General features: G+C 41.0%; 2 protein-coding genes across 2 annotated transcripts; one reads left to right on the top strand and one right to left on the bottom strand.

Annotated features, from left to right (window-relative positions):
* Nucleotides 1–25,603: 25,603 nt before the first annotated feature.
* Nucleotides 25,604–26,569, bottom strand: LOC143400241 (olfactory receptor 2T33-like). Its single transcript, XM_076857542.1, has one exon. It carries the CDS (start codon nucleotides 26,564–26,566, stop codon nucleotides 25,604–25,606), a length of 963 nt encoding a protein of 320 aa, XP_076713657.1. The 5' UTR covers nucleotides 26,567–26,569.
* A 31,568-nt stretch (nucleotides 26,570–58,137) lies between these two features.
* LOC143398941 (olfactory receptor 2L13-like) lies at nucleotides 58,138–59,070 on the top strand. Its single transcript, XM_076855645.2, has one exon. It carries the CDS (start codon nucleotides 58,138–58,140, stop codon nucleotides 59,068–59,070), a length of 933 nt encoding a protein of 310 aa, XP_076711760.2.
* The last annotated feature ends 13,019 nt before the right edge of the window (nucleotides 59,071–72,089 follow it).

The raw sequence follows: 72,089 nt of genomic DNA on the forward strand, positions 1-72,089 counted from the left end.
CCTGTCCTTGGCCATGACTGCTTTGATTATAGATTGCCTGTTGGGACGTCACACATGAATGGTATGGTCGTCTTTGGATTGGCTTCTACTTAGTGTAATGTTTTCATGTGTCTTGTGGAAGCATGATCAGCACTGCATTCTCACATGCAAATTAGCAATATTCCTTAGAAAGATTGTCCTACATTTTAGTTGTTCAGTCAGTAATTAAGTCTTTGGAATATTTTCTTATTTTGGCTCTTGTGAATAACGCTATCTCAAGCATTCATGCACAGGTTTTCATGAGACATCTTCTCAAACCTCCTACCTGGAGGTGAATCTGCTCCAGCACGTGGAAACTCTCTTTAATTTACAGACACTGATCAGCTGGTTTTCATAGTAGCTGCAAACCGTTTCCTCCATCAATGTCTGAGGGTTTCAATAGCTTCACATCCTACCCATCCTGTGTTATTCTCTCCTTTTTGAATTTTAGCCATTCTATTGGGCATGAAGTTGTATTTCATTCATTGTGATTTTGATTTATATTGTGACTAATGATATTGAGGATTTTTCACTTGCTTGTGATCATTTGCATCATATTTTTGAAGGAATGTCCACTAAGATCCATTTCAACTGGATTGTCTTTTTGGTTTTAATTTGTCAGAGCGCTTATATCTTCTGAACCTTATACCTTTGTCAGATGTATAATTTGCAAATATTTTCTCTTATTTGGTGAGTTGTCTTTTTACTTTATTTAATGTCTTTTGGATTACAAAAACTTATGCTTTTGATTGAGTTCAACTTCAGTTTATTCTAATGCTTATGGCTTTAATATTATATCTAAGAAATATTGTTTAAACTAAGTCACAAAGATATAGGCCTAGTTTTTCCTTAAGAGAATGGTGGCTTTCATTCTAGCATTAACACAGACCCATCCCGAGGGGACTCTGTATGTAGTGGGAGGTGCTGTTCAGTTCCATTCTTTTGAAGGTGGCTATCAAATTGTGATAGTACCATTTATTTATTTATTTATTTATTTATTGAAAATCTGTGATTTTACTCTTGAATTGCTTATGTACTCTCATCAAAACCTAGTTAATCCTAGATTCACTATTTAATTATGGACCGTTAGTTCTGAAGGAGAGATCTGCCTCTCTGTCTTACGTGACCTGGAACATGACAGTGGTAAGCTCAAAGCTAGGAAGTGAGTTTCTCAATTCTGTCACTCTGACCAGTTTCAGCTATGCTAGGTCTCTTGAATTTCTGTGCAAATGTTAGAATCCTCATGTAAATTTCTGAAAAATGTAGCAGCTGAAGGTTTTGGGGGGTGCTATTGTTGTGCAGATTGGTTTTGGTGCATTTCTACTTTAATACTCAATCTAATTTATAGATATATTCCTTTCTCTCAACCTTCCTTCCTTGTAACATTTTCTAGTTCAGGGGTGTTCCGATCTTTTTTTTATTATTTGCATTAATTGATAAGAGTTTATTCACTTTTATTCTTTTACAAATACATTAATTTTTCTGGTCACATTTTCTGGTTATTCATTGCTGATTTTAGGATGCTGCTTTTTGATATGTAGGTGATGCTACAGTTCACTGTGGACAGAGGTAGTGTTGGATCAAGTTAAGAACATGCAAGGATTAGGCAAACAATTTAGCAATTAACCCCTTTGTCACCTCTCAATCTTGAGAGATTGGCCAAAATCATGGGCAATGGCACCACCTCCTACCACCAGCACAACTGATTTGTTTGATATTAGCACAGAATGCACAATTCATATGTCAAATTAATCAGAGGATTCTCACATTTTTTCATGACTTTGTCACTGATTGTAATGAGATTGTCTTATGTACAATGGATAACTGCATATGAGGATTTGGGGTTTTCCAATGAGCACCACACATCAAGGCATGAGACGGTCACCAGGAGGATAGCACCAAGAAACTGAAATAGACTTTAGAACAAAATCCTGCAGGTTCCACACTCAGCAAAGCCAAATGGTCCAAAATCCAGGCAGCAAACTTGGTTCAACAGCAGTTGAGTTTTTGTTGGTGGTCTTTGCTTTGGGCTTAATGGCAGTGAAGAGCCACCATTCCCAGTGAGGAAGCCTGATTCAAAGTGGCATGCATTTTGTAGTTAGCCTGGGAACACGGATGATGATAATCTGGAGACCCACTAAAAGAGACATAAAAGTTAGAAAACCTTGGTGTGGCCCATCTTGCCATCCACCACTCAGTTGGCTGGTAAGAGAGTTTCTGGGTATTCCCACAAGCAGAGCAAGTATTCACTTCCCAGGAGAAATGTCCTGGCTATAGAGGCAATATCTACAGAAACAGCTTTGCCAGTCACCTTTTAAATAAAACTCCCTGTCATAGTAAAATCATGGGAAATATAAGAGTAGAAATACAGAATGTTCAACACCATGAATGAATTCTTAGTCAGACATGAAACCTTTCCAAAGCTTCATAAGGTCTTATTAAGTTTTTTGTTGATAAACATTCTCATCCATCTGTTGGAGGGTGGCCTGTGTCTGACTGTACCTGTGGGGGTCTGATTTGCTACAAAATCCAAAAATTTTTCCCAATTTATAGGTTGACTTTAAATTCCATACAATCAGCTCCCCACTATATAAGTTCACATGCACGCATACACACGTGTAGAGTAACCCCCGCCCCCCAGGAGCCCCACTGGAACCTTTCTTCAGTGGAAACCTTCTTCTATTACAATGTTGGTACTAACTTCGGTTACTAACCCCTTTGACCTTAGATTAAAGGAAATGTCATGAGAATTTCCAGGGAAAGCTGTTCAGAAAGCAAAAGTGGGCCAGGCCAAATAGCAGGATCAGAACCAGAGAGGGCACTAAACTGAGTAAGAAAAGTTCTCCATAAACTCAGTATGAACCTTGGGAGCTGGAAAAGGGAGCCCCATAGGAGTGCTTGACTGTGGACTAGGTCACATCTGCTCACCCTTAGTTCTGCATGGTTCTCCCAGTGGGAGACTCCCTCCTGTGTGGTCCACTTACAACATGCTAAAAGTGTCCATGAGCACTTTGGGTGCAGAGAGCTTGTCTGGGGTCATTATACCAATTGGTCTTTCCTGTAGAAGTGTTTCCCGGGTCTTGAGTATAGGATGTGAGAAGGGCAAGGCACCTTGTGCAGGCCTCAGGCAGGGTTTCTACACCTGATCACACGTGAGTGTTCATTGGAGAGATTAGGGTACTGCTTCCAGTGAGTGTGGGGGAGCAAACTGATATGTAAAATATCAATAACAAACGTCCCCTGTATTCCCTAGGGTTCAGGATGACTCTCATTAGGGATATATAGAGGTTGGCAGGCTGTCTTTTTAGCATCAGTCTACACATCAAGCAATTGTTCTGATGTCTTGCTAGAGTATAAGCCTTTGCTTAAGTCATCCCCAAATTTTGGTCTTGTGCATTGTCCTGTGATAACAGGGAAAGGACAGAGACAACAGGAAATGAGAGAAATGGGAGGTAAGTATGACTTTCATGATGGCAGAGAAGTCTGTCCCCATATTCGTGGGAAAGCTGTCCACATCCAAGATGCTATTTGCTTCTGGTGAAAACTTCCACAGCCAGCGTCACCTTAATAAGGAGTGAGCAGCTCCAGGGTCTGGAGAGATTGAGATGTGGACTATCTCAGCCCTTTTGGTGTTGTGTGACTAGGCTATGACTTGGGACTGGGCACTTTCTGAGGAAACGAGGCTGCTTGGGCTCCCAATCTTGTGCTCCACAGCATCCTGGTGAGGGCTTCATGTCAGGGGAAATCACAGGGCAGGAGCATGCTCCAGAGAGGTCACGTGGTGAAGAGAGCACAACGCTGAGGAGGGGCCCCGTCACTCCATTACAGCAGTGAAGAGCACTTGGGAAAGTCGGCCACTCCTGTGAGACCCAGCCCCTCCCTAGGACCGGCATAATCTCATACATGGGTGGTCATGATCCTGCCACTCCACCTACAAAGGTCCTCCGCTTTTTAATGCTGCTATCTTGAAGGACAAAGCTGCTAGCCCATGACAGTGAGGGAACAAACCACATCCCAACTGTGGCATGGGGCCAGTTTGGTCCCGAAGCTGAGCTTCAGCGCAGCTGGTGGGAGGAGTGGCCTGTGGTCCACTCCAGGAATCAAGAGCCCTCTTTCTGTGAGGCCATTTCTGGAAGATCCATTGTCCAGGTTCCAGATCATGAAGGGTGTGGCTGTCTTCAGTTGGTGGGCCATAATAGTGGAGCACACTAGGGCACAATCTACGGAGGCCTTGCTCACTTGCACCAACATATAGGCGAGTGAGAAATGCCTGAGCTTCTGAAATTAAGGGCAAGGCTTTTGGGTAATTACTGCCCACACCTGCACAGTGGCCTGTCTACCAGCAGTGGTCTGTGTATATGACTCCAAGAGCGTGCTGGAGCTGAAAGGAGATGAGGTCCCAGCTGCTGCATGGCACACTGCACTCATGAGACTCAGTGCTGCTGGTGTCCCAGCTGTGCTTTCTGCTGGGTGAAGGCACAGCACAGGCAGCAGCACACAGTGCAGGACCCTCGACTGTGAGGGCGAACCCTTGCTGCCCTGGTCTGTATGCTCGCTGTGCTCTGTTTACAGCTGCATTAGATCCAACTCCCTCTGCTTCGTCAAAGAAGAACCTCGTAAGCCGGCAGCTGTGTGACAGGAGCCTCAGCCTCAGGCATCTTGCATCGCACGTCTCTTCCTTGCCCCATTTTCTCTTATGTTTGATTTAAACGAATGTTGTCTAAAAATCATGGCCCTGGAAATGAGAACCTATTTACATATGTATGCGCGTGTGTGTCGGCATGTACCGTGTAGCCCAGGTGCATAGCAGGCAGAACATGTGGGATGGTTTAAGTATGCACTGTGCTGTTGGGACAATGTAGGGGTTCTGTGTTTGGGATTGGGGTCTCTGATAAACTTCATGACTGTGGCATGCTTGGTGGCCAGGAAGTTTCTGGGCAAAGGCACGGAATGCCTGGCTGCTGGGGAACTTCTATGTAAATGACGCGTGGATGCCTGGCTGATGTAGCTATGTTCTTCACCAGGAAGCTCTGTGTTAAGAGTTTTATCAGTTTCGACCTTGATCTCAGGCACATAGCTCCTGGGAATGAAGGAACGTGCTTGTTAGATAACTACAATGTTTCACCAAGCTCTGCTGCTCCTGGATCTGTCCACTTAAGGGTAACTTCAGACAATGGACTTTCTAGAGAGCTGTGCAAAGCTCTTACCATTGCATATTGTAACTGTGGAATGTAACTGCAGAATAAGCGACCTCAGTGATACAATAAACAATAATGTAGTTATGGCACTAATGACCTAATGTAACCTACTGGTGTAAATAACTGTGGCCGCTTGGACAAGGGAACACTTTCCTGCCTCTGTACCTTGTCTCTGTGTCTCCCCTTATTATTATTCCTTGCAGTACAATGACAACAGAATCACCTAATGGCACAGTTCTTGCACATGTTCCTATGATTGTGATGCTTAACTGTGTTTGATAAGGGGCAAATTTATGTTTCCAGGGGAAATGGGTCAGACTGCCATTAACATGAAAGGGAGTATTTATGGCCAAGGCAATCTATTGATTTGGTTAACTTTGCCAATTTCACTTTTAAAATGCTCCCCAAACTCAGACCGAAAGGAGCAATGGCAATACTGCTGTGTTCTAACATGTCATTTAGCTCCTTTTGTAACTTGCCTGGTAAAACTGCACCCTCAGGTGCTGGAGATGTCTGCAGGGAAGTCTCATGTGCTCCCACACAATGTACCATGCCACCATGGGCCCAAAGCCATGGGTCCCACGAGCTGTGGACCGAACTTCAAACTGTGACCCCAATAAACTTCTCCTCATTTGAAGTTTATTTAAGTATTTGTTAAATAATAATAGAGAGATAACACCCCCACAACTAATTTCTCTTAATTTAAATCATCTCGGCAGTCCCACCATGAGCTGTGGAGTCTAAAGCTTTTAGCAATGGAAGCCTCAGGGCTCAGAGAGAAGCAGATAGTCATCCCAACCACTTATAAGTTCACAATTCACATAGAGTTTGCATCCTTTCAGATACCAACTTTGCTTTTCCAAACAGGAACATTGCACTGTTCATTTAATAGGTAATTATAGGGAAGTCATGTGAAGTCCATTCATATTGCATGTCCTGACCATCGCAGGGCTAGTTGCCTCAGCACCAAGCTGGATGTGGCAGCTCAGATGCACAGGTACAAGATCCCATCTAATAATGGCAACCTGTGAGGGCAGCAGGGTGGAAGAAAAGAGTTCATCGCTTCATTTCTGTGACAGGCTGGTACTGCGGGCTGCTCTGAAAGCATATCTGCTGCCTGTGCCAGTCTCACTAGCTTCCTTTCCCTGTAGAACAAGCTTGGGCTCCTAAAAGCTCTGCAGGTTGGGCTGACATTCTGAGCAAGGGTCACCTGTTCTATGCAGTCATTTTATTTTTAATGACATATTCTGTCTATTAAGAATTCTATAAGATGTTTGGTTGCTGAAAAATGTTCAGCTTCAGTGGAATTTAACAGACTTTCCACAGTATATGACATCTATTAAAAAATGCACCACATAAAAACAAATGGAGGTATTGTGTCCAACTATAACTAACCAAATAAATATTTTAAAAAATGAACTTTTCTTAAAATCAGCATGGATGAATCTACCACTTACTTCTCCATTCCCATTTCCCTCAAGGTGAGAGGGTGTTTGGATGCAGAGGTTGTGGAATAGGGACGCTAATGTAGATAGGGAGAGAAGGAGGTGTGTCCTGCCTCACCAGTCTGCAATTTGCTGCTGAAGTTTTGCATCTGCCCTTGGTGACTCTATTTGAGGAAGGCAGTTTCCACTCTATCTTTTGTATGCATATGTACATCAATTAACATTGCATTCCATTGTTTTGATGAGATTGTTAAGACTATATTTTCCAATGGGCATCTCAAATAAATAATTTTCTTTAAATTACAACTTTCCCTTGTGGTCGTTTTAATTTTCAACCGTGTCTAATAAGAATAACCCATTTCCCAAAAAGTAGAAAAGTTCTGGTTGCATAAATCTTGTATATTAAATTAGCTGGTGCTCCAGAAAGTGGAGTCCAAGATTCCATGGATTACAATTCTGTTATCAAAAGCACCTACCATATGCCTCCTAACTGGATTCAACCCATTCAAGTGTGGGAACAGCAAAGTTCACCAAGTAGGAGGGTGGGGAGAAAATTGCTCAAGTTGCCTAGTGCTGTGGTGCAGGCCTGTGATCCCTCCTACTCAGGAGGCTGAAACAGGAAGATCTTAAGTCTAAGACTAGTCTGTGCAAATTCCTAGATCTTGTCTCAAAAGGGGGACTCTTGGGTGGAGCTTGGTGGTAGACCAGCCCTCAGGTCAATACTCAGCAACTTTCCACACACAAAAAGTGCTCAGCTGACTTGGAGTGCAGAACACAAGCTGGTGAGGCTCAGAGCTCATCTGTGGCCTCCTGTTGCTTCAAGGACACAGCGGGCTAAACAGCCCCTGGACAAGACTCACTCAGTCACATGGTTCCTGACGAAGGAAGTTCTACTTCCCTTCCCACTGCAAATAATAAATATCTTAGACAAGTTAAATTTAACACTTTAATTGAGCATAAACATGTACATGGATGTCACATCACTCAGGATCAAAGACAGTTCAGTGTGCTATATCGCAGTGTGTGTGCGGCTCTGTTAGTAGCAAGGAAGAGGGTGGGGTATGTGGCAAGCGCCTCACCTGTGGTGGTTGGAGGTTTGTCTTATTTGTTTGTGCTTTGGCCCCTTCTGCCTGAGGGGGGCGGGAGTTCACTGCTCTGACAGCCTGAGGCCCGCCTGCATGTTGGAAGAGGGCACTCTTCAGCTGTGCTACGGCTACTCACAACTGAAGTTTCAGATCACCCTGTGAACCCTACCTTTAAGGCAGTATGTTTCAAAAGGTTTTGCTTCTCTTCTTGACTGCTAGAGAGTAGGGCAAAAACTCTGCAGTTGGAGAGCCTGTGCTTACTTCCCTGGATGGTAGCAAAGAGGGTGTTGTAATCAGCATTTTTTTTTTTTTGGTCACTATTACCCAAAGGCCTAAAAAGAACAATTGTAGTGGAGGCTCCCAGTTTCAGGTCTCAGTCCATAGGTGGCTTACCCATTACTCTGGGCCCGAGGTGAGGAGAAACATCATGGTGGAAAGGTGTGGAGGGACTATGGACATGGCATCAGGAGGGAGAGAGATCTTTACCATGACAAGATTAAACCCCAGAGGAATACCCCACCATGGCCAGCCTCCTCCAGCCACACCCTACCTGCCTACAGTTGTCTCTCAGCTAATCCCTATCCATGGATTAAGGCACTGATGAGGTCAAACTCTCACAACCTCATCATTTTACCTCTAAACTTTCTTGCATTGTCTCACACATGAGCCTTGGGGACACCTCATCTGAAGCACAACAGAGCAGGAGGAGAGAAATAGTCTTGAGAGGAGCGTCACCTGCTACTGCTGGCTTTGAACGTGGGGAGGGGGCAGCCTGTATAAGCACCAAACAGTTTTGTCAGATATCTAACAAGGGAAAATTTAATTACACCTTTGTGCTTCAATTTCTATGTCCATCCAATAAAATAAAAAATAATAGTGGTATTACTGTGAACATTAAATTAGTTCTTGTATGTGAGGCAATCAGAACAGTACATTGTACAAACATAAGACTGTGTATTTGTAGAACCTAAGAGGGACCCTTGTTCTGGCTTTGTCTGTACATATACGTACATACCTGTACCACACAAACATACATATTTATTTCATTAGTTGTAATGCACATACATGCACATAAGCCTATGGAAAAAATTTTTTCTCTCTTTTAGTCTTTTTGTTCCTATTAATTGAATTGTAAAATTCTGGGTTATTCAACCACATTTTCCTAATAGATAAATTTCTTTTTACTTGTTTGCTTGTTTCATATACAAATACAGTATTTACTCTATTTTTAAAAAACTTAAATTAATTTGTAGCTAGTACATAATAACACAAAATCATACATATTCATAGGGTCTGTGTGATGTTTGATGCATTGCATAATGTTTAAATCAGGTTAAGCTCATCTGGGTTTTCAAATGTACCATTTCTTTGTGGTAAAAACAATTTCCTTTCTTCTATCCTTTTGAGTCATAAAAGCATGTAAATTTAGATCACCTAGATATAGGTGAGCACTCTACCACTGAGCTATACCCTTAGCCCTATTGCCTATTTTTTATTTGGGTTATTTGCATTTTGAATAAATAATACATTTAATTATTTTACACATGATATGCAAAATAATTTAATTTTGACATACAGTTATGTAAATTCTCTGCAAATCTACAAAAAGCCATTTGAAAACACTGTTGACATTGATGAATATTAAGTTTATATGCTGAATTTTTTTAATCTGATGTTAATAATCTAGAGTAATCTAGTCTTAAAATGAATATGGTTTTTCTTCAAAATAAAATAAAATATCTTTAAAATGATGGCTCAATTAGGTAAATGTGTAATGCAAATATTGCAGGAAAATAATTTCTGATTATTCAATTCAGTGATGCAGTATTTTGAGTATGTTTTAAATTGTGGGAACATGAATCTAATTTTCCAACTGTAAATTTTATTAAATTTAAATACTGTTGAAGTATGTTTAACAAAACTTAAGTGCCTGAGTTGATATAAATTAGAAATATAGAATATATGTTCAGTTTTAAAGGCTTCACACACAAAATGTAAAATGTTCCATAATTAATTTTTAACATTCATTACTTATTAAAACATATAGATGTTAACTTCAATAAATATATTATTACAATTAATTTAAGATTTTTTTTTTACTTTTAAAGGGTAACCACTAGAATATTTTAAGTTGCTCCTGTGTTGTATTTCTTTGTTTATTTAAATATGGTCATGTGTGTTTCTCATCATATCTTGTCAGTTTACTACCTTACATCTGAAACCCAAGGGAGTGAAAGTCCTTGTATTAGATTTGGTTTATTTGCAGGGAAACTTTATGTGATCTTATGCACATACTATTGATTTCCTCAATGAGCTCTCTTCTGTCACTACAGAGAAGAGTGGCAGAACCATTCACATTCACATGAAGCAAACTTCTATTTGCAGTTTCTTTGAGGATCATGTTTTTCTCCTGCCTTGTATTAGAATATAGTTGAGAGAAATACAAGCTACTTTGACACACCACAGAAATCAATGAAAATGGGCAGGCTGGGTTGGGGAGATTATAGTAAATGCATGGAACTGGAGGACATCAGGCTGAGCGAGATAAACCAGACTCAGAAAGCCAAGGGTCAAATGTCTTCTCTCCTGTGAGGAAGCTAGACCAAACAAAGGCAGAAAGAGGGATGGGTCCCATGAAAACAGAAGGGAGATCAGTGCAATAGGGAAAAGGGAGAGAGGAGGGGAAGAAATGGGGAGAAACTGCCCATGAAATGGGCCAGATTATGCTGCCTGAGTGAGCGAGTGCACCTCACCTTTATGGGCATCTCTAAAGCCCCAATTAAAAAAGCGACAATAAATGGAAGGAAGAGTGGCAGAGTAAAGCAAAGGGAATGAGGGGAGGGAGCAGGAGGGGAAGAGGAAACCAATTATATTCAGGGGTGTACAATTATATGCTTATGTTAAGATGAACCCCACTATTATGTATTGCCACAATGCCCTAATAAAATATTATTTATGAAAGCAGTATCTATATGACCTATTTTTGAGGATAAATCATGACACTATTTTTGCTGGTACTAAAATGTGAATATGTTAACATATGAAACAGACATAAAATCTTTGGTTATTATTATTCAAACTCCAAAATATGAAATCCTATAAAAAAGAAAAAGTCTGGCACATGTCTTCAGAAACACAAGTACTCCAGAGGTAGGAGATGAACGTCATCACCATCAGAGGGTTATCACAAAAAAGTTTATAGGAAGCTTCATGCTAAGGGGTCGTGGGATATCCAAAGTACAAGATGGATCATTGCATCTTGACTTCTATCAAATAAAAACATAAAAAAGGAAGGAAAAACTAGGTACAACTTTTGGGTTTGGGAGATAGTGTTGTCCACACCTTGATTACTGGTTTGAACCACGTGGTGGGATACACAAAAACTACTGACTTCAAATTAAATCAAATAGGAAAATAAGTAGGAAAGGGATCTCTAGTGATCCAGGATGCAGTGTTACCCTGCAACTTGGGCCATACAATTGCTAACATCTAGGGTATCACAAGGTACTATTATCGGGTACTATTATTGTGGCTTTTATCTTACACCCCAATGGCATATCCACAAGTTAAATCACTAGATTTCCAGGACAAACCAGTCCATTCACATTGGGAAAAACCTGCTTTTTGAAACACTAGTCTCGCCATGCTACCGGGTCTTGGTAGTCACAGAGATCCCATCACAAGGGCTCCAGTGACCATACAGCCACAACCACTGGGACCTCATCACCAAGCCATCACACTCAACAAGTCCAGAATGATACATAGTAAGTTGAAGGGCCTGCCCTTAGGATTGAGCCAGCAGGACCAGAAGATTGAGGTAGACTGAGAAGGGAGCTCAGGACTTGATTTGTCCACTGCTCTTTCAACAGCACCTTCACCTTCATCTCACCCCTGGCACCACATGGAATGACCATGTTAGAGGAGGAACACCCTGAGGGCCCTTCCCAGCAGGAAAGCACAGTGTGAGAGCAAGGTGACACCGTGGCACGTGGCTGTGACTCATGTAGTGGTGGTCCTGAGTGACAGGTGAGACAAGTGCACTTTCAAACTGCACTTGGTTGTTTGCTGGGTAGAAAGATGACAGCTCAGGGTTTGAGGTCACTGCTACTTGTGCACCAGCAGAAGTGCTTGGCCAGCTGGATGGGAAAGGTGGTAACACTGGTAGCAGAGCTCTATTTCAAAACATGTGCAAGTGGTGGAGAGGGAGTGTGAAAACATTTATTTCCCATTGACATATATTCCAAAAGCACAATAAATGACACACAAAAAAACAACAACACACAAAATGACTCTATGGTCAATGTCCTCTACGCTTTCGTCAGCCTGGCTAGGTCCACAGTGTGGGCATATGAACTGAGCAACCATTCTGGCAAAGATGCAGGCTGTGGGTGGCCAAGAGCACAACTCCAGCCCTTCCATGTTGATACACGGATGCCCAGGAAACGGCCTGTGGGCGTCGGGAACCACAATGGCTTCTGGGATGGAACCACCCTTTAGAGGGGCTGACCGGCCACCATGAAGATGATTCACCACATCAGACTTTATCAGCCATGGCTGAGCTAGATTCATTCTCAAAAGAGCCAAGACTCCAAGTACAGTGTGGCATGCTCTGTTCATAGGGAGGTGGGCACATGGGCATACCAGACTGGAGACCCCTTCATGGGTAAGGGGGCATGGGAGTGGATATGCCATAGTTAATGCCTATATCAAATGCTGAACCACCTAGAAACTGACACCTAAAAGCCTATTAGAAGAGTCTTTCAAAAGCAAAACAAGCATAGTTGAGAGCAATTCCCTGAAATGGGAGCCATCATCTAAGACAGCGAGCCTTTTGAACCAGGATTTTGTTATGGCCCAGTGTCCTGAGAAGGGAGGATTTGTAGTTCCAGAACACATGTCTCATTTATCACCCCTAACCTTGACCCTGTGGGAGACTTTGTGTTTCTTGCCCAGAGGTGGACATTTATGTTTATATGGTCAGTTGATTTTCAGTGATTTTTAACAAAACTAGACTACTACAAAATTCTGATATATTTTTTGCTTTCATCCCATCTTATTGCTACAACTGCAACTATTTCAAATTCTAATATTTTAGCTAATTCTCTTCTGGTATAACCACAGGCTACGTGTCCCACATGGCTTGGACATCAATGACCATCAACAATGGCATCCTTACCCTCTCTTGAGGACTTTCTTCCGGATTAACTCTTTCTAAGAAACTTCTTTGTCCAGGATTCTCAGAAACTTGAGCCTGACTTTAAGGGTTAAGTCCCACAACTGCATTGAAGAGAACCCTTAGGAGCTGAGAGGAAGAGGTGTGGGTGGCAGCTCAGGGCATTCCCAACTAAAACCCACTAGGGGTCACTAATGGTCTCATGGGCCCTTCTGTGGAGGAGCCTCCTCCTGGCAGGAGGCAGTGAGGAAGCTATTGGTGGGTCTTGCCTCCTAAAGGTACGTTTCCCACTTGTGTATCTGATCATAAAGCATGCCCAGTGTTTGCTGTCTCAGTATAAATGAGGAAACACAGAGGAATCATGGAGAGCATTGTGTAGGTATGAGACGAGGCTCTGTCAATTTAGTTGCTTAACTACAGTAACCAGAGAAATAAAAATCAAAGTCATGAGGTACCTCAAAACACAGCCAATTTAATTTTTTTTTAAACTCCGCAATGCCTTGAGTTATCTAAGAATCAACCAAAATATCTCATCATGGACAGTAGATGTCTAAATTGGTACAACCTATTTATTTAGAAAAACAAGTAGGCGTCATGTTGTAAAATTGAGTACACAAATAAAATGACCCCCAGACTAAATTCTAGTTTACAACCCATAATGAATTCTGTGCATATGGGTCCTGGGAGATGCAGAAGGGTCTTCCTGGGGTCATTGTTCATAAAAACCCCAATCAGGAAATTAAGGAAAGAGACAACCCTGAATAAGCTATGGCATAATTCTGTGGGTTGCTGTGGGGACCCAGGGATGCTGTGGAGACAGGGTCTTACTGTATGGGAGCACCAAGAAGGAAACAGTGCTGCCAGTTCTCCTTGGATGTCCCCAAGGGCACCAGGCCATTGCTGTTTACAGCCCCAGAGTTGATGCTCCACAGTTCACAGTAAATACAGCAGACTGAGGGCAGCATTGGTCTCAGGGGGGCTTGGAATGCTGTTCTCCCTCACTGGTCACATCAACCTACGCAAGAACAGTGGACTGTCTGCATCAGGGACATGGGGTGGGCTGTGTGGTGGACTGGGAATCCAGAAGATGGACCTTCAGATGTGGGTGGGCAGTGGTGAAATCCTTGGGCTTCTGGCATCCAGAGGTGAGGGAGGTCAACATGGGAGACAGGTCGTGGCATTTTCTGTTGGGAAGGGTCTTGTTTCACAATGTGTGGGGTGAAGCTGTGACCAAGACCCCAGGAGGAAATAACTGCATTTTACCTCACCTCGTCCCCACAGAAGCCTACCCCACAGGCAAAGCCCTGAGCAGAGGGCCCCCAAACAGGACGCTCCTCAGAGTGTGGGTCCATCCTGAGGGAAGACACAGAGAATCTTAACTAAGCTTCACCAGAAATCTTCACCATAACTGATTTTAGGACTCTCAGCAGAAGAATCTCTACAAAAGAATTCAGTGTAGGTAAACTTCTTATTTTCCTGTTTCTCTATTTCACTTGGCCACTGGCCTGGAAGAGATCAGCACTCCAGGTGCTGAGCACACCTTTACTAGTTTTTCACAAACATTTATTCAGTATACTAGATTGTAGAAGTGTGTTTTCAATTGCAAAATATGATTAAAAAAATACAGAACCTTTAACAAGGCCTCTGGCCTTGATCTGGGCTTCACAGAGATGTCTACATTTTTAAGATAAGTTACCAACTGGGCTGCATGGTAACAGCTGGCAGGGGGAGGAAAGAAAGGGAGAAGCAGCTCTCCCCTTCTCAGGTATTGTTCTTGAAGGGTTAACTTGCCCAGAACAGTGAAAGAAAAGCTGCTTTTTATGAACTTCTGCAGACTGTGAACTTCTGAGCCCCTCCCCTTACATGCTGGGTATAAAACTCTAAAACTACCTGAACTCGAAGTTCAGGGAATTAATTGATCACAGCTAAAGCTGTGCCCTCTGAACCTGGCTGCAGCCAAATAAAACTGTTTCCTGCTATCTTTGGTGCCTTGCCTCATCTGTCCCTACAACAATGGAGTCCTGACAGGATAGATAGGTTGAATTTCCACCACTGTTTGAAAATAAGCAAACCACATGTCATTTTTCACAGTGACTCACTTTTACACCTGTGTGTGAACCATCTGGGGCCACAGTCCCATCCTCTCAGAGAGGTGCCTATCAGGAGCTGAGCCCTCCGGTGGATCAGGCAGGAATTCCAAAGGGAAGAAGACTGCTCATCCCCAAGCTCTGTCTAAAGTGAGGACTGGAGGGGGAAAAAAAAGGTTTTTAAAAAACATCATTTTGCCAGGCATGGAGTTGTGGAGAGCCATAGGCTGGGGTCTGAGTTCAGGCTTCAGTGTTGTCACCTGGACTCATCTGCAAGGTCTTATCACTCTGATGCCTATCACCGAAAGTCAGACATCAGCAACTGGAGGGACAGAGCACCTCAGCAATAAGGTGGATCCCTCTCTCCTATCTTTTTATAAACATCCAACACAGCTGAGCAGAATGACTATCCACCAGGTCACTATTGATATATATTGATATATATATGAATTGGAAAGAAGGACCACCCACAACAGCATCCCACACAGTACATCATTAATAATAGGAATGACAGCATCTCGAGAGTTTGCTGGTCAGCTCCTCTCAGCCACTGTGGGGTTTGCTCTTCTTCCTGCAGCATCCTTTCCTTATGCAGGTTTTAATTCACATGCATTCCAAAGTGTTGGGAGAAGACTGTACAGTCTGTTACTCCAGAGATCCTGAATAGGTTGGCAAGCAGGAGCCAAAGCACACGTCTGCCTGCCTGGGAGCCCAGAGGAACAGGGGCTTGGGTGCACTTTTTGGTCTCTGCACTAGGGGGCTGGGGGTGTCCATTGCTGAGGACGGCAAGGCAAGACTCCACTGAAAATATATTTCCTGCACCTTCCTGGGAGAGAATGGCTCTAATTAAAAGAGCAGTGTTCAGGGACTTGTTAGGACGGACTTCTGGATGTGGTGGAAAACTTTTAATGACTGTGGAAAAGTTCAGCACTCTCCAACCTTGTTACCGTAGCTTCCCAATTAGCAAAAGTTAAGACTAATTAGTTCCTTGGAATTTGAAGCTAATTAGAGTCAATACATTAGAGAATTGAAGGAAATTATCAGGGATCAGTAAGGACTCTTTGTTAGCACACTAGGGAGACAGAGCTGCGTGGTTGCCACCATGGCACTTGGCAGAGAGACAAATCCTGAATCCCGTGGCACTAGGTAACCTTTCTCTGAACTATTCACCCCGCTAATCAAGTGTTGCTAACCACTGCCTTCTGTTCAGCAATTACCAGTGAGATGATAAGCTTTTAGTGTTAAACACCATCTCCTCCCAGCCTAATTTAAAGGCATGGTGTCAAGATGGGATAATTTAAATTCAGAAATAAAGAAGTAAAAAATAAATTTTCACTACAAAATGCTATTTCTTTATCATCTGTTGTCATGAATTTGGTATCTGTATGAAGCATGTATGATAAAATCTGCTTCCTTTAAATAAGCTGAGAGAAGGCATTTTATCATTTCACTCCATGAAGGATCATTATGTGTTCATGCAGAGAGATCTCCTGGGGATAGTCTTTAAGATGACTAAGAATCCAGCTGGACTATTATCCTCAATTTTACATCTTATCAATTAGACAAAAGACACACACACACACACACACACACACACATAAAACTTGGAATAATTTAATAAAAAATAAATATTAGTTTATTCTGAAATATTCCAAATGCACAGACAAGCGTGTGGTTGTGTAATGGACCTGCAGATACCTGACACTTAGGTCTATCTCCCAATCATGTGTTGCCCCTGACTGTTAAAGAGAAGTAGAAATGGATGAAAATGAGGCTGCTGATTACTCCCATCACCCTCCTTTAATCTCCCTGCCTGCACTATTAAGCAGTCACTATGAGGTCAACAACATTAGTTGACCCCACACGTGCTGAATTCTGTGGATTTTCTCACCAATTCCATTTGAATATTCTTCTTAACAGAACACACTCAAAGTGATGACCCAGACCCCATAGGCTTTCTTCTTCCTATATCAGTGTCAGCCGTTCAGGTGTTAGATGTCTGTTCCTGTGATGGGAGAAGTAGGAGCAATTGGGAAATGGATTTATATCCCATCTGAAATGGCTACAAAAAGTACTTAGAAATAAATGTAGTCAAGGGACATCATCCTATCTGACTTCAAACTATTTTGCAAAGCTACAGTTTTAAAATGGTATGACATTAACATAGACACGTTGACCAATGGAACAGAATAGAGATGCTGCAATGAAGTCCTGCATTGATGCTCAATTGATTTTTTTTCAAAGGCACAGGACATTCTGGGAAAAGGATGGACTCTAAGAGGCATGCCAGTTGGAATACCACCACTTTGCTTTCTTGCTACTGAGTTGTTTCAGTGCTTCATATATTTCAGAAATATGTCCTGTGTTTGGCTTGGAAATAATTTATTCCCAATCCAGAGATAGACTTGCTGGCATTTCCAAACCTGGGCTAGACTGAAATGCCACAGGTGAGCATCCCATGCAATCTGTGTGATCTTAGCTGTGAGTTCTCCTGTGAGACCTTCACTCTGTAGGGTCGAGTCTCTTCCTAACCTAAGTTTTTGATAGTTTTTATTAAAAACAAAAACATTGAATTTTGCCAAATGGTTTTCTGTAGTTACTGAGTTGATTACATGTTTTTTTTTCTTTAGTTTCTTTGTGTGCGGTGTCACATTTTTAGAGTTGAATGGAATGAATCAGCCTTATACCATAGGGAAAATCCCACTGGATTATGATGAATGATCTTTTCATATTCTGGTGCAATCCAAGTGGCCAAATTTTTATCAAGAATTTTTACATTTGTTGTCTTCAGAAATATTGGCATGTAATTTTCTTTTCTTGTATTATCATTTTTCAGCTTTGGTATTAACTTAACAATGGCCTTATAAAACTAGTTTGCAAGTGTTTCCTCCACTTCAAATTTTAAGATTGTTTTAGAAGTATCATTTCTTAGTGGTTTCTGAAACTGACTTAGCCATGGAGCCATGGAGTGGGACGTTTCTTTAATGGGAGAGTTTCACTGCTGTTTTTATTAGTCAGCTTCTTTGCTGCTGTGACCAGAACCATTGGAGGAGCAAAAGTTTATTTGGGGATCACAGTTTCACAGGTCTTGGTCCACAGATGGCAACTCCATTCTTTGGGTCCTGAGTTGAGGCAGAATTCATGGCACAAGGGTGTGGAGGGGGAAAGAAGTTTGGGACATGGCTATTGGGAAGCAGAGTACCCTGCTCACCAGGGAGAAAATATAAACCCCAAAGTCTTGCCCAACAGACCCACCTCCACCAGTCACATCCTACCTACTTACCGTCACCAGCCACTTAGTTTCTGTCAGGTGATTAATGCACTGATTAGGTAAGGGTCTCCTAAGCCCGTCATCTCACCTGTGAACCTTCTTGCCTTTTCTCACACATGAGCTTTTGGAGGATACCTCGCATCTAAACTGTGATACTGTTTTACTTTTCTTGTTCATTTTTGGTCCATTTGAATTTTCCTTTTTCTTTTTTTTTAAGAATGAGAGAGAGAGAGAGAGAGAGAGAGAGAGAGAGAGAGAGAGAGAGAGAATTTTTTAATATTTATTTTTTAGTTCTCGGCAGACATAACATCTTTGTTTGTATGTGGTGCTGAGGATCAAACCCGGGCCGCATGCATGCCAGGCGAGCGCGCTACCACTTGAGCCACATCACCAGCCCCATTTGAATTTTCTATTTCTTCTTAATTCAATCCTGATGGGCTGTATATTTCTGGTGATTAATTTATTTTATCAAGTTTACCCACTTTGTAGTCATATAATTTCCTGCAGTAATCTCTTGGTGGTGCGGTTGTAATATCTTTCATTTCTGATTTTATTTGTGTTAAGTCTTTTCTTCTTTTTTTGGAAGGGTTTAGCTAAGTATTTTTTGATTTTTTTTTCTTTTCAAAAAGCAATTCAGGTTTTTTTTAATCTCTTCCACCACTTTTTGATTCTCTATTGCATTTATTTCTATGTCTGCTTTAATCTTTATTACTTGTATCCTGTCAATTCTAGACTTATTTTTCCCCCTCATTCCTTGATGTATAATATTTTTTTGTTATTTGAATCACTTCTTCTTTTTGATGTACTCATTTATTGCTATTTACTTACTTTTATAAACTGCTTTTGCTGAATCTCATAAGTTTTGGTGTGTGAATGTATGCCTATCAGGTCTATTTAGTTCAAGGTGTAGTTCAAATCCAGTGTCTTCTTCTTGGTTTTCTGTCTTTGTGATCCATTCTGAAAATTTTATAATTTTAAGTATCACATTGGACTCTACAGTCTCAGGTGTGATGGTGAAGTTTAGCATTCTTTTACTATGAAAACCCAAGTGTTCCAGTTCCTCTTGAGGATAAGGCTATTCTTTCGTCACATGATGGCTTACACACATTTTTCTTTTCTTCTTATCTTTTTTAAAAATTTTATTTATTTTTTCTATTTTTTTAAATATGACAGCAAAATACATTTCAATTCATACTACACATATAGAACACAATTTTTCATATATCTGGTTGTACTCAAAGTAGAGGCACATCATTTGTGTCTTTATACAGGTACTTAAGGGTAATGATGTCTGTCTCATCCCACTGTCTTTCCTACCCTCATGCCTCCTTCCTTCTCCTCCTTCCCCTTTGCCCTATCCATTCCTCCCATGCTCCCCGCTATCCCCATTATGAATCAGCATCCACCTATCAGGGAAAACATTCAGCCTTTGGTTGTTTGGGATTGGTTTACTTCACTTAGCATGTATTCTCCAGCTCCAACCATTTACCTGCAAATGCCATGATTTTATACTCTGGGGACTTCAAATTGGTGCAACCAATCTAGAAAGCAGTATGAAGATTCCTTTGAAAACTGGGAATGGAACCACCATTTGACCCAGCTATCCCACTCCTAGGTTCATACCCAAGGGACTAAAAAAACAGCATTCTACAGGGACACAGCCACATCAATGTTTATAGCAGCACAATTCACAATAGCTAGACTATGGAACCAACCTAGATGCCCTTCAATAAATGAATATATAAAGAAACTATGATATATCATTTTATCTTTTTTTAAACTTTTTTTTTTCTTGAAGAGCTTGGGATTGAACCCAGGTGAACTCATGGTCTATGCATATTAAGCAAATGCCTTCCACTGTGTTATATCTCAGGCCCCAGTTGTGCACTTAAAAAATTTCTAAACCATTGTCCTTTTGTGATCTCTTTCCAGTTTCTCTGTTCTGTTCCTTTACCATGTGTCAATCTGTCCATTAATGTCAGGATCACTATGTCTATACATAGCAGGCCTTGATACAGGCATAGTAAACTTTCCTGTGAAACCATCTTGGCCTGAAGGAGGGATCAATTGTTAATCTGATGTGTTTTCTTATTGACACATAATAACCTCAAATTTATGGGGTAAAATTGGACATTTCAATGTATTTACACATTATGTAAAGATCAAATCAGGTAAATGTCATAGCAATAATCTTAAACACTTATCATTTCTTTATTGTGAGAAACTTCAAAATCCTCTCTTCTAATTATTTTAAATAAAAAATGCATTCTTGTTAGCTATGTTTGCTTTAGTGTGAGTTAGAGTCACAGAATTATTTATTTTATCTAACTGCAACATTATGGCCGTTGACTAACACCTTGCTATATCCCCTGCCTTACTTGGCTCCCCAGACTTTGGTAGCCACTATTCTGCTCTCAGCTCACATGAGTGCAACTTGCTTAGAGTGAACAGGAGTGAGATCATGCGATATTTGTCTTTTGCAGCCTGACTTACCTCACTTAACATAATGCCCCCATATAATCTGTGCTGTTGCAATGATATGGTGGTGTCTCTTTGTTAAAGAGCAAATAATATTTCCATGTACATAAAACTTGATGAGCTTTGGTACAAAAAAGATGAATACACATTCCATTTTAGGAAAACCTGAGAGAAAATTGAATAAGTCCTGATTATGAAATGTTACATAAATGTGATATCATTGCAATGATATATATTATAATCATAGTGTATTATATATACAATATATAGTATATATACTATATACTATGTATTTTTTTTCTTAAGACACCTGATGAGGTATGCAGAAATCAAGTGTTGCTATTCCTGCAAGCTATTGTCAAAGACTTAGATATAGAAGAAAGCTAACTAAAATATGATAAAGATTAAGTTTAAGGTTTATAAGGAGAATATGTTGGTGTTTATTATACTATTCCTCAAATTTCTCTATATTAATTATTATTATACTATATATTTCTCAAATTTTTCTGTATTACTCATATACTCATGTATTAACATTTTGATGTAAGATATTAAAGCACTTGGCATAAACTTAAAAAGTAAAAATTTTAAAGAAGAATCATGAAATAATGAATTATTATTGTTTATTAATTTATTATTATCCTGAGATAATAACTGCAGTTGAAATTGTTAAGGGAGGCATTAGGTATAACACTGAAGACAGGGAAAGAATCAGGGACACAGATATGACTGGAGAGTCATCAGAGGCAGGTGACAGCTCAGTCTTGGAGCTGGAGACATCCAAGGGGGTGTCAGTGGTCAAGGGGTTGAGGGATGATCTGGGTGCCTCAAATTTAAAGGCCAATTATATGAAGAGGATTCATTAAGAAGACTGCAAAAGAAAAAGCAATGATGTAAGAGGAAGAGGAAGAGAAGTGACCCATGGATCATGGCAAAGTGTTTAAGGAAGAAGTAAGTCACCAGTGTGTAACATCTCAGCAAGGCCCAGAGTGAGAAAGATGTCTTACTTTTACTTGATAATTTTTACAATATTTAGGAAATCAGTATCCTTATCACATGTAATTTTGGTAAAAATGACTCAACGGTACACTTGATTTGCCAGTATTTATAAACTTTGGATTATGTGTAGAGACATGGTTTGGTCAGCCTTTGTGCTGCTGTCAGGAAAAGACCCCACAGGAACAACTTTAAAGGAGGACACGTTATTGTGGCTCATGGTTTCAGAGGTTTATTCCTCAGTCAATGCCACAGCTCTGTGTCCGAGGTGAAGGAGAACATCATGGTGGGAGGCTGTGGTGAAGGGAAGCAGCTCAGAACCTGGAACCAGGAAGCAGAGATACAGAGCTCTGCTCCCCAGAGACAAAAACAGAAACACTGGAAGACACACTCCAGTGATCCCGCCAGCCAGGCCTTACCTGCCTGCAGTTAGCAACCAGTTAATCCGCACCATAGATTCTCAACCCACTGATGAGATCAACGCTCTCATAACCCAACCATTTCATCTCTGCAAATCCTGCCTTGTCCCATACATGAGCTTGTGGGGACACCTCCCATCCAAATCCTGACACACACTCTTCCCTCTGTCTTCAAGACTGAAGAAACATATTTCACCCAGCTCTGGGCATGTGCCACAAGAGGGTGCCAGTGAGGGGATGGTGCTGGCTTTGAGGAAAGTTCTCAGAAGAGGAAAGTTTTTTTTTTGTTGTTGTTTTACTTTTTAAATTCTTAAAAATATTTTTTGTTGTTGGTAGACCTTTATTTTATTTATTTATACACGGTGCTGAGAATCGAACCAGGGCCTCACCCATGCCCGGTAAGTGTGCACCCTGAGCCCCATCCCCAGCCCCAGAAAAGGAAAGTGTAAATGAGGGCACTTTTTCCTTTCACAATTGGTTTGGGTGTTGAAGTGATAGAAGAAGTTGTGAATAACCCCGTGTGTCCAAGAAACAGCTAAAGACGACACACAGCAAATGACAGTGACCCAGCTTCTCCTGTTAGTGCTCTCTGCATTCTGCCTCTACCAGGTTTTCTCCTGCAACACCAGGGATCCACAGAAAAGAAGCTGTACTAATGCATCTGAATGGACTTTTATGCAGATATTTATTAAGGAATTAAGGGCACTGACTCCCCCAATATAAACATGGGAGGAAGGAAAGGAGGAAGGAAGGGAGGAAGGAAGGAAGGAAGGCATGTTATTTTAAATACTATTTTGAAGTTTTACTTTGGATTTCATACTTCATTTTATTGTAATGAGATGATTGGTCTACAATATCATTTCTGTGAATGCATCCTCATTTCCTAAGTAGCCAGCCAATTGTTATTAATGTCTTACATTTGCTTGAAGATAATGTTCATTCTGTGATTATTTGTTTTCTTGCTCAATTTCCTCCTATACACCAAGCCTGTGTCTACCTAAAATATTTTATCCTCATAAAATTTATATGGCCTCTCCATACTATTGTTCTGCTCCATATGTACTAAAACCTATTTATCTGATGGTGAATCATTTTTACACTATGAACTCCTGATAACCACTGTTTTAGATTCTGAAGCCCATCCATGTTGTTGTGAATGACAAGATTTGGTTCTTTTATATATTTGAGTACTATTCCATTGTGTATATCGCTACATATTCTTTTTTCCTTTTTTTACTGGTTGCTTTTAGCCATACATAACAATATGATTAATTTATACATTGAGCATTTTTGGTTCCCTTAAAGTTAACCAGAGTCTCTGACCACTACATAAATACAAATAAGGGGAGCTCCATTGACTCACTGGCTTAAACTTGTTTTACAGTTGAAAAGCAAATATTTTATTTAGAAATTCTTCTTTCTTTTGACCTTTTTCAACTTTGAATGGGTATTTTCAATTAGCCTCTCTTTAGCTCCCTTTCTGTCTTCTGCTTAATTAATTCTGCTTTGGTTGTTCTTCATTGCATTTTTCACTTTCTACGTTATATTTTTTCAGTTCCAGAATTTGTTCTGATTCTTTTTATTATTTCAATGTATTTGATAAATTTCTTGAAATTAACTGAACTCGTTTAAAGACAGCTATTTGAGTTATTGTCTGAGAGTTCACACATCTTTGGATCAGTCGTTGATGTCTTATTTTGCCCATTTGATAAAGTCATAATTCCTCAAATGTTCCTGACACTTGTAGGTTTATGCATTAAATAATTAGGTATGGATTCTAGCCTTTAGAGTGAGTTTGTGCTTGTTTTTCATCAAGTGACCTTCAGAACATTTAAAGTAAGCTGCTGACTCTACTCCCCAAGCTCTGACCGCTGACATCACTAGCAGGTATCCCTAATCCCAGTGCATCCTGAGTCCTGTGATTTCTCCTGTGTTGTTGGCAGGAACTGTAGTCTGGATGGCCTGAGGAAGACACAGAGATGGCACCCAGACTGTGTGGGAAGGCAGCCAGGGCCCAAGCCAGGAGTCCCATCTGGTTACCAAGAAGTTATCTGCATGGACTGAATAGTTTCCCAGATGCAGTGGGAACAGCTAGAGATGCCTGAACCGCCTCTGGATTCACTGATGGACAGAGCTGGTGAGCCATCTCATTGAGTCAGATACCACAAGTATTTCAACAGGTCCCCCCCACATGGGTGGGATGTTTTCCCAAATGCAGGAAGATGTGCTGGAGCTGAGACTCTCCTTGTCCCCAGATCCATTGTAGAATTCAGGCTGGCAAGCCCATCTATCCAAAACAGCATGTGTCCCTCAGGAGAATTCTGCATAAGTAGAGATTCTTCTGACTGCAGCAAGAGGGGCTGGGCTTGAGACTGAACACTCCCAGAACGCATGATGGAATGGTTCTTCTGAGCTGTGTCATTGATAAGACACACACCTCTCAGAAGTTGTCTGCACATTTGCATGCTCTCAGGGCAGTGAGAGAGAGAGTAGGCCTAAGGTAGAGTCGCCTGAGGGCTCACCATGGGATGGAGATGTGAGCCTGCTGTGGATGCTCAGACACGGGTAGCTTGCTGGCTACACAAGGAAGATGAGACAAGTACGAAGCAAGATTCCCAGCATGGGAATCAAGTATCAGCCAGGATCAAAGCTGAAAGGAATGTCCACTGGCATTACTGACGTCAGAGGGAAGAAGAGCGTTTCTGCTCAGACACTAATAGCCATAGCTCCTCCTAAACCCTAGGGAATCTAGGAGCACAATCAGTGGGCCTGCTGCTTGAATGTGGGCCTGACCCTCAAAACAACGCTTCTGTCTTGGGCTCCACTAGGCTTTCAATACCTCTTGCATGACTCCTGAGGCTCCCTTAGATGAACTTTGGCCACAGGGGTACAGAATTCTTGTTGTGTGGGCATAGCTGTGGTGACCTTTCTTCTCCATCTTACAGATATTAATTGCCAATATTTTAACTTATATCTAAATAGTAATGTTCTTATTTGTCTTTTTTGGAGCCCCTATAAGTACTTTGTGCAAATTCACAGAGCATACATATAGTAAAGAGCATCAAAAATAAATTAATGGACAGAAATAAAATATACTAGGTTAGGAAACAAACTCTAAAGGCATATGCTAAAACTTACATTCTGTGTGACATTAGGAACAATATTTACTTTTCCTTTTCTTCATTTCTTCATCTAGAAGGCAAGCGGTGGTGTCAACAGTACTCACAATTTGAGACTGTTGCAGATACAGGCATTGCTTCACATGGAGCACAGCAAACAACACATTCTCAAAAATCATCTATCTCCGTGCAAGTGACTCAACTGTCAACTACTAAAGATGCTGACATATAGACTTGACTTTCTTCTTATTCATTAGTAAATGTAGGGAATATCACAATAGATTTAAAACGTCAACAAATTCAGGAACTTAGACTCATCTTGAACAGAAGGACCAAGGTTGGTGGTGTTTAATATTTGCACATTTCCCCAGCCACATTTTCAAGCTTCCCTTGACTTCACTGTTCCTCAGGCTGTAGATGAGGGGGTTCAGCATAGGGGTGAAGATGCTATAGAAGGCTGACACCACCTTATCATGGTGAGCTGACCTGTAGGATTTGGGTCTCATGTAGATAAAAATGGCAGCTCCATAAAAGAGTCCCACCACAGCCACGTGTGAGGAGCAGGTGGCAAAGGCCTTCTTGCGGGCTTCTGTGGAGCGCAGGCGGAGGACAGCAGCCAGGATGAGACTGTAGGAGGTCAGGATGAGGCAGAAGGGCACCAGGAGCATCAACACACAGCAGATGTACATGACATTCTCAAAGACAGATGTGTCAGCACAAGCCAAGCGCACCAGTGTGGGGGCCTCACAGAAGAAATGGTCTATCTCTCGCCTGCTGCAGAACGGGAAGCTCAGGGCAACAACTGCCTGCATCAGCCCGTCAGCTGCTCCCAGGAACCAGGACCCCATGGTCATCCTCAGACACAGTGGCCAGCTCATGAGCATGGGGTAGCGCAGAGGGTGGCATACAGCCACATAGCGGTCATAGGACATAGCTGCTAAGAGGAAGCACTCCCCACCACCCAGAGTTGGAAGAAAGAAGATCTGCAAGCCACAGCCAGCAGTGGAGATGGACTTGATTCCAGTCAAGTAGTCAGCAGCCATTTTGGGCACAGTGGTGGAGACCAGCATTATGTCCATGAGGGACAGTTGGCTCAGGAGGAAGTACATGGGCGTGTGGAGCCGGAGGTCCTGTTGAATCAGGAGAATCATGAGGGCATTGCCCACCAGAGAGCTGATGGCTATTGCGAGCACCACGGTGAAGAGAAAGAGGTGGAGTCCTGTGTGCTTGAAGAGTCCTAGGAGGATGAAGTCAGAGGTGGTGTTGCTCTTCTCCATAGTCTCAACCATGGTAAGCTGTGGAAAAACAGAGGAGGAAGGGTTATCATCCAGTCTCAGTGTGATTGCACCTGGACAGGAATGAAATCCAGGGTCCTGGTGCAAAGTCCTGCCTCCCACTGGGCTGGCTTCCCTTGGCTGGTCACTCCACTTCTTCATAGTGTATATCCCACTCTCCACTGAGGTTTATGTGTGCTTCACCCAGGATAGTAATGTCAAAATGGATCAAAATATCCAAAGTTGTTAAGTATTATGTAGTGGTCAAGAGTTAGTATTACTATTCCTATATTTCTTGGACCACTAGTTTTTATTTTTTTCTGTGTATACAGAAACCAAAATGAGTCAGTTGAGGAAAGAAATAGTTAGACGTCCGCCATTTAGATTTATTGGTGTTGTAAATGGTTTGTATTCAACTTTAGGAAACCCACCTGATTTCAAATTAGGCTCCTCTTAAAAATAAACATGAAGTTATATTTATTTTACTGAGCATTCCAAGGGGCCACAGACAGGAATATACATTTTATAAAGGAAATTCTTCTTTTGAACTTTAGTAGTATCTCAAGTAATTGATAGTGGCTTCCTTCCTCATGTTAAGTGATCTTTTACTTCCCTCAAATTTGGCACAGATATTCTCATTTATTTCCTCCTGCTCTAGAGCCTCCAGTGTTTGCACACCACCCCTTCTATGAGATAAAATATTCTTCCCGAGGTAGGTTTGGGCTTGTGATCTGCCCTGCACAGCATGCTGCTGCATCAGACACTGCCACACAGACCTGGAGAGACAGCCACCTGGGCAGCTCTGATGTTGATCAGTGTTCCGCCGTACTGAGGAGGGCAGGTAATAGGGATGAGGATCACTATTAGTCACAAAGAATCAAATAGACTCAAAAAGAAAAATCTTACATGGTTTAAATACCTAAATTCATATTTGCAAATCTACTTATTAGAACTGATAAAAGACTCCAGTAAACAAGCAGGATCCAGGGTCAGTATACAAAGATCCGTACCTTTTGCGTCCATGGAGAGTGGATGTGATGGGAAGGTAATGGAAGCAGGCCTGTTCAGAACAGCTGTGAGAAAAGAAACAGCTGGAAATGAGCTTAGCCAAGTAAGGGGAAGACATCTACAGTGAAACCATGAAACACCTGTAAAAGAAATTGAGGAAGAAACGAACAAACAGACAAAAAAGAAAGATCCCCCATGATTTTAGACTAAAGAAATAATATAGTCAAAATGTCCACACTACCCAAAGTGGCCCTTAGGTTCAATGTAGTCCCCTTCCAAATACCAAGGATGGGCTCATAGAAAAACTACCGTAAAATCTGTATGGGTTCACAAAGGACCCTGAAGAACCATAAAAAATATGAGGATAAAAGTAATAAAATAAAATAAAAATAAAAATAAAGGCATTACAGTACCTGGTTTTAAAATTGAATAGATAAATTCACTTTCTTTATAGATACAGTCAAACTTACTAAGTCCACAAAAATGAGAACAGCTTCCTTTGGAAGGTTTTGCAGTAGAAAGTTGTTACACATTAAGCAAAAGAAATATGTGTTGACTTTTTACATTTTTTTTAACTCCCTACTAAAAACAAAACTTAGAAACTCATAAAGACCAAAAAGAACAAATAGCTCTAAGGGAGCCAATCCCTTCTTTATTAGAATAAAAATGCCCAAATGCACTGCTTTTTACCCACACAGGATCCGAGACCTCTCTCTGGCGAGCACAGCTCAAACTGATTTCATCTGAAGCTTTAAATTCATGAAAATGTCTGAGCCCATTCTGTAGAAATTTCCTGGTCCTTGGTTACTGCACACACAGAAAGGGTAACAGTGCTCTTTGATCTGGGGGGTCTGATGTTGTCAGCACTCTGATGCTGTGATAGTAAGGGGGCAAGCAGGACAGCGACCTCACACACAGGTGGTTTGTGTCAGGGACCCACAAAAGGGCAGTGCCACATCCACCATAGAAGCATTCAGATGAGTGGACACAACACACGGTAGAACCTGCATCTCTAGAAGGCTTGACAAGCACTGGATGTCAGGAAAATGAATACTGTATGCGAAAATTGGGCCAAACAGGAAAAGACTTTGTGGAGCAGGTTTCTGCAAGAGGGTTGGCTTGCAGCTCAGTGTGCGTGGCCCCTTGTTGTGCCTGCCACCTACCGAGCAACTGTCTGTTGGCTCCTGGGCTGCACAGCCTTCCCTGCAACTTCAAGCTACAGCCCAGTGGTCCTGTGGCTGCAGGACATAGAGCTGGAGGACCCCTGGGCTTGGGAACCGCAGTCCTGCACTCTGGGACCTCTGCCTGGTCAGCTTTCCAGGATCCGCAGGGATGCTGCCGGGGGATGTGATATGATTTTAGGAATCATATTTTCTCTCTGGACAGGTATATATGAATTTTAATATGTGCTAAATAGGAACCTGAAATTGTAGTTTAAAAAACAGTTTTAACTATGATTTTATATTTATGAGGGCAGGTTACTTAAATTCTATTTCTTATGTTTTAAATCATAAATCTAAACATTATCACTCAATGAATTAAATGTTTAATGAATAAGATGATTTAGAATTAGTCCCCCAAGTCATTTTGTACATTCAAACACATGTTTTTAGTTTTAGTTTTAGCTTTTAGTCTAGATCATGTTACCATTTTTCCTACATGTTCAGAAGCTTGAAGCTTGAAAGTCATATGCAAAAATGTCAGTTTGACATTTGACCAAATGCTACTGCAACCTGAAGCCAAAATTCTAAGATTTGAAATAATAAACTTATCATTCTAAAGTGTTATACTTTTTAGAATAAACAGTCTTAGAAGTAGAGAAAAAGTAGAGATAAATGTATTTATATGTGAGGGGAAAAAAAGAGAAAAAGAGAAACATGCTTAATATAGACACACCAATCCACGTCTATGAGAAATTGTAACAAGTAAATAAATCTTCATTCTCCTCCTACACTGTGAAAAATTATGATATATCCTATCCAATAAATTAAGCTTTCCATAATGGTATAGCAGTCAAATAACTTAATAGAAAATGAATTTGAATGTATTAATCTTCTTTCAATTACTATTCAATTCTGAATAAAAATAAATAAAATTCTTGCAGCTTGGTAATCTTCACTATGCTTTATTAAAATAATTTTTTAAAGAAAAGATTTTTTGGAATTATGTATAAATGGCTGCATTTACTTGATAACTGAAGTCTGTGTTCCCTAATTAAAAGGCAAGGGTAACTCTGAAAATTATGAGAATGTTGACGGATGCTTATGAGTAGTTCTTCTTTAAGTCAATTTCTGGACTAAATTAATTTAAAGCTGTATGTAGATAGCTTAAAGTGGGGAAAATTTTCACCTCCAGGAATAAGGGATTAAATACTCCTAATTATTTGGTATGCATCCTTTACAGAAAGAAAGGGAGTCGCCTGTGGTGGCACACACCTGTAATCACAGAGACTCTGGAGGCTAAAGAAGGAGGATCATAAGTTTGAGACCAGCCTTAGCAACTCAGCAAGGCCCTGAATAACTTAGCAAGACCTTGTCTCAAAATCAAAATAAAAAATGCAGAAGACAGGGCATGAAGCTCAGTGGGAAGCTTGAGTTCCCACTCAATCTCTAGTACCCGCCCCCCCAAAAAAAGACTCTTTTCTATTATTTTAAAATTAACAGTATACCTTGCCTTCATTTTAAAATTATCCATTTTAAGGTCTTTATTTATAAGTGATATGGGGGATTTTGTGTTTATTTACCTCAAGACCACATTCTTTCTCATGCTGGTAGGTAAACTGATGAGTCTCCTTCTCGCTATTTACACATAAGAACACAGATCATTGTTCTAGATATTGGCATTACATTCAACAATCTCCACCAAAAATAAAAATAAATAAAATTCTTCATCTAGAAGCAACCACATGATTCTGTGAAAAAAAAAAATCACTAACAGGAACTTACTCATTTAACCAAATTGATGCTCTTTCAAGAAGAGTTTTGGACTTGATGGTTCTGGATGAACACAAACTGCATCTTACATTTACAAAACTTCATGTGGACAGTTAGGAGACTTATTCTGCATCAATTGTGATGCAGCTTTAAAAAGATGACTTTGCAATTCCAAATTCACATGTAAACTATCACCAGACACATATCTATATGAATCATTCAGAATGACTTTCTAAAATACTAGAAATATGAATCTCAACCAAAGTATACTCACCTTCGTAGCAGAGGATCATACTTGATGGGTCCCATATATGTCCTGGTGTCTCCTCTGACAGTTGATAACAAACGTCTGCCTTCGTCAGCCTTGTGGGCTCTCACCTGGACTTCTGGCCTTGTGCCACGTTCATTAGGAGTCCCACGTGACCACTGGAAGTCTCCACCTAGGAACACCTTCCCTGGAGCACAGCACCTCTGTCTGGGAAGAGGTGAAGGAATTTGAGGCCCTAATGAGCTCCCTGGATTGGCTGCAGTCTGAAGCCCCATGGATGGGAAGGTGGAAGTAGTACTTCACTCTGTAAAGAGCAGCAAATACCATGAACTGTGAGGGGCAAAGCTAGAATCTGCTCAGGGATGATCATCGACCTCAACAAGTATGACTTACCTGTCTGAAGTAAAGAGACTAAGCTTCTGCAGATGTAGGTGCCCATACAGGTGTATCTTATTCACTAGGCATCTCCAAATGCGAGCAAAATGCTCAGTATTTTATATGCATTTTATTTAATCTAGCAAACAGCTTTTGATCAAGTAGTTTGTACTTTTTGCAGAAATGTGAGCAGCATTAATGATTTTAAAAAGCTTTTATTTAACCAACATGACAGACGTACCTGAGTGGAAGAATTCTGGTGCTTAAATAACTTTAAATTTGTGATTCTTACTGAGGAAGAACCCAAGTCACTATATAGGCCTGATAATTGCACTTAAACAAGCTATGTTTTATTCTTCTGTTTAAATGTGAATTTTGGCACCATCCTAAACTAGATTTTGATGCTTTCACAGCCCACAAACTAATCCCAATTTTGCCTGACTAGTTTCTTTATTTTGTTTTCTTTTGCTTTGCATTTAATTCTATTTCTATTTCTTATCCACTTTATAATCCTGGATAACCATTATAAATGGACTTTAAGTTCCTCTTCTGTAAAATGTGCATAATGAAATTGATTATATTATAGCATTAATAGAACAACTAAGTAAAATGCTTAAAAGTTCCCTAAAGGAATGTATGACCTTCACCATTGACGTTCATGGTTCTCATTCTGATTGTTTAAATGAAAAAAAAAATCCAATACAAAGTTTTTAGTGATTCTAGACTAAATATTGTGAAAATTGATCTGACACATGATCAGAAAATAATTCAAAATTAATATTGCTTTTTCCATCAATGTTATGCCAGACCATTAACACCTCCAGTCAAATATTATTTAGTCTGTTGCGTGAAAACACCTGTATTTGATTTATCATTTACTATTAATTACAGCCCCTGCCCTCTGAAGTTGTATGTGCATTTGGAAAAGGTATATTGTATTTGTGTCAAGTAGAAAAACAATCTCTCTGTATTTGTCTGCATTACATATGTACACTTCTACCAAACAGACATGCATATTTGCATCAAGTACAAAAGCAAATAATTTCTGTCCAAGCCAGGCAGCATACCGCTAACCTTAAGAGGAACTCAAACAGCAGTGGGAAGGAAGGCTTTTCCTCCTGCCGCCAAGTGGGTGGCGCCTCATTCAGCACCTCGCTCGTTGCCCAGCACCAGTGGCCGCTCTGCAGCAGAACTCAGCCCCACGCTGACCACCTGGCGCTGGCGCGTGTCCACTCAGGGAGGTGGAGGTCCGAAACCAGCCACTGTGGTCAGGTCCGGGCTCTGCACTTTCTGCCTCTCTGGATGCAAAGTTAGAGGCCCCCAGGTTCCCTTATTATCAGGGGTGAATCCAGGGGTAGCTAGAGGGGCCCTGAACAACAGTGTCACAAGGCATAGGGGACACTGCAGAGCTGCAGAGGAGGAGGGGACGGACTACGGTCAGAAGTGGGGCCCTCAGCACCCCTCCATGAGAAACGAGCTCCTCCAGGACTCCTTCATCAACAGGGCCAAACACTCTTCAGACGTCCACACAGAGCGGTCCCAATGGAGGCAGCATTCTAGGCCGCTAAAGCAGACACATTTAAAGGAACAGAGGCTCTGTGGCAATGTTTCCACTTTAGGACTCTATTACAAAAATAGATCTGAATTTGAGAAAAATCACAGTGATACAAAGTACGCTGTTAGACCACAATGGAATTAAAAGCAGAGAAGTTCTGTCAACAGTTTTAGTTTTAGGGCTTTGTATAAAAATGAAACTGAATGTGAGAGAAAAATAAAAGTTATACAAGGTATGCTGTTGGATCATAATGGGTTTAAATAAGAAATTAAAAACTTAAAGATACCTGGGTAACTCCTAAATGCTTAAAAAGTTAAAAAGCACATTTTAAAATAACACATAGGTCAAAGAAATTTCAAGAGAATTTGAAAGATATTTTCAACTAATATAAAATGATATAAATTTTGCTTGCTTCATAAAATATAAAGTCAAAATTCATCAGATGCATTGGTAATGTGGTGGCTTGAGATGAGGGGAAAATAATTAATCAACTTAAAATATAGATGACATAGACCCTGTTGCTGGGTAGTACAATGCAAATTAACAACTATGACTACTTTCTTTTCTCACATAATTCAACTTCTCTTTACCATTTGTCAGAATTTTAAATAGGAGATCCAACATGGCGGCCGGCGAGGAAGCTGCACTTTCAATATCTCCACATTAACGGGATCAGAAACACCAATTAAAACAGCTACATTCTACCTACTGAGGATCTTCTAGCAAAATTCCGTTGAAAGGAGACCTGCCGAGAATTAGTAAGTTTATTAGACGTGACAGTTTGCCCCAGACAAGTGAAACTTGACCGGCAGCGCGGGATCAGAGTCCAATCCCGCGGCCACCCGCCGCTTCTGCAAGCGGCAGGCGGCCCAGAGCAGCACGGCAGAAGGGTCCCCGCCCGGCCAGCAGACAGCTCCCGCCATCCCGGCTACCCTGGCGGCCCTGCTTTCGCTCGGCGAACAGCCACCCCACCCGGCTGGTTCTTAGCCACGCGGCTGCAGTAACCCGGCTTTACAAGCGGCCCCCGGTGGCCCTGCTCGGCGAGAAGGGTCCCCGCCCTGCCGGCAGACAGCTCCCGCCATTCCGCTCTTGTTCTGCAAACAGCCACCCCGCCCGCCTGGTTCTTAGCCACGAGGCTGCAGCCGCCCGGCTTTACAAGCGCCCCCGGCGTCCCTGCTCGGCGAGAAGGGTCCCTGCCCGGCCGACAGACAGCTTCCGCCATCCCGGCTACCCTGGCGGTCCCGCTCTTGCCCTGCAAACAGCCACCCCGCCCGCCTGGGTCTTAGCCACGCGGCTGCAGCCACCCGGCTTTACAAGCGCCCCCGGCGGCCCTGCTCGGAGAGAAGGGTCCCCGCCAGGCCGGCAGACAGCTCCAGCCATCCCGCTCTTGCTCTGCAAACAGCCACCCCGCCCGCCTGGTTCTTAGCCACGAGGCTGCAGCCGCCCGGCTTTACAAGCGCCCCCGGCGGCCCTGCTCGGCGAGAAGGGTCCCTGCCTGGCCGACAGACAGTTTCCACCATCCTGGCTACTTTGGCGGCCCCGCTCTCGCCCTGCAAACAGCCACCCCGCCCGCCTGGGTCTTAGCCACGTGGCTGCAGCCACCTGGCTTTGCAAGCGCCCCCGGCGGCCCTGCTCGGCGAAAAGGGTCCCTGCCCTGCCGGCAGACAGCTCCCGCCATTCCGCTCTTGCTCTGCAAACAGCCACCCCGCCCGCCTGGTTCTTAGACACGAGGCTGCAGCCGCCCGGCTTTACAAGCGCCCCCGGCGGCCCTGCTCAGTGAGAAGGGTCCCTGTCCGGCCAACAGACACTTTCCGCCATCCCGGCTACCCTGGCGGTCCCGCTCTTGCCCTGCAAACAGCCACCCCGCCCACCTGGGTCTTAGCCACGCGGCAGCAGCCACCCGGCTTTACAAGCGCCCCCGGCGGCCCTGCTCTGTGAGAAGGGTCCCCGCCCTGCCGGCAGACAGCTCCCGCCATTCCGCTCTTGCTCTGCAAACAGCCACCCCGCCCGCCTGGTTCTTAGCCACGAGGCTGCAGCCGCCCGGCTTTACAAGCGCCCCCAGCGGCCCTGCTCGTTGAGAAGGGTCCCTGCCCGGCCGGCAGACAGCTCCCACCATCCCGGCACTCCTGGCGGCCCGCCCGCTCTGCGAAGGGTCACCCCGCCCGGCTCTTAGCCACGCGGGCGCCATCTGCCTGGCTCTGTGGGCGCCCCCGGCGGCCCAGCGCAGCCAGAAGGGTCCCCGCCTGGCCCGACAGAAGGCACGTGCCCTTCCGGCTCTGCTAACGGCCCTGCCCACCCAGGAAAGGGCTCCCCCCCTTGAGAGGATGGGAAGAAAATCTAACCAAGCCTCTATGAATTAGCGAACTGGGATCTAAAACCAGAGATTGTGTCAGACCAGAGACAAGCCAGTTCCACCTCTCCCTTCGGTCACTCCTGCAAGGAGCCAGGGGCCCGCCATAGCAGAGAGGGGAAGTCACCAAAGATCGGCCAAAGAGATTCCTTCCCAGCGGACTCTAAATTAGCAGGAGCGGCGAGGGAGCCGGCCGGAGCTGGCGGGAACCGCGGCAGCGGCACGGGAACCGGCGGGAGCTGAGGCGGTGCTGACGCAGGAGCCGGCGGGAGCCGCGCGGCGCGGGTCTCCCAGCTACAGCTCCCACCAGTGCTGACAACTGAGGTCTCTTGCACCAGATACGGGGGCGTGGCTACCAGAAGGTAAGCAAATTTGCTGGGGGTTCTCAGCCCCAAGCTCTACAAACTTAGGGCCTGAGGGAGGCAAACAAGGAGAGTGTGCCCAGGCACTAATGAAACAGCTGCTCCACGCGTGTGCAAGGTAGGCGGAACCGTGACCACCGACAAAACAGGCCCAGTGGCCCGCCAGATACATCGCCCCGGTCGGGGGAGGGGCAGAGCCGCCACCAGCGCCTTTTAGGTAGACAGATCTGCAACCAACAGACAGAACAGGCCTAGTGGCCAGCGGAGGGGCAAAGCCGCTGCTCATGCCTGCAAGGTAGGCGGACCTGTGACCACCGAAAGAACAGGCCCATCGAAAGTACAGGTACAGCGGCCTCCTGGCGTGGAAGGCACATTGCCTCAATTGGAGGAGGGGCAGAGCCACCGCCAAAGCCTGTGAGGGAGACTTTGCAGCTATACAAGAGCAATATAAATATATAGGGGGAAAAATCAATAACACAACAGTTTCACCAAGCAGAAAGAAACGCGATCAGTATGAAAAGACAAGGAAAGAAAGGACCACAAGCAATGCAGGTCAACTCAACTTTAGAAGAGGTAATATCTGCAGCAGATGGAATGTCAAATAAAGAATTCAGGATATACATGCTTCAGATGATCTGGAGTCTCAAGGAAGACATTAGACAGCAAAATCAGACAATGAAAGACCACTTCGACCACTTCGACAATAAATTACATAAACAAATCCAAGAAGCAAAAGATCAATTATACAGGGAGATAGAGGTTATAAAAAACAAACAAACAGAAATCCTGGAAATGCAGGAAACAATAAACCAACTTAAAAACTCAATTGAGAATACTACCAGCAGAGTAGAACACTTAGAAGATAGAACATCAGACAATGAAGACAAAGTATTTCAACTGGAGAAGAACATAGACAGCTCAGCAAAGCTGTTAAGAAACCATGAGCAGAACATTCAAGAAATATGGGATAACATAAAGAGACGCAACTTAAGGGTCATGGGGATTCAGGAAGGTATTGAGGTCCAAACCAAAGGAATGAGCAATCTATTCAACGAAATAATACGAGAAAACTTCCCAGACTTGAAGAATGAGACAGAATCCCAAATCCTAGAAGCCTACAGGACGCCGAATGTGCAAAATCATAAGAGATCCACACCTAGACACATTATAATGAAGATGCCCAACATACAGAATAAGGAGAGAATTTTAAAAGCCTCAAGAGAAAGGAAGCAGATTACATTTAGGGGTAAACCAATCAGGATAACAGCTGATCTTTCAACACAGACTCTGAAAGCTAGAAGATCCTGGAATAACATATTTCAAACGTTGAAAGAAAAGGGGTTCCAACCAAGAATTGTGTATCCCGCGAAATTAAGCTTCAGGATGGAAGATGAAATTAAAACCTTCCATGAGAAACAAAAGTTAAAAGAATTTGCAGCTAGAAAACCAGCTCTTCAAAACATCCTCGGCAAAATATTACAGGAAGAGGAAATGGAAAATATCAATGAAAACCAACAGCGGGAGGTAGTACAGTAAAGGTGGGGGGGAATAATCAAAGAGGAAAACAAACCATGTTTAGTAACATAAATAAACAAATATGGCTGGAAGAACAAACCATATCTCAATAATAACTCTAAATGTTAATGGCTTAAACTCACCAATTAAGAGACACAGGCTAGCAGAATGGATCACTAAACAAGACCCAACAATATGCTGCCTTCAGGAGACGCATTTGATAGGAAAAGACATACATAGACTGAAGGTGAAAGGTTGGGAAAAATCATATCACTCATATGGACTTCGGAAACAAGCAGGAGTGTCCATACTCATTTCAAATAAAATAGATTTCAAGCCAAAGTTAATCAAAAGGGATGAAGAGGGACACTACATACTTCTCAAGGGAACCATACACCAACAAGACATAACAATCATAAATATATATGCCCCAAACAATGGTGCAGCTATGTTCATCAAACAAACTCTTCTCAAGTTCAAGAGTCTAATAGACCACCATACAATAATCATGGGAGACTTCAACACACCTCTCTCACCACTGGACAGATCTTCCAAACAAAAGTTGAATAAGGAAACTATAGAGCTCAATAACACAATTAATAACCTAGACTTAATTGACATATATAGAATATACCACCCAACATCAAGCAGTTACACTTTTTTCTCAGCAGCACATGGATCCTTCTCAAAAATAGATCATATATTATGTCACAGGGCAACTATTAGACAATATAAAGGAGTAGAGATAATACCATGCATATTATCTGATCATAATGGAATGAAATTGAAAATCAACGATAAAAGAAGTAAGGAAAAATCATGCATCACTTGGAGAATGAACAATAGGTTACTGAATGATCAATGGGTTATAGAAGACATCAAGGAGGAAATTAAAAAATTCTTAGAGATAAATGAAAACACAGACACAACATATCGGAATCTATGGGACACATTGAAAGCAGTTCTAAGAGGAAAATTTATTGCTTGGAGTTCATTCCTTAAAAAAAGAAAAAACCAACAAATAAATGATCTAATACTTCAACTCAAAATCCTAGAAAAAGAAGAGCAAAACAACAGCAAAAGAAGTAGAAGACAAGAAATAATTAAAATCAGAGCTGAAATTAATGAAATCGAAACGAAAGAAACAATTGAAAAAATTGACAAAACTAAAAGTTGGTTCTTTGAAAAAATAAATAAAATCGACAGACCCTTAGCCACGCTAACAAAGAGAAGAAGAGAGAGAACTCAAATTACCAGCATACGGGATGAAAAAGGCAATATCACAACAGACATTTCAGAAATACAGAAGATTATCAGAAATTATTTTGAATCCTTATACTCCAATAAAATAGAAGATAGTGAAGGCATCGATAAATTTCTTAAGTCATATGATTTGCCCAGATTGAGTCAGGAGGATATTGACAACCTAAACAGACCAATATCAATTGAGGAAATAGAAGATACCATCAAAAGACTACCAACTAAGAAAAGCCCAGGACCGGATGGGTATACAGCAGAGTTTTTCAAAACCTTTAAAGAGGAATTAACACCAATACTTTTCAAGCTATTTCAGGAAATAGAAAAAGAGGGAGAACTTCCAAATTCATTCTATGAGGCCAACATCACCCTGATTCCTAAACCAGACAAAGACACTTCAAAGAAAGAAAACTACAGACCAATATCTCTAATGAACCTAGATGCAAAAATCCTCAATAAACTTCTGGCGAACCGGATACAAAAACATATCAAAAAAATTGTGCACCATGATCAGGTAGGATTTATCCCTGGGATGCAAGGTTGGTTCAATATACGGAAATCAATAAATGTTATTCACCACATCAACAGGCTTAAAAATAAGAACCATATGGTCATCTCGATAGATGCGGAAAAAGCATTCGACAAAGTACAGCATCCCTTTATGTTCAAAACTCTAGAAAAACTAGGGATAACAGGAACATACCTCAACATTGTAAAAGCAATCTATGCTAAGCCTCAGGCTAGCATCATTCTGAATGGAGAAAAAATGAAGGCGTTCCCTCTAAAATCTGGAACAAGACAGGGATGCCCTCTCTCACCACTTCTGTTCAACATAGTTCTCGAATCACTGGCCAGAGCAATTAGACAGACGAAAGAAATTAAAGGCATAAAAATAGGAAAAGAAGAACTCAAATTATCACTATTTGCAGATGACATGATTCTATACCTAGCAGACCCAAAAGGGTCTACAAAGAAACTATTAGAGCTAATAAATGAATTCAGCAAAGTGGCAGGCTATAAAATCAACACGCATAAATCAAAGGCATTCCTGTATAGCAGCAACAAATCCTCTGAAATGGAAATGAGGACAACCACCCCATTCACAATATCCTCAAAGAAAATAAAATACTTGGGAATCAACCTAACAAAAGAGGTGAAAGACTTATACAATGAAAACTACAGAACCCTAAAGAGAGAAATAGAAGAAGATCTTAGAAGATGGAAAAATATACCCTGTTCATGGATAGGTAGAAGTAACATCATCAAAATGGCGATATTACCAAAAGTTCTCTATAGGTTTAATGCAATGCCAATCAAAATCCCAACGGCCTTTCTTGTAGAAATAGAGAAAGCAATCATGAAATTCATATGGAAAAATAAAAGACCCAGAATAGCAAAAACAATTCTAAGCAGGAAATGTGAATCAGGCGGTATAGTTATACCAGACTTCAAACTATACTACAGAGCAATAGTAACAAAAACAGCATGGTACTGGTACCAAAACAGGCAGGTGGACCAATGGTACAGAATAGAGGACACAGAAACCAATCCACAAAACTACAACTATCTTATATTTGATAAAGGGGCTAAAAGCATGAAATGGAAGAAGGATAGCATCTTCAACAAATGGTGTTGGGAAAACTGGAAATCCATATGCAACAAAATGAAACTGAATCCCTTTCTCTCGCCATGCACAAAAGTTAACTCAAAGTGGATCAAGGAACTTGATATCAAATCAGAGACATGGCGTCTGATAGAAGAAAAAGTTGGCTATGATCTACATACTGTGGGGTCGGGCTCCAAATTCCTCAATAGGACACCCATAGCACAACAGTTAATAACTAGAATCAACAAATGGGACTTACTAAAACTAAAAAGTTTTTTCTCAGCAAAAGAAACAATAAGAGAGGTAAACAGGGAGCCTATGTCCTGGGAACAAATCTTTACTCCTCACACTTCAGACAGAGCCCTAATATCCAGAATATACAAAGAACTAAAAAAATTAGACAATGAGATAACGAATAACCCAATCAACAAATGGGCCAAGGACCTGAACAGAAATTTCTCAGAGGAGGACATACAATCAATCAACAAGTATATGAAAAAATGCTCACCATCTCTAGCAGTCAGAGAAATGCAAATCAAAACCACCCTAAGATACCATCTCACTCCAGTAAGATTGGCAGCCATTAGGAAGTCAAACAGCAACAAGTGCTGGCGAGGATGTGGGGAAAAGGGTACTCTTGTACATTGCTGGTGGGACTGCAAATTGGTGCGGCCAATTTGGAAAGCAGTATGGAGATTTCTTGGAAAGCTCGGAATGGAACCACCATTTGATCCAGCTATTCCACTACTCGGTCTATTCCCTAAAGACCTAAAAAGAGCACACTATAGGGACACTGCTACATCCATGTTCATAGCAGCACAATTCACAATAGCAAGACTGTGGAACCAACCTAGATGCCCTTCAATAGACGAATGGATAAAAAAAATGTGGCATTTATACACAATGGAGTATTACTCTGCATTAAGAAATGACAAAATCATAGAATTTGGAGGGAAATGGATGGCATTAGAGCAGATTATGCTAAGTGAAGCTAGCCAATCCCTTAAAAACAAATGCCAAATGTCTTCTTTGATATAAGGAGAGTAACTAAGAACAGAGTAGGGAAGAAGAGCATGAGAAGAAGATTAACATTAAACAGGGATGAGAGGTGGGAGGGAAATGGAGAGAGAAGGGAAATTGCATGTAAATGGAAGGAGAACCTCAGGGGTATACAAAATTACATACAAGAGGAAGTGAGGGGAAAGGAGGGAAAATATAAGGGGGAGAAATGAATTACAGTAGAGGGGGTAGAGAGAGAAGAGGGGAGGGGAGGGGGGAGGGGGGATAGTGGAGGATGGGAAAGGCAGCAGAATACAACAGACTCCAGAATGGCAATATGTAAATCAATGGTTGTGCAACTGAAGTGATTCTGCAATCTGTATATGGGGTAAAAATGGGAGTTAATATCCCACTTGAATCAAAGTGTGAAATATGATATATCAAGAACTATGTAATGTTTTGAACAACCTACAATAAAAATTAATTAAAAAAAAATAAATAAACAAAAATTATCCCCACCAAAAAAAAAAAGAATTTTAAATAGATAAGTATCTTTAAATAATGGATATTGCAAGCCTTCATCTCAGGTAGACTGGAGATATTTTTTTTTCCTTGGTGAACAGATGTGTTTCTTCAGTGACCAGGATCATTTGACAAGAAAAACTGCATCTTCTGAATTCCAAACACAATGCCTGTCCCCTGGATGATGGGGATCCACTTACTCATGGTGATTTAGAATAATTAAAGTGGCCAACATAGTGAGACTCTTTTCCACTTTCTGGTTCAGCAATGTGGGAAGTCCAAGAAGATTTGGAAGAGTTTCAGATGTCAATCAGCCAGGTCCATTTCCAGTTCCTGTGTAAACTAAGTATATATTTCTCCCTTGAACATTTGGTCTATTTATTTGATTACATTTGATATGCTTAATGTATTTGTCAGCTTTTTATTGCTGTGGCCAGAATACCTGATAAGAATATCTTAGAGGAGGAAACGTTTATTTTGACTCTCTGTTTCAGAGGTAAAATCCATGATCAACCAATGTCACTGCCCTGGGTCCAAGGTGAGACTAAATATTATGGTAGAAGGGTGTGGCACAGGAGCATGGCTCAGCTCATGGTAGCCAGGAAGCAGAGAAGGGGAGGAGTCACAGGGAGTATGACACCTTCTAGGGCACACCACCAGTGACACACCACTTCCAGCCATGCCTCATCTCCCTGGAGTTACTACCACATCAGCCCGTTCCAACCAGGATGGACTAATTAGGTCAGCTCTGGAAATCCCTACACTGACAGGAGTTTGGGGTACACCTCATATTTAAACCATAACATTCCACCCTGGTTCATCTCAGAATGTGAAATGCATTTAGTTCATTCCCAAGAATTTCATTTTTTTCACAGTCCCAGTACTTCCCAAGTGTACAACTTAGCCTTATTCCCATCTAAGAAAAAGGCAAATACTCGCTGTTAATGTAGGAAGTTATACGTATTCAATTTGCAGTGGCACAGAGTGAATAGTCTCATTCCAAAAAGGAGGAATGGGGACATAGAGAGATGAGATGGGACTAAAACATCACCAAAACCCAGCTGCAATCAGGTCCGAGGACTGCACTTACAGAACCTAGGACACATGGTGAGAGAAATGCTGTCCAGGGAACCTGGACGTTCCTGCCCCGGTGTCCTGGCCAGTTTCAGCCCACATGGCTTCTCTTTCTGTAGCCAGCAGCTTTTTTTTTTTTTTTAGCACATAGTACATTATTGACATCTCTTTAAAAAAAAAAAAAGAATTTTGGGGCCACTGCAGCAGATGTTGGTGCCATGCCTGGAGAGCTTCTCTAACTGACTGCTGCCTATGCTGCTAAGGCATCTGACACCGCTGCTGCCACTCTGAGGTCAACTGCAGGTCTTATTTCTGGGTGCTGCTGCCCTTGCAGCTGAAGCCACCTGCTGCTGCCATCAAAGACACCACTGCCCCCGATGCAACTGATCCCGACACTGCTACTACCCCCATAGCTGAAGTTGCAGCCACTATTGTCGATGTTTCAATACTGCGCCTGCTGACCCACTGCCTGCTGCCACCGACCACTGCTACTACTGCTGCCACCACGGCCTAGAGCACTGCTGCAGGGGAGACTCCAGGTTGTGTTGCACATGGCTGCACCCACTTTGGGACACCAGCCCAAGAGCCTCTGCCTGGGGACTGCTTTTGGGACCTGCAGGTCCAGTGTGGGGGTGCCTGAGGGTTTGGAGGTGTCTGGGGTCTTCCTGCTGGGAGTGCTGGTGGCCCTTGTCCCCTTGTCTTGCTGCTGCTTCTTGGGGCTGCTCGTTTCCAAGAGTGTGAACAAGGCAAGGGGTAATATTACAAAGGGGCTGCAGGAAGGACTGCACTGTGGCTGAGCCTGAGGTGTCGGAAGCCCAGGTCGGTGGGACAGAGACTGGGGTTTGTGAGGGCTGATCTGGTTTGGTGATCCTGAGAGGTGTCAGAGACAAGGCTGAGAAACTGTTGAATGAAGAGGGACACAGTTTGACTTTCCATCGAGATTTATTTTATTTTATTTTTTTATTTGCTAATATTGCTGCCATATTTGGAACAGGGTGTTTTTTATGCATCAATGTGTGGAGGACAATGGTATATGAATGGTGTTTTGCATTTTTGTTGTATTCCTATATTTTTAATATTTTCTCTTTGTTTGTATTCTTCTTCTCACTTGTCTGTTTTCTTCGATTTTCTTTCCAACTTTTCTCCAATGAATAGCCAATCTGTCAGCTCCTCTTCCACTCTTCCTGTGAATTTTTACCTCTAGCTTTTCTCCTCCTCCCTCGTGAACATTGCGCACTATGCTACCTCAGTTCTCTCATCCACCATTTGAAGTTGTAAGCTGTTTTAGCAAATTTTCTGTTTATACCATAGATAGTTATTGAACTCATCATTTTTTTTAATGTGGGAAAGCAGTAGACATCTTAGTGGGAGCTATTAGGTTTAAAGTTATATATGTTTACACTGGGTGCTGCTGATATTGATCTCATCATTAAAGGTGAGGCAAAGAAACCTTCAGGGACACTATAAGTCTACAGAGTAGAATTTATGCTGCTTTAGATCCATACTGCTAGATGGGAAAACACCCAAACAACATGAAAAACAAGGGAATAAAATACCCCAAACAAACCAAGATGCTCTAACAAAAGAAACCACGGATAACACATTAGAAGAAATATCCGAAATGATTTCAGAGTGTTTATAGTTAAATTGATATGTGAAGTATAGTTTAAGGAACAAAATCAAGGAAAAATACAAGAAGTGAAAGACCACTTCAATAAAGAGTTAGAGATTGTGAAAAAAAAACAGCAGAAATCCTCAAAATGAAGGAATCAGTAAGTCAAATTATAAGTTCAATAGAAAGCATCACCAACAGACTAGACCACTTGGAAGACAGAACCCAAGGCAATGAAGACAAAATATATAATCTTGAAACTAGAGTTAAACATGCAGAGAAGATGGTAAGAAACCATGAACAGGACATCCAGGAATTATGGGATAACATGGAAAGGCCAGATTTAAGAGTTATCAGAATAGAAGAAGGAGCACAGATACAAACCAGAAGGAATGCACACTCTTTTCAATGATATAGTAGCAGAAAATTTCCCAAACCTAAAGAATGGAATGGAAAATCAAACACAAGAGGCTTACAGGACCCCAAATGTACAAAATTACAGCATATCCACACAAAGACATACTATAATGAGAATGATTTACACACAGAATAAAGATAAAATCTTAAAGGCCACTAGAGGAAAAAAAATTAAATTACCTATAGGGGGGAAACCAATTTGGATCTCAACTGATTTCTCAACCCAGACCCTCAAAACTAGGGGGTCCTGGAATAATATATTTCAAGCTCTGAAAGAAAACAAATGTCAACAAAGAACTTTATATTCAGCAAAATAAAGTTTCAGATTTGAAGATGAAATTGAAATCTTCCAAGAGGAACAAAAATTAAAAGCATTCACAACTAGAAAGCCTACACTACAGAACATTCTGAACAATATAATCCATGAGCATGAAGGGGGAAAAATGAAAATCAGCAAATGGAGGATCGATACTAAAGGAATATTCAACTTAAGGAGAAATTAAGTCAAATTAAAAACCAGAAATAAATCAAAATGACAGGGAATACAAATCATATCTCAATATTACCTTGAATATTAACAGCCTAAACTCATCAAGCAAAAAACATAGAGTGGCAGATTGGATTAAAGCAAGACCCAACAATATGCTGTCTTCAAGAGACTCACCTCTTAGGCTGAAGGTGAAAGGGTGGGAAAAACTTATCATCATATGGATTGTGTATACAAGTAGGGGTTTCCATTCTCATCCCAGATAAAGTAGACTTCAAACCAAAGTTAGACAGAAAAAAATATTTCATATTTGTTAAGGGAAGTGTATATCAGCAAGACATAACAATTATAAATATTTATCCCCAAACAATGGAACATCTATGTACATCAAACAAACCCTTCTCAATTTTAAGAGTCAGATAGACCACAGTACAATAATACTGGGTGACTTTAACACACCTCTGTCACTACTGGACAGATCTCCAAACAGAAACTAAATAAGAAAACTATAGAACTAAATAATACAAGCAATAATTTAGACTTAACAGACATATATAGAATATTTCATTCATAAAAAAGTGAATATACTTTATTCTCAGCAGCACATGGCTCCTTCTCTAAAATACAGCATATCTTATGCCACAAAGGAACTCTTAGTAAATATAAAAGAAATAAAAAACAGAGATAATACCCTGCATTCTATCAGACCACAATGGACTGAAATTATAAATCAATGATAAAATAAAAAAATAGAAGCTACTGTAACAAATGGAGACTAAATAATACACTATTTAATGATGAATTAATAGTAGAAAAAATCAAGGATGAAATTAAAAAAAATCTTAGAGGTAAATGAGAACACTGATACAAAATAATAAAATCTCTGGGAGACTATGAAGGCAGTACTAAGAGGAATTGCATTGAGCTCATTTTAAAAGAATAAAAAGTTAACAAATAAATGACCTAACACTAACATCTCAAAGTCCTAGAAAAAAAGCAAATCAACACCAAAACCAGTAGAAGATAGGAAATAATTAAAATCAGAGCTGAAATCAATGAAATTGAGACAAAAGAAACAATTGAATAAAAGTTGACCAAAAGAAAAGTTGCTTCTTTGAAAAAATAAATAAAATAGATAAATCCCTGGCCATGCTAACAAAGAGAAGGAAAGCAAAAACTCAAATTAATAAAATACAATGTGAAGAAGTAGATTAGAAATATCACAACAGACATGTCTAAAATACAGAAGATAATTAGAAACTACTTTGAAAATTTATACTCCAATAAAATAGAAAATATCAAAGACATTTACAAATTTGTAGAGGCATATGAATATGACCTACTCAAACTGAGTGAGGAGGTCATACACAATTTAAACAGATCAATTTCAAGTGATGAAATACATACTGTTGCCAAAAGTCTACCAACCAAGATAAGCCCAGGACAAGATAGATTCTCAGCTGAGGTCTATAAGACTTTCAAAGAAGAATTAACATCAATACTCCTCAAAGTAGTCTATGACATAGAAAAGGAGGGAACCCATCCAAACTCATTCTATGAGGCTAATATCACCCTGATACCAAACAAAGACACATCAAAAGAAGATAACTTCAGACTAATATCCCTGATGAACATAGATGCAAACATGCTCAATAAAATTATCACAAATCACATAAAAACATTTTAAAAGATAGTGCACCACAATCAAGTGGAATTCATCCCAGGCATGCAGGGTTGGTTCAACATACATAAATCAATAAATGTAATTCATCATATTGATAGACTTAAAAATAAGAATCGTATGATCATCTCAATAGATGCAGAAAAGGCATTTGACAAAATACAGCACCCTTTCATGTTCAAAACACTACAAAAACTAGGGATGTAGGAACATATGTCAACATTGTGAAAGCTATATGTGATGAAGCCAATCCCAGCATCATTCTAAATGGAGAAAAACTGAAAGAATTCCCACCAAAACCTGCAACAAGACAAAGCTGTCTTCTTTCACCACTTCCATTCAACATCATCCTTGAAACTCTGGCCAGAGCAATTAGAAGAAAGAAATTAAAGGGATACAAATAGGTAAAGAAGAACTCAAACTATAACTATTTGCTAATGACACAGTTCTATATTTATAAGGTTCAAAAAATTTCACTAGAAGGCTTCTTAGAATTAATAAATGCATTCAGCAAATTAGCAGGGTATGAAATCAACATCCACACATCAAATGCATTCCTACACATCAGCGATGAATCCAATGAAAGAGAAATTAGAGAAACTACCTCATTCACAATAGCCTCAAATAAAATAAAATACCTGGGACTCAATCTGACAAACAAAAGACCTCTACAATGCAAACTTCAGAACACTAAATAAAGAGATTGAAGAAAACCTCAGAAGATGGAAAGATCTCCCATGCTCCTGGATAGGCAAAATTAATATTGTCAAAATGGATACACTACCAAAAGTATTATACAGATTTAATACAATTCCTCTTCAAATCCCAATAGTATTCTTCATAGAAATAGAAAATAAATTATGAAATTTATTTGAAAAAATAAGAGACCCAGAATAGCTAAAGCAATCCTTAGCAAGAAAAGTAAAGCTGGAGGCAACACAATACTAGACCTTAAACTATACTACAAAGCTACAGCAACCAAAATGGCATGATATTGGCACCAAAATAGACTGATAGACCAATGATATAGAATAGAGGACACAGAGACAAACCCACATAAGTATGGTTATATCATATTAGACAAAGTGCCACAAACATTCACTGGAGAAAATATAGCCTATTCAACAAATGGTGCTGGCAGATCTAAAAGTCCATATGTAGCCAAATGAAATTAAACCTCTATCTCTAACCCTGCACAAAAATCAACTCAATGTAGATCAAAGACTTAGTCACTGTAACAGAGAATGTGCACCTAATAGAAGAAAAAGTGGCCCAGAGTGGTCCAAATCTTCATCACTTTGGCCTAACATCTGACTTCCTTAACCAGACTTCTAAAGTGCAAGAAGTGAAATCAAGAATCAATAAATGGAATGGATTCAAATTAAAAAGCTTCTTTTCAGCAAAGGAAACAATAATGTTAGAAGAGAATCTACAGATTGGAAGAAAATCTTTACCTCATGCACTTCCAATAAAGCATTAATTTCTAAGATATATAAAGAACTCAAAAAACTTAACACTAAAAAGAAACCAACCAAAAAAACAAAACAAACAAACAAAAACCCAAATAACCCTATCAATAAATGTGCTAAGGAACTGAATAGACGCTTCACAAAAAAAAGAAATGCAATCACTCAACAAATATATTAAAAATTGTTCAACATCTCTAGCAATTAGAAAAATGCTAATTAAAACTACACTAAGATTCCATCTCACTCCTGTCAAAATGGCAATTATCAAGAATACAGGCAACAATAAATGTTGGTGAGGATGTGGGGGGAAAGATGCACTCATACATTGGTGGTGGGACTGCAAATTGGTACAACCACTATGGAAAGAAGCATGGAGATTCCTCAAAAACTCAGAATGGAACCACCATTTGACCCAGCTATCCCACTCCTTGATTTATACGAAAGGACTTAAAATCAGCATATTACAGTGATGCAGCCACATCAATGTTATAGCAGCTCAATTCACAATAGCTAGACTATGGAACCAACCTAGGTGTCTATGAGTATTTGAATGGATAAAGAAAGGGTGGTACGTATATTCAATGGAATATTACTCAGCATTAAAGAAGAATAAAATTATGGCATTTGCCAGTAAATGGATGGAGTTGGAGAACATCATGCTAAGTGAAATATGCCAATCCCCCCAAACCTAAGGCCTAATGTTTTCTCTAATATGGGATTGCTAATTCACAATAAGGCAGGGGGCACTAAAGAAGAATAGTGTTACCTTAGATTAGGTAGAAGGAACTAAAGGGAGGGGAAAGGAGGGGAGGGGATGTGGGGATAGGAAAGATAGCAGAACGAAACAGACATTATTACTGTATGCGTTTATGTGACTGCAGGACCAATGTGATTCTGCAACATGAACACTCAGAAAAATGAGAAATTATATCCATGTACGTACAATCTATCAAAGTGCATGAATGCATCCTACTGTCATGTATAACTAATTAAAACAAAGCTAAATTAAAAAAAAATCTGGGGTGCCCCCCCCCCATAAGTTTTGACTTCCTTGCCTCAGCTTCATGTACCACCCTCTCATGGGCAAGCCAAAGAGATTCTTACCCTGCCACATTTTGTCTGGTAAAACCAAAATCTTGGTGGAAGCCTCCAAGACCACATTAACTCTAGCATTTTATATTTCTGTCTAATCAGCCCCAGGTGGTTGATGCCAAGGTCTGCCATTAGCTCAAATAGTGGCTGGGATCTCTGAGATCATGGCTGCAGGGCCCTCTATGTGCCTGGGCAGCTGAGCACAGTGACAGAACACAGGCGACCCCTGCAGGCAGCTGCCTGTCGTCTCCTCTCTTGAAGGCATTTTTCATGCTACACCTTTGAGCCAGGGATAGGGTGATCATGCAAATTCCTGAGATGTCTTCAACCATCTTTCCCACTGTTTCTGTGAAAAGCACTTAGATGGAATTTCTCCAACAACACCACCTCCTCTGGCACCAATTTACCTGCAATTTTATGGCCAAACTTCAAGTTTTCATAATCCTCCTTCTCTGCCTTCTGTTCGGACTCTCAGTAAAACTTTATCAAAGCTGTGAGCAAAATCCATAACACTGCCTGAAAACCATGCTGCCTTGACATTTTCACGACCAGATTAATTAGCCCACCCTCATTAAGTTAAGTCTCTAGACATGGACAAAACATAACGGGAATGTTCTCTAATCCAACTTCAGTTGGGACCCATTCTCCTCTGAAACTAATGAACAGTCTTACTGTCTGCCTTCTGGACTTCTGAGCTTCCACAGGAATGTCTCATTGAACTCATTCAAATGATCTCCAGCCTGAATCTCCAAACTGTTCCAAAGTCTTCCCACAAACCAGCTTCAAAGGCTTCTGAAACACACGGTCGGGTTATTCACAGCAATGTCCCCATTTCTCAGTACCAACTTATGTTACTCAGCTTTTTCTTGCTCTGACCAAAACACCTGAAAACAATAACTTTGAGGAGAAAAGATTTTAGCTCATTGTAGATGAGCAGATGACACCACCATTCTGAGCCCATGGTGAGGCAGAGCATCATGGCAGAAGGGTGAGGTGGAGGGAAGCTGCTCACCTCATTGCAGCAGAGACTTCTTTACCTGATTTCCCCCTCCTTTATAGGAGACTTCAGGGAAGTCACACCCTTCAGGGCACGCCCACAGTGACACATCTTCTCTAACCATACCCCACCTGCCTACAGTTACCACCCAGTGGGTCCAATCAAACTAAGAGGGATCCACTAGGTTACAGCTATGGAAATCTGTCCAATCTGAACACTTCTACATTAACAGGAGCTTTAAGGAGAAAACTTATATTCAAACCATAACATGAAATATCACAGGACAGGAACAAAAATATATTAAGTGGCCAATTTCATGAAACACTTCTGTGTTTATTGTCTGGTAATGGGACCAAGAAGGAAAAAACCCACACCATTACTACCTATTACCATCGATTTAGCTCAGACACTGCAGCTTCAAGGAACACTTTGTGCTTTCCGCAGCCGGTACCATACGAGAACTTTGCCAAGTCTTTCTAATTTTATATTAAGATAGATACGCCTGGCTGATGGTGAAAGTGATAAAACAGTGGCTTCTATGGGAATGGGTCCACTGCCCTCTTGGTTTCACCAAAATCTGCCTGCTGGCCAGAAATCAAACACGAGAGGATTCCATGGATAAGGGTATGTATGTCCAAGAATGGCAGTGCAGATTCTCGGGCTGTGATACTGCCCACTAAGGCAGTTGCACCTGCTGTCCAACACAAAGGCTAAAACACGTGCCCATCTGTCGGAGAACAAGCCGATGTCCTCCACAGCATGGAAGAGTCCCAGTGAGCCTGTCTCCACTGCGGCTGCTATGGGACTGTATTGGAGGCTAAGCCTTGGTTTCTACTGCTGAGAGGCAGGATATGAATCATGTAACTCTTGATAAAATGAAGGAAAACCTGAACAGACTTCTCAATGAATCATGAATGGTCAGCCTGTGAAAATGCTCAATATCCTAAGTCATCAAGGAAAGGCAAACCTAAACCACAGAGAGACATCATTTAAACCAAGTAAGAAAGGCTTTTGTGAAAATGCAAAAAGGCTGAAATCACAAATGCTGATGAGGATGTGAAGAAAAAGTAAATCTTAACACTGTTGATGATAATACAGATTGCTACAGCCATTATAGAAAATAGCTTGTGGGTTCCCAGAAAGACCAAAAAGAGAACTCTCACAGGATCCAGCAATCCTGCTACCTGGTAGAGAACAAAGGAAAAGGAAGGGATTACATCAAAGGTATGCCTGCAACTTGATGTTTCTTGTAGCAATATTTATAAAGGCCAATATAGGGAATCAACCAAGGTGTGCCTCAGTGGGTATATGGGTAAAGAAAATGTTGTGCCATAGAAAGGATGCAACATCAGGAATGGTACTGGTAGTCATTGAGTGAGAGAGACAGACACTGAAAGACAAATGCCATCTGTTATCACTAAATGGTGGAAACTAAAGTGTTGATCTCATAGAAGAATGGGTAAAATGGTGGTGATGAGATTAGCAAGACAGTGGGGAGCAGAGAGAGCAGGAAGTGGGAGAAGTCACAAACACAGGAGGAGGAGGAGGAGCAGCTTGGGTTTTCTCTGCACAGGAGAGTAAAGGCGGGCTACAGTGACAGGTGGTATATTTAAGAATGTCTAGAGCAATGTGAAGCTTCCCAGGACATTGGAGCAATCAATGTCTGAGGAGTAGAAAGTGTTTATTGCCCAGACTTGCTCATTCTACACTATATAAATCCGTAAGATTTCCCCAGAATGATGAATCAATATTATGTCTCAGCCATAGGAGCAAATTAGCACTGGCGACGCCAAGCTCATGTTGATGAGCTCCTGCACTGACCCCAAGCCACCACAGCCACTTTCTGAAGGGCCCATGGAGTAAGTTGGCATTTCCTGGAGAGGGTGATTATTTGAACCAATTATTGGAGCCTTTCATAAAATTTTTCATGCTGAAGCACTTAGAGCAGATGGATATGATCACTGTCCCAAGGGGCCCATTTATACATGCTTTTCCAAAAAGTCACCATTCTTCATCTTGCTCTTACTGGCCACTTGTGGTTGACCACACTGAAGATCTGGTTACTAATATGTACCTGCTTCTTTGAGTTCCTTCTCCTGGCCTCCCACTCTTCCAAAATTCGTAAGTGGCTGTCACACCAAGTTCCCTTGTGCTGGCAACGTGTTCTCGGAAGGACCTCTTCACCAACCTCGCCTACCCAGGAAGTGTGAAGAATTCCCCTTTCAATCTAAGCTCCCAGATTCCAGCGGACACCACCCAGAGTAGTTCTTTCACCCTGGCTCCCCTTCTTGATCAGAGTCCTGAAACTCCTTATACATAACACCCACATCATTCCACCTCAATCATGAACAACTTCTATCTCCACAAACAGAATAAGTTGCTCCACAAAATGTCACACCCTTTAATTTTAATATTGGTTTAGAAAGTATGATTAGTTTCCATATGGCCAAACTTTTCCTCTAAAAAATTATGTTTATATAACTATGAGGAGGATATGGCTGAGAGAAAAATGGAGAGAGGAGATGAAGAGAGAGAGGAGTCCTGTGCAAGAGCAGGAGGGTGAGCTCAAGCAACAGCAGGGCCACCTCCTGCACTAACCCCAGAAGCAGTCTGAGCATATGGGTACAGCGTGAGGAAGGCTAAAGCCGGGAGTGCAGGAGAGTTGAATTCTGACCATCTTGTTTCCCCACCAAGTCTCTTATTTTCCAAGTTGAGTGAAGGGCGCCTGAAGGGGTCTGGACAGAGCATGCATTACCAGGAGGTAGTTCACCTGCTACTAATGTAGCCATTACTCAGCTGAACACTTGTAAGAGATGCTTGCGTCTTGTTGATCCTTATGTGTCTAACTTGCAAAACCAGAGGATTTGGGTGAACATTACCAAATACCTCTTAGAGCTCTCCATCCTGTTCTGGAATAGCTGAGATCATCCCTCTTGAGACTAATTCTGGGCAGCAGGCCAGAGCTACAGAGCTGAGCAGGTTGGTGGAGTTGCTCTAAGTCTGAGCTAAGTTCTTTCCAAGTCAGCAGAGTCAGGTGATGGCCGAGGATCCTGTCCCTGGGGGCTTGGACATGGGAGATCAATTAGAGGGAAAGGAAGACATGTGAGGCTTGCTGGAGGAAGGTCCTGCACACCAGGGGCAGCAGCTCGTCCTCTGTCCCCCTTGTAGAGTCTGAGTAAGGGTGAGATGTTTTGGCTTGTGCAAGGTAATAGGAAAGGGAGATGTGTGAGCAAAGCACTAACTTAGGGAAGCATTGCATAGGGAGAAGAGCTCTGTGAGTTCAGCAGAAGGGAACACTAGAGGTGGGAGCTGTGAGCACTGAAGGTGTTCTCTTAATTCCCTCTTGATGCCTTTGACTTCTCACATCAGGAGAGCTTGCTGAGATCCAGGGCTGCTGCTCAGTGGCAGGACCTAGCTGCTTAGCCTGGCAGAGTGTGAGCATGGCTTGGGGTTTAAAGAATCCAGTGGACTGTCAGAAGATAGTGTTTTAATTATAGAACTATTTCTCTCAAAATACAAACTCAAGAACCTCAGACAAGGTGAGTCAAGATGATGCTTTTGAACTAATTTGATTTGGGTTAGATTTAACTAATAGAGATATTTTGTAGATGTGGTTTTCCTATCATAAGGAGACACTTTCTGATGTACAAAGTATACACCATTCTGTAACAAGTTGGACAAACTAAGAACAAACTTAAGAGTAAAATAAACTCATGTAAACCTGTTAAAATTCTACAATGTGCTGAAATCCTAGTCAAGACAATAGATTTCTCAGGGCCTGAATCTTCTCAAGGTTTGAAGTATGGAAGGAAGAGAGGAGATCAACACATATTCAGGACTTTACATGCTAAACACAGAGGTCACTTAATTCTACTTTATGAGATCGCCATATGAGATTGTTGGAATTGGGTTAGCTGAGGCTCAGAGAAACAATTTGCTTATTGGTCTTGGGATATTGTTCATAATATTTTTTAAGGTGTATGTTACCTGTTACTTCTGCAAGATAAACACTTGCTACATTAACATTTATTAGGCCCTGTTAAATGAGGGTTTTGCTGACTCTACATATTTGAGCAATGTGACTCAGGATGATCAAAGGAGATGCTAATTATAGACCCAACTTGTAGCCATAGGAACAATAATTTCAAGGGTTAACATGCCCAAGAGTGTGATGTTTCATGTAATTCTGGTGCATGAAATAAGTTCTCATATTAAATAATAAAAGTTACTTGGAAAGTCTGTGCAGAGTGCTCCATGGAAATAGACCCTCAGGTCTAACTCCAATGTTACAGATCCTAAAAGTCCCAATCCCAAATACACAGGAACCTGGAAGTGCATGGGCTCTCTCTTGTTCAGCGAGGAGGTCTACGGTACAGGGTAGAGGAGAGTGTGGCTGTGGAGTCGCTAATCAAGACCTCCGGAGACCAAGCAGGAAGCAGGTCTGATTTTATTGCGCAGTTACCATATATATATATATACACTCAGGCAGTAGCTGAGCAGATTACAGGCAGCCACTAGTACATTGTCTTCTAACTGTCATTGCAGCCACCAATCGAGGAGTGGGCCGTGGAGCAAGTGCAGTGACTGCAACACACGGCCTCATGCCCAGGGCTCTGCCTATGGGATAAGTGGCCTGCTGCTCACAGCCTAGCATGAGGGTAGGGCCTGCCACTCAGATGCCCTTAATGTATGCCATGTATGAGTACTCCGTGCACTTGTCCCCACATGGAAGGAAGCATTTTTATCCATTTCCTAACAACAAGGAAGTTTTCTACTTATGAATAAATAGTCATCGTATTAAGTACAATCAAACCATTGTTATGATACTCTGAACTCTAACCTACCTGGCAAAGAATCTAACTGTAAACACGTTTCCCTTAGAGTGACTGACACGAGGGACACATGACCTTGAAGCAGAATGTGCTCACTGCTTGGCACTGCCAGGGCTGCTGGCACCTTTCTTCCTCTGAAACGGAACATACACTAAACAGAGGGATAAAGGAAGTGCCACAGGAGGTTCTCACGTCCTGCATCACAGGTGTGTGCACTATAGACTGATTAAAACATTACCTAGTAACATTTTATTAGTTTGGTCTATGTTCCTAATTTACTTCTGAGGTTCATACATGGTTCAGTTAATCAGCAGATTGGCTGAGAGTCTTCTATGCAATAGCCCCTGAGTCAAGGGACAGAGACAGAGAATTCAATGGGTCCCACCCTGTCCCTAAGCAGCACCCAGCTGTGCTGATGTGCCCAGGCCTAAGAGGTCCCTGGCATGCTTGGCTTCCTTTGTTAAACCCAGGGTAGCCCCAGCTGTCCTCATTGCCCACTGCCCTAAGCTCCTCCTCTCAGTTCTCTCCTCAACCAGAGCCTCCTGTGTGAGCTCCAGAAGGAACCTGACCCCATGCCACACCCACTGGCCTCTCACCTGGTCCAGAGCAGAGTCTGAGTCCTCCCCTCCCTACACACTTGCCCTGGGGCCTGAGCTTCCAGAGCCCAGTTGTCTCTGCTGCTGCCTTGATGACCCAGGCAGGCTCCCCCAGGGCTTCTCCTGCTTCTCAGTCTATGCAGAGTGTTCCAGAGCCTGTGGGCTCCAGCAAAACCTCCTTGGAGTGGTGCTCAGTGCTGCTCCCCAGCTGTCCCTCTGTCCTTCCTCCTCACTTTATCTTTTTCTAATATGAATGAATATATAACCTCATAGTATATGTTTGAACTTGTTGTTTTATTACCTATACCACCCACTAATTTTCGCTACAAATTGCAGAATCTTGTATATTTTAGGCACTAGCAAGTCGATACCTAGTGGCGCTGACATAAAACAGAGACAGTGAGCATATTTTTAAAGAATGAATGCATGAGAGTGATGGGAACTCTGTGTTTATACCTTGAGTTTTTGTTTCTCACAGTGGTAGAAGCAGAGAAGCCTATGATCCCACCTCCCCTGCTGCCAGGGACTCTGGGCTCCTGTTGGGCTGCTGCCCGGACACTTCTCACTCTCGGCACTTTTTAATTACACAGCTACAAAAGCCCAGTCCCAGTTTTTATTGCAAGATCTCTTTCACAGTTTTACTCATATTCACTAACTCTGAAGCAAAACTTGATCTTAAGTTGCCACCTGGAAATGAGGGCTGCAGCCCAGTACTTGCTGTTCTTTCCTGTTGAAAAGGCCATAATCCAAGATGACTTTCCAATTAACATCAGGGACAGGATGTGGCACATACATGTTTTTCATATGGAAGGACACAAATATAGAAAGCAGAAAGCCACACCGAGACAAGATGAGGGAGGCAGTTAAACATTTATATTGCAAATAGAAGAAATGACACAATCACAGTTAGTGTGTATTTGGGAGAACAAATGAAATAAAAGAAGCACTTTCCAGAATGAGCTGGCATCGAGAAGAGAACAGAGGCTCTGAGGGACTGAGGGCAGATGCCCATTCACAGAAAGGGTCTGGGCAACAAAAATCAAGAAAAAGATCTAAGAACAGAAATTTACATGTCTTTTTCTTTATGAATTCTCCGTAGGATTGATACATGGTTTTTGTTTTACTTCCCCTACACAATCAAGCCTGCGGAGGGCAAGGACACACATGTAAGCTGAAGTCAGGAAGCTGCCTGTGCTTAGGTGTCTCCCAAGGTGAACTGCTCCTCAGCAGTACCTCCCGTCTGTGCCTTAGGAAGTTAAACTGCAGGAAAGGAAGAAAGAAACATTCTCTCCAAGGTCCACCTGCCTCACCTAGACTGAATACAGGAATTTGGCATGATTTCTTTGAGCAACAAAATAAAAGCAAAAGTTATATTGAACAATATTTTTGTAGACAGAGAAAACAATTACCCAACAATTGCTAAATTTGATATTTAAAATTTATTAGCATTTGGAAGAAGGCTGAGGTTCAAAGTTTGGTCCAAGGCCTAAATGTACTTGAAAATGTTATTCTTCACATCTTCTTTTTATATTTAGAAAATGAAGACATTAGTGCCTAAATTCATGAAATTTGGGCTGTGGGCAGATTCTAATCAATTAAGTAATCTGAAAAAGAGTTCATACAAATTATCACTTATCAAAGATTTCTACATAGACAGAAGGAATGTCTGATGGTGTATTTAATTTTTCCATATCTATGTATGTTTCCATTATGTTATGAGGTCTAGCATGCCACCATGTCAGACAGGATGAAAACATTGCATATTGTTAAATCTGTCATTTTTATCATTTTAATTTGCTTACTCAAAGAAAGAAAAAATTTTATGAAAATCTGTGTGCTTGATTTTCATTTTTTAGGGCTTTAGAAAATGGAAAACTTACTAGGAGAAAATGTAAAAGCAATGCATTATAACTAGGGTGGATCTTAAGGGACTCACGATACCTTTACAACTTAAGAAAGATGCTTTTGAATGATGACCCACTTCTAGGACCACCCAAGCATCTTCTGTTTAGGAGGTGAGCAGCACAGCTCAGGGAGAAGACCCTGGTTTACTCAGCTGCAGCAGTGCCAGTGGGAAGGGGAGAGCAGGCACTAAACGTGTGGAGGAGGCGAGGTCACTGAGGATGCAGACTCAAGCACACAGGGCACTTCTGCACCCCACAGGCCATGTCTGTGGTGAACCTGAGTGCTGAGTTGGGGAGCTGGGAAAGCAGGATCCTGGCTTCCTCCAGGGCTGAGCCTGGTGCATGGTCCTAGGAATGTTCCTGCTGGGAGTCAGCAGGCAAAAAGCCTCCAGCTACCTCACTGGGTTTCCTGTGCCTGGTATAGATTTGTATTCCAAGACCATGTATGTGTCCAGGATGTGCTGAGATGGATACAGAGAGAACTGGGGCAGGAACATTCTATTCAGGTCTTAAAATCAATAAAACAAAAGCTATGGTGTTGGAGGAAAGTAAATTATGAATAAAGTCAATTCCTTCTTATTCTTCCTTCTAGTTTCATGTTATGCTTATTGCTTAGCATTTGTTTTTTATTTTCTTTCAAGGAATTTAAAGCAGTAGGTTTTAATGGAGAAATGGAACCAAACTTCAAATGACTTTATTTTGTTGGGATTGTTTCCCCCGAATCAGAAAGGCCTACTTCTCTTGCTCCTGATCATCTCTGTGTTTGTTCTCGCCTGTTTGGGGAACTCAGGGATGACTGCCCTCATCTTCTTGGACCCCCGGCTCCACACCCCCATGTACTTTCTCCTCAGCCAGCTCTCCCTCATGGACCTGATGTACATCTCCTCCACGGTCCCCAAGATGGCCATCAACTTTCTCTCTGGCCAGCCCTCCTTCCTGGGCTGTGGTGTGCAAAGCTTCTTCTTCCTGACCATGGCATGTTCTGAAGGCTTACTCCTGGCCTCCATGGCCTATGACCGCTTTGTGGCCATCTGCCACCCCCTCCACTACCCCATTCGCATGAGTAAAATGAAGTGTGGGAAGATGATCCTGGGGTCCTGGTCACTGGGCTCCATCAACTCCCTGGCACACACTGTCTATGCCCTTCATCTTCCTTACTGCAGGTCCAGGGCCATCAATCATTTCTTCTGCGATGTCCCTGCCATGTTGCCCCTGGCCTGTGTGGACACCTGGGACTATGAGTACATGGTGTTTGTGAGCACAAGCCTGTTTCTCCTTCTTCCTTTCCTTGGCATCACGGCCTCCTATGGACGGGTCCTTTTTGCTGTCTTCCACATGCGCTCAAAAGAGGGGAGAAAAAAGGCCTTCACCACGTGCTCCACACATTTAACTGTGGTGACATTTTACTATGCTCCTTTTGTCTACACTTATCTCCGGCCCAGGAGTCTCCGCTCCCCAGCAGAGGATAAGATCCTTGCAGTCTTCTACACCATCCTCACCCCCATGTTCAATCCCATCATCTACAGCCTGAGGAACAAGGAGGTGCTGGGGGCCATGAGAAGAGTGTGTGGGATGTTCTCCCCCAGGAAAAAGTGAGCGTGGCCATCCCTTCTCCTCTGTATGGCTTCTCTCCATGCAGACTGGAACTCTCTAGAACAGTGCTGACCTATAGATGTATACAGAAATATAGGTGAGCCACATATGTCATTTAAGAATTTCTAGTTATATATTTAAAAGCAATATTAATTTAATAGATAATTATATACAGTTATCACAATTATTAATTTATTTATTTCACTGAAGAAAACATTAGTTAATTTTATTAACAATTAATTAAAATTTTACATTGTGTTCTATTGTATTATAAGTGGTATATTTTGTTTGTAAATATACTACTACCAGTGTAATATTATTTACACTGATGGGTAATGTTATAATGTCTATATATTTGACATACAATTATTACTGTGATTGCATAGTTTGTTTTCATTTTAAACTGTCAACATGTTGTATTTCCCACTCACAGCAAACAGCAACCTGGATCATACACATTTCAAGGGCCCCATTGCCACTATTTCCAGTGTGCACAGAAGTGCAGGACCTCAGGGTGACTTAGAGTCCTCCCCTTCAGGGCCAGATGTGGCTTCTTTTTCTGACTATTATTACTGCTGTTGGGACAAAGAATTGTACCCCACACACTTTAAAAGATCTGTTTACTTTATTTTAAACTTTAAGTTTTTAAAATGTTATTCTTCTATCAATGCATGATAATTTTAAACAATGTTTGGGTTCATTTTTACAAAAATCATACATTCTGGAATTCTATTTTAGTCTATTTCAATCCCCAGTGCATCTCCCCTTTTCTTTCCTCTTTCCTCCCTTATTTTAATTCCTCTACCAGTTTTTATTTTATTCATTTTAAAGTTTTTGATTGGTGCTTTCTACATATACAGAAAAATCAAGTTCCCTGTGGTATATTTATATACATATAATGTGATTTTGTTAAATTTATTTTGCATTTCCTCCCTTTCCCCATCCATCCCTCCGACTCAAATCTCTTTCTTAAATTCCTTGGATCTTTGTTTTATGATATCCATTCCTCTCCTTTTACACCTATTTTGTTCTGGTTTCTGCATATGTGAGACAACATTTGATCCTTGATCTGCTAAGTCTGGCATGATGTTCCTCATTTCCATCCATTTATTTGGAAAATGCCATGATTTCATTATTCTTTATGGCTTGAGTAAAACTTCATTGTTTATATGTACTGCATTGTGTTAATCCATTCTTTTATTAATGGGCAGGCACCTGGATGAGTTCTATAACTCAGCTATTGTCAATTGTGCCGTTATAAACATTCATGTGGCTGCATTGCTGCAGTATGCTGAGTTCAGTTCTTTGGAGGAATCCTGAGCAGTGGCATAGCTAGGTCTCATGGTGGTTTTGTTCCTAGTATTGTGAGGAATCTCCCCACTGCTTTCCACAGTGGCTTCACTAATTTGAAGTCCCAATAACAGTAAACGAGTGTGATTTTTCTCCAAATCCCCAACTTATATTCCTGATAATTGTCATTATGATTGTAGTGGAGATGACATTTTAATGTGGGTTTATTTTGCATTTCCCCGATTGCTAGAGATAGCAAAATTTTTTCACATTTTTTTTTTGCATCTGTTCCTTTGAGAAATGTCTGTTGAGTTCTTTGACCCTTCTGTTGGTTGGGTTATCTGTTTTAGTGGTGACTTCTTTGAGTTCTTTTTTAATTCTGGCTATTTTTCCCCTGTCAGAGGAGAAGCTGGCAAACATTCTCTCCCACTCTGTAGGCTCTTTATGCTCTTAACCAGTTACTTTTCAGCACTGAGTCTTTTTAATTTGTTCCATCCAACTTGTTAATTCTTCATTTTATTTCTTGAGCTTTAGTGTTTGAATCAAGGAAGGCAATTCCTGCATCGCCGTGTTGGAGTGTACATGCTGTTCTTTCCTAGAAGTTGCAAATATTCTGATTTCATTCCTGAGTGTTTGATCCACTTTGATTTGGCTGTTCTTCAGAATAAGAAAATACGAATCTCATTTCATTCTTCTACATGTTTCCTAGCACTATTTGTTAAAAAGGCTATTTCTTCTGCAATAGTCATTTTTTGCACCTTTGTCAAGTATCAGAAGACTGTAAGTATATATATAAGTTTTCTTTTTGTCTTCAATTCTATTTGTTCAGTATTCACGTTTGTTTTGATACCACTAATGTACTGTGTTTGTTACTAACGTTCTGTAGCATAATTTGAAATCAAGTATTCTGATGTGTCCAGCATCCCTCCTCTTGCTCAGGACCGTTTTGGTTATTCTAAGTCTCTTAATCTTTAAAATGAATTTTAGAACCGGATGTTCTTATTGTTGTTCTGTGAAGAATGCCACTGGTATTTTGATGGAGATTGCATTGAATGTGTATACTAATTTTGACAAAATTAATTCTGCTTATCTATGAACATGGGAAGTCTTTCCATATTCTAAAGTCTTCTTCAATTTTTTTCTTCATGGTTCTACAATTTCAATTGTAGAGACCTTTCAACTCCTTTGTTAGATTAATTTCTGAGTATTTTATTTTCTTTGTTGAGGTTATCATGAATGGAACTATTTTCCCAATTTCCTTCTCAGCAGAATCACTTTTGGAGTATATAGAAAAGCTATTGATTTATAAGTGTTGACCTCGTATTCTGCTACTTTGCTAAATTCATTTATCAGTTCTAGAAGTCCTCTGGTACTAACAATGGTACCAGAAACCTTTCCATGGTACCTGTTTTTCAAATACCAACAGTGAGTTGGAATTTGAAAAGTTAAATAAGATTCACAAACCCTTAGCCAAACTAACCAAAGAGAGAGAGAGAGAGAGAAGACCCCAAAACAATCCTACATGTCAAAGTATTATTGAGTTCAGGTGGGGCTAGTTTATGTGTAGACTTAAACTACTATTATTTGGCTGAGATTTGAATATTGCTTAGCGACAGGATCTCTACTCCATGAACTTGAATTGTTCCAATCATTTTCCATCCCTTCTTAGAGAAAGGGGAAGCCAGGAATAGAAATACTTTTAGCACCTGAGGTATAGATTTAAAATAAATGTCTAAGAATGGTGTGGTCAGAATTTAACATCCACACCATGAAACAACCATGAATTAGATCAGACATAAAGCAGCAGGTGTTGACTATGCCATCTACCACATTAAAATCACAAGAGAATGAATGCATCAGGAATTACTTAAACTATATAATTCTATCAAATTGTGTAATTATGATTTTTTTAAAAGTGCATAGACAATAGGGTAGGAAGTCAAGGGACAGACTGAAATATCTAAAAAATGAGCAGAGGAGAAACAGAAGTAGCAGGTGGTGGCTATAAAGAAAGAGGAGTAGAACATAACTAAAGGCAATAAAATAATGAAAGAGAAGAAAGTAGAACAGGAAAGCTTGGCTGTTAGATGAGGAAGAAGGGATAAACCAAGGTGGACACAAGTGAGTGTAAGATGGGAACAACTCAAGCTCGCATACAGTTTACCCCACAGAGTCAAACTGAGGCTAAATAATAAGTGGGTAAAGAAAGCAATTGAAATGAATGTAAAAATTATATGAAAATATATACCCAATCTACCTATCTGCACAGTGAGAACAAACGTATATATTCACAATCATGCAAAATGCTAAAACACAACAGATAGATAAAATAAAACAATAAGTACAATTTTCAGAGAGTAAAGGCATAGGGAATAAAAAATGGTAAAAATTCCTAATGAAAAACAAAGGTCTTATTTCCAGGGAAGTGATCAAAACTGTGGGCCAGGATGGACGTTCATTGGCTCTGCAGTGGGTCATTTGCTGTATTTATCATTTGGCTCTGAAACAGCTCTGGGGTGATTAAGTCCTAGATCTTTGGTTTTCACACCCAGGTGCCAGGTGTGGGCTGGAGTCAGAGCTAGTTGCAGTGGCTCCCAGCTTCCCGTCCCCCAGTCCAGTCTGACACAGATGGAGAGTGCTGACAGTGATGTACTCCCCTGGCAAGCTAGGTGCAGAGTTCTAAACAGGAAGTTCCTGTAGCTGGGATTAGGCGTGGCTGAACTTTGGAACTATTTTGATGGGTATTTGAGATTTGATCCATGACCCCTGTAGCTGGGAGATGCTGACCTCTGCTGGACATCTGGGTCTCAGGGGCTTCCTGTAAATTCCACTTTGGGGATACAGAATCTAACCCTCCACAGGTCTCACAGTCACTGTTAGGAATATGAGTTACCCATGGTTATGCCTGAGGGATAGGCACTCCTGTCTGACTGGCTGCTGCCACCTTCCCAGTAGCTTGCAGAGGGGCCAACAATTAAGAAAAGAGAAATGGCAAACCTGGATCACCCCAGGCACAATTCTCTCTGTGCCGGTTTCACTCACACTGCCTCAGGCACCATCTGAACTCCACAACAGGTGAGTGCTAGGTCAGGCTGGCCCCTCCTTCATGAGCTCCTGGTCTCCTGTCCCTGCTTGCTGCCATGATTCCGCTTTTAATGGTTCCCACTTTTAGTGACCCTGGTTCGCCCAGGACTCTCAACCTGTGGGCCAAGCAACTTTTCCCACCACCCGAGTCCTTTAAGAACAGCTCCGTCTCTGTTTCACAAGCTCCCACAGGTCGGCTTTCCCCTGTGCTTTTCTTCTCTCTGCCTAGGTTTCTCTTCCTCCTGGCAGTTGTGGCTGCCACTAGCCAAGCTATGTGGGCCTAATGCATGACTTCTCATATTGTGCTCAAAGTATCCAACTTTCTTTGTACCTTTTTTTTTTTTTTGCTGTTCACAGTGAATTTTAGTGAATTCCATTAGGAATGCAAGAGCAGTCTTCCTGTTTTTTGTTTTTTTTTTTAAATCTTGAGCTAAAGAAACACGGGGAAACCGACCCTTCCTCTCATCTGCCATCTTCTGGTCCTCTAATTTTTAGTTTTAATCCTTATGGGGATATTAAGCTCCAAGTGGATCCTAGAAAGCACAATTTTTTATATCTCTGATTATTCTCCTGGCACGCAGTATGTAAAGAAGCTCTTTCTGCCGTGGGGAGAGTTGCTACACTTTTATTTTATTGCCTTTTCAATTCTTGATCCAACACTGTCCATGGTTCTTGACTTCACTGGGAGAATCATCCTTGATTTTCATCATTGGTGGCTCATCTGAGCTGGGAGTTGTGGTGTCTATTTTGCTAAAAATCTATGCTGTTAATACCTTGCACCTCTCAAAGGGACCATGACTTTACCATCCAAAGCCTCACAGACAGGCTTTTATGTATAATCGTCACTATGTTCTCATCCTTTCTAATCTACTTGCTTGTTCAGTTCCATGAGCCATCAGCCACATGACTAATTCCTTCCTGGATGTAATTCTGAAATCTGTGCTCTTTCCATATTTCACCAAATTTAAGCTCATGTGCTGTCTTGAGGTCCTTTGAGCCTATGTTGAGTTAAAACAATTTATCTGCTATCTGACCTGGTGATATCTTTTATTATTTCTAATTTTTCCAAGTGCATTGTTCTTGGTGGTTATACTTCCAGCCTGATTCCTCTGTGTTTCTGAAGATTTTAAGGGCCACCATATATTCTTAAATATGTTCCTTTTTTAATCAATGGAGATTAATTTCTTTATTTCTCTCTCAACTAAGAACCCTGGATGATACAATTATATTCCAATGTCAGTTTGAATGTAACTAGAAAATCGTATGGAAAGTAAGGGCTGTGGTTATAAGAAAGAAAGAGGGTGTGATGACAGAGTCAAAGAGAGAGCTCCGGAGATCAGTTTCAGAGAACTTGATCCACTTTATTATTTCATAGGCAAGCTTTATGCATAGCCTGTTCCTGAGCAAATTAGCTGAGGGTCATAATGATCCAATGAGCTAGTGACACCCTTACGAGAGGCAACCAATGGGCTAATAGGTCAGTGGCAAAAAAGCAGAAGGAAAGGGACAAGCTGTGCACCTGAGGGAGGCCAGGTCACCATGGTGATAGGGCAGGTCATGTCAGTGTTCCAAGCCATAAATATCTGGACCCAGTGTGCCCGGCCCTAAGAGCTCCTCCCATAGGCAACATAGGTTGCTTTCCAGCTCACAGGCCCAACATCAAGATATCCTTAAATACTCAGGAAAAAGAGTAAGATGATTTTCTGATTCTTTTGAGTGCTGGCAATGGAATAAAAGAACTCAATTTAAGATCCAAATGTCACACTTGCCTCCAATTTATGAGACAATTGCCTACATCTCTGTGTCCCCCACAATATAATAAGAACTCAGTATTTAGTGACTGACAAAGCTTCTACTCTTAGAATTAATTGCTCTTTTTTCTCCATCTTTAAAGGCAAAAAACAGTGGAAGGTTGCCTTCCTTTGCCCTGTTCTACAGTGATCTTCCCTCCCCTTGGGCCCAGAGGTATAGAGCCAGCCATCTGTAAGCTGAGACCTCTGAAGCTATGGCCCTAAATAAGTTTTCTGTCCTCTGTGTACTTCTTGTCAGGTTTTTTGGTCACAGGTATAAAAAGTTGACTAAAACAAAAGCTGGTACCCAAAATTGCATTGTGAGGTGGGCATGAGCTATTTAGGGCCAAGAATGATATGGTTTGGTGTCCCTCAAAAGCTCATGTGTGAGATAAGGTGAAATGATTGGATTATGAGAGTTTGGCCTAATCAGTGAATTCATCCACTGATTAACTAGGGAGAAAAGAAGAAAATATTTTTATTTTGATTCATGTTTTGTTAAACAAATATAGATGAAACTGAAAATGCACATAATATGCATTATAAAAATCATTTAAATATATACCATGTGGTTTAAAATTTGTATCTCACTCTTGGAGGCAAAAAAAAAATCTGAATGAGTGAAAGTGAAAAATAATGACTGTAGATTAACATTTGGGCAAAAAATGGTAAAATTATGAACAATGAAGAGAGTATTAGGAACACTGTAAAGGGGAGAAGGATTGGTTAATTCTTCCCAAGAGGCATCAATGTCTAAAATTCAAAATAATCTGTAGTAGATACTAAGAAAGAATGTAGCAGATTGCTACGTTTGAGCAGCACTACCTCTTTATACATTACTTCTCCAAATAACATGAATTAAAAGGAAAAGGGGGGCTATGGGTGAAGTTACATGGCAGTGAGCATTATTATATTATTTTTCTGACTCTGAGAACTATCTAGGTCAAATTTAAACAGACTAATTTCAAACAATGACATTGAAGATGCCATCAAAACCCTACTAACACAGAAAATCCCAGAACCAGATGAATTCTTGGCCAAGTTCTACAAGATCTTCAAAGAAGAAATAACACAAATCTTTTTCAGAGGCATGAGGGCAGGTGGGGGTCATAGCAATTATTTCATGAAATAGAAAAGGATCCTTCATTCTATGAAACTAGTATCACCTTAATATCAAAACTAGACAAACACACATCAAGGAAAGAAAACATCACACCAATATCCCTAATGAATATACATGCAAAAATTCTTCATAAATAATGGCAAATCAGATACAAAATCATATTAAAAATATAGTGCACCATCATCAAGTGGTGTTCATCCCAGTGATGCAAAGTTGGTTCAACATGTAGAAATCAATAAATGAAGTTCCTCACAGTAATAGACTTGCAGACAAGAATCACTGATTATCTCAATAGGTGCAGAAAAAGCATTTGACAAAATAGTGTATCCATTCATGTTCAAAACACAAGACAAACAAACTAGGGATAGTAGGAACATACCTCAACTTTGTAAAAGCTATCTATGCTAAACCCAAGGCCAGTATCATTCTAAATGTAGAAAAGTTGAAAGTATTACCTCTAAAACCTGGAACTAGACAGGGATGCCCTCTTTCAACATTTCTATTCAACATAGTCCTTGAAACCCTAGCCAGTGAAACTAGACAGATACAAGAAATTAAAGGAATATGAATAAGAAAAGAAGAACTCATACTATCTCTATTTTCCAATGACATGATTATATATTTAGAAGATCCAAAAACTCCACCATAAAACTTCTAGAACTCACAACTGAATTCAGTAAAGTAGCAGGATATAAAATTAACATGGTGGAGGCGATCCCCCACTCACTGTCTTGACAGGGTCACAGTGAGAAAAAGTGTTGGCAAAGCCGCTCTCCCACTGTCTTGACAGGGTCACAGTGAGGATGAATGCTGGCAAAGCCACGCTGGTTGGTGGGTAACCGAAACCATGAGACCCTTTTTTATGTAATTGGGACTTTGCATTTTCATGCTTATGTTTCTCACAGGAGACACGAGTATGTTAAATGCCAAACAAATTAAATTTCAGATGGCTAGAACAGAACAGGTAGTTCATGCCTTGGAGGCCGTTCTACCCACCCCTCAGCATATCAAGGACAAAGTAAAAGGCTATTCTTCTATCTTAGTACATTGTGGACAAACCTAATAATGGACAACAATCATCCTCTGAAAAACAAATTCTTTGAGAACTAGTGCACCTTGACTGAGAAACAAACTCTTTGAGAACTAGTGCACCTTGACTGAGAAACAAACTCTTTGAGAACTAGTGTACCTTGACTGAGAAACAAAGAAACTCTTCGAGAAAGCAGCTCAACCAGTTTTATAATAAATTTAGAAATTAATTAAAATAGCTTTATAAGACACAGTTTTAAAATAATGATAGAAATATTATTTTATTTAGATTCTTAAGTTTAGAAATTCTTAAGTCTTTAGTTGTATAGGTTTCTGATATGTTTTAAGGATGATTCATAAACTTTAGGATATTTTAAATATAAGATTCAAAGGGACTTTTTTAGATGGGATTTTGAATTAAAAATAAAGTACAAGTGTACTTTAGGTTAATGATTGGCTAAAGACTTAGAGTCTGGTTACGTAGTTTGGCATTAGTTAATAAGGAAATAACATATCTTGGGAAAAATAGTAAATCTTGGGAAAATCTGAAGGATGTAAATTGGTGACATGTTTTATTGATGATTCTGTACTTTGATGATTGTATGGCTGGGGGTCATATCCTGGAAGAATGTAGATCGGTGTGCTCTCAATCATGGTTAAGGAAATGTCATGTCTTGGCAAAGCTTTAAATTATATAATCAATGACGTATTGTGAATCTATAATGATGAGAAAAATTGTAATAAAAAGGGGACCCAGAGAAAGCAGTTTTAGCTCTCTCTCTGGAGATTGCTCAAACGGAACGACTCCTGTCTCATCATTTCGCCGACGCCACTCCTCCTTCAGGACTCCCTGGACCCCGCTGGGGCTGGACCCCGACATTAACACCCATAAATCAATTGGGCTCCTATACACCAATGATGGATCAGCTGAAAGAGAAATTATTTGAGGCTATTTATAGCAGCCTCAAAAAATACTTGGGAATCAACTTAACAAAAGAGCTGAAAGACCTCTATAAGAAAAATCACAGAACACTAAAGAAAAAAGCCGAAGAAGACCTTAGAAGATGAAAAAATCTGACATGTTCTTGAATAGGCAGAATGAATATTGTCAAAATGGTCATACTATCAAAAGTACCATGCAGATTTAATGCAATTTCTATTAAAATTCCAATGCATTCTTCATAGAACTAGAAAAAGCAAATGTGAAATTCACTTGGAAAAATAAGAGACCCAGAATAGTTCAAGCAATCCTTAGTGAGAAAAGCGAAGCAGGAAGCATCCCAATACCGGACCTTACATTATACTACAGAGGTATAATAACAAAATGGCATGATATTGGCACCAGAACAGACATGAAGATCAGTGGTTCAGAATAGAAGACACAGTTACATGGGCTGGGGATGTGGCTCAAGCTGTAGTGCGCTCGCCTGGCATGTGTGCGGCCCGGGTTCGATCCTCAGCACCACATAAACAAAGATGTTGTATCCGCCGATAACTAAAAAATAAATGCTAAAATTCTCTCTCTCTCTCTCTCTCAAAAAAAAAAAAAAGAAGACACAGTTACAAACCCACATAAATAAAGTTACCTCGTACTAGACAAACATACTTTGGAGAAGAGATATCCTCTTCAACAGGTGCTAGGAGAACTGGAAATCTATATGTTGTAAAATAAAATTTAACCCCTATCTTTCACCCCACACAGAACTCAACTCAAAGTGTATTAAGGATGTAGGCATTAGACCAGAGGCCCTGTGCCTACTAGAAGAAAATGGAGGTCAAATTCTCCATCAAGTCAGCTTAGGAACTGAGTTCCTCAACAAGACTTATAAAACGCAAGAAGTAAAATCAAGGATCAGTAAATGGGATGGTATTGAACTAAGATACTTCTTCACAGCAAGCAAAGAAAACAATCAGAACTTGAAGAGAGAACCTATAGAATGGGAAAAAAAATCTTTACCATATGCACCTCAGATAGAGCACTAATCTGTCTGAGGATATATAAAGAACTCAAACAACTTAACACCAAAACAAAAACAAATAACTGAATCAATAAGTGGTTAAAGGAACTGAACAGACATTTCACAGAAGAATAAGTATAAATGGTAAAACCATATGAAAAAATGTTCAACACCTTTAGCAATTAGAGAAATGCTTATTAGAACTACATTGAGATTCCATCTCACTCCAGTCAGAATGACAATTGTCAAGAATACAAGCAACAATAAATGTTGGAGAGATTGTGGGGGAAAGTTACACTCATACACTACTGGTGGGATTGCAAACTGGTGCAACCAGCATGGAGATTCGATAGAAATCTTGTAATGGAACCATCATTTTGACCCAGTTATCCCACTCATCGATATATATCTAAAGATTTTAAATCAGCATACTACAATGAAGCAGCCACATCAATGTTTATATCAGCTCAATTCACAATATCTAAGCTATGGAACCAACCTAGGTGCCCTTCAACAGATGAAAGGATAAAGAAATTGTGGTATATTTTCACCACGGAAAATTGCTCAGCCATAAAGAAGAATGAAATTATGGCAATCACAGGTCAATGGATGGAACTGGAGATTAACATACTAAGTGAAATAAGCCAAATCCCCAAAACCAAAGGCCAGTGTTTTCTCTGATATGTGGATGCTAATATATAATAAACAGGGAGGGAAGAATAGAAGTTCATTGGATTATACAAAGGGAATAAAGGGAAGGGAAGGGGGATGAAAAAAAGAGAAACTTCTAGGTCAAGGATTTCACAAAGTCATTTCTGATAGCCTCAAAGTTTTCCATATTTGCTGGTAGTAAAATTACTGGTAAGAAAGATTACATTATCTCTGACCTTTGTGGGATGTCAGTGTGAAAGTCAATCAAAAAGTCAAAGACAATTGAGAGATGAGTCTACAGAAAACGAATCTTATCTAGGAATAAAGAATAGGGTTGTAGCTCGGGACACTGGCTCACAGGTGTGGGTGGACTCCGGGTATGTCTGAAACCATGGAAGGATCTGTGGTTTGTTGGGAAGGGGAGTGTGCGCACACCTTTCATGCAGTTGTGACGCCATGAAGCATGTGTCCAGCAGCTACTGTGTGAGGTCAGTCTTAAGATCATGGGTGGCAGCAGTTCCACCAATCAGATGCTCAGAAAAAACATGGTCTTCAAGATAACAGGCTGTCTCCCTGCAGAGGCCTGCTGGGGCAGTTCCTGGGAGAGTTGTTAGGAACCTAAAGTTTAGGATTTTGTGAGACAACTATTTATGTCTAAAATGTTTTGCAAGAAATTTGAAGATTTATGGTATAGAACCATCTTTGTTTTAATTTCAGTGGGCTATGAATGCTTTTTAGCCATACAGGAACTTGCAAATTACCTAAGTCAGATGCTCTAGTCAAAAAAATCAATAAGTGTATACTGAATGGATATGATCTAGTTAGGTTTTTTGTTGTTGTGATCAAAGACCTGACAAGGACATGGAGAGGAGAAAAAAGTTTATTTTGGTTTATATTTTTTTCTTGAACTTTTAAAAAATTCTTTTTACATATACATGACAGTATATTTTGACATTTGATACATACCTGGGATACAACTTATCCTAATTAGGATCCCATTTTTCTATTTGTCCATGATATGAAGTTTCACTGGCCATACGTTCATAGATGCACAAATTAAAATTATGATCCATTCATTTTACTGTCTTTCTTATTCCCACCCCTCCCTTTCCTTCATTCCCTTTGTCTAATCCAACAAACTTGTATACTAACCTACCCCCACATTATTGTGTGTTAGCATCGGCATATCAGAAAGAACATTTGGCGGTTGGTTTTGGGAACTGGTTTATTTCACTAAGTATGTTAGTCTTCAGTTCCTCTGTTTAGCAGCAAATGTCATAATACATAATTTTTCTTTAAGGAAGAGTAATAATCCATTGTGTATAAATACTGCGTTTTCTTTATCCATTCATCAATTGAAGGGCATCTAGGTTGGTTCCATAGCTTAGATATTGTGAGTTGTTGGCTCACAGTTTTTGAGGTTCAGTCCATGGTTGGCTGACTCTGCAGCTGTGGGCCCAATTGTGAGGCGGAGTACATGGTGGAAGATGTGTTGGAGGGACGCAGCCTAGGACACAGCAGTCAGGATGTGGAGAGAAGCTCCACTCCCCAGGCACAAACTATAACCCCCAAAGGCAGACCCCCGGTAACCTGATTCCCCCAGCCAAACCCTGCCTGTTAACAGTTATCACTTCCTATCCGCGGGTCAATGCACTGATCAGGTTAGGTATCTCATAACCCAAACATTGCACCTCTGAATTTTCTTGCATTGTCTTGCACATGAGATTTGGGGGCCCCTCCTTTCTAAACCACAACATTTCCCACTGAACCTCCAAAGCAAATGCCCATCTCACAGTGCAAAACACATTTGGTCCCAAGTCATGTTGATTACCTCCTACGGTGGGTGACTCCATCACTTGGGCCACTTTCTGAAGAGACCATGAATCAGCCACAGGGCTGCACAGGGAGCTGGCACATCTTGAAGAGTGCAAACACTTGAACTGATTATTGGCCCTTGGTAAACTGCTTCAACACTGAATCAAACACTCAGAGCAAATGGAAATAACCACATTCCTGAAGAGTCTATTTACAGGTGCCAATCCAAAAAGTCGCCATTCTATATCTTGCTGTTCCCAATCTCCTCTGGCCATTTGTCAT

The sequence above is a fragment of the Callospermophilus lateralis genome, chromosome 5, assembly GCF_048772815.1.
Source record: "Callospermophilus lateralis isolate mCalLat2 chromosome 5, mCalLat2.hap1, whole genome shotgun sequence".
Lineage (NCBI taxonomy): Eukaryota > Metazoa > Chordata > Mammalia > Rodentia > Sciuridae > Callospermophilus > Callospermophilus lateralis.

What these genes read in the sequence shown, in the direction of transcription:
- LOC143398941 (XM_076855645.2), top strand. Translation starts at nt 58,138, where the DNA reads ATGGAGAAATGGAACCAAACTTCAAATGACTTTATTTTGTTGGGATTG.
- LOC143400241 (XM_076857542.1), bottom strand. Translation starts at nt 26,566, where the DNA reads ATGGAGAAGAGCAACACCACCTCTGACTTCATCCTCCTAGGACTCTTC.